This window comes from Lathyrus oleraceus, chromosome 2, assembly GCF_024323335.1.
Source record: "Lathyrus oleraceus cultivar Zhongwan6 chromosome 2, CAAS_Psat_ZW6_1.0, whole genome shotgun sequence".
Classification (NCBI taxonomy): Eukaryota; Viridiplantae; Streptophyta; class Magnoliopsida; order Fabales; family Fabaceae; genus Lathyrus; species Lathyrus oleraceus.
Window position 1 is genome coordinate 427,974,697 of NC_066580.1, and position 72,089 is coordinate 428,046,785.

The 72,089-nt window shown below is 36.3% G+C and overlaps 4 protein-coding genes across 4 annotated transcripts; 1 reads left to right on the forward strand and 3 right to left on the reverse strand.

Annotated features, from left to right (window-relative positions):
- Positions 1–5,271: 5,271 nt before the first annotated feature.
- On the reverse strand, positions 5,272–11,830 carry LOC127119936 (uncharacterized). Its single transcript, XM_051050305.1, has 3 exons — positions 11,442–11,830; positions 9,586–9,650; positions 5,272–7,178 (listed from the first exon to the last, which is right to left on the reverse strand). Exon 3 carries the CDS (start codon positions 7,130–7,132, stop codon positions 5,432–5,434), a length of 1,701 nt encoding a protein of 566 aa, XP_050906262.1. The 5' UTR covers positions 7,133–7,178; positions 9,586–9,650; positions 11,442–11,830; the 3' UTR covers positions 5,272–5,431.
- A 24,630-nt stretch (positions 11,831–36,460) lies between these two features.
- On the reverse strand, positions 36,461–41,111 carry LOC127119935 (protein root UVB sensitive 1, chloroplastic). Its single transcript, XM_051050304.1, has 6 exons — positions 39,981–41,111; positions 38,523–38,579; positions 38,158–38,356; positions 37,699–37,814; positions 37,283–37,459; positions 36,461–37,178 (listed from the first exon to the last, which is right to left on the reverse strand). The coding sequence occupies exons 1-6, from the start codon at positions 40,938–40,940 to the stop codon at positions 36,909–36,911; spliced, it is 1,779 nt and encodes a 592-aa protein (XP_050906261.1). The 5' UTR covers positions 40,941–41,111; the 3' UTR covers positions 36,461–36,908.
- A 4,760-nt stretch (positions 41,112–45,871) lies between these two features.
- Positions 45,872–46,643, forward strand: LOC127119943 (heavy metal-associated isoprenylated plant protein 22). Its single transcript, XM_051050312.1, has 3 exons — positions 45,872–46,013; positions 46,094–46,169; positions 46,250–46,643. The coding sequence occupies exons 1-3, from the start codon at positions 45,945–45,947 to the stop codon at positions 46,540–46,542; spliced, it is 438 nt and encodes a 145-aa protein (XP_050906269.1). The 5' UTR covers positions 45,872–45,944; the 3' UTR covers positions 46,543–46,643.
- An 11,030-nt stretch (positions 46,644–57,673) lies between these two features.
- Positions 57,674–60,354, reverse strand: LOC127119944 (60S ribosomal protein L4). The gene is made up of 2 exons (XM_051050314.1): positions 59,130–60,354; positions 57,674–58,069 (listed from the first exon to the last, which is right to left on the reverse strand). The coding sequence occupies exons 1-2, from the start codon at positions 60,234–60,236 to the stop codon at positions 57,956–57,958; spliced, it is 1,221 nt and encodes a 406-aa protein (XP_050906271.1). The 5' UTR covers positions 60,237–60,354; the 3' UTR covers positions 57,674–57,955.
- Positions 60,355–72,089: the final 11,735 nt, after the last annotated feature.

Below are 72,089 nucleotides of genomic sequence, written 5' to 3' on the forward strand. Positions count from 1 at the left end.
AGTATATGGCATGCTCTTTTCGACCAGACTCGTCATGCTGCCCCAATACACACCCCATAGACCCCTCGAGGACTGTCAGGTACAGAATTAACGGTCTTCCCTCAACAGGAGGCATCAGAATCGGAGGCTCCTGCAAATACTCTTTTATTCTTTCAAATGCCGCTTGGCAATCATCATTCCACCTGACCGTTTGATCTTTTCTTAACAATTTGAATATTGGTTCGCACGTGGCTGTTAGATGAGATATGAACCGTGAAATGTAGTTCAATCTACCTAAGAAACCACGAACCTCTTTCTCTGTTCTCGGTTCAGGCATTTCTTTTATCGCTTTTACTTTTGCAGGATCAACCTCGATTCCTTTCTCACTTACAATGAACCCCAGCAATTTACCGGACCGCACTCCGAACGTGCACTTATTCGGATTCAACCTCAGTCTGAACTGTCTCAGCCGGTCAAACAACTTGGCCAAATCTACCAAATGCCCCTCTTCTGTTTGGGACTTTGCTATCATGTCATCAACATAGCATTCAATTTCATGATGAATCATATCATGAAACAAAGTCACCATAGCTCTCTGATAAGTAGCACCGGCGTTCTTGAGACCGAATGGCATCACCTTGTAACAAAAGGTACCCCACGGTGTAATGAACGTTGTTTTCTCCATATCATCTGGCGACATTTTGATTTGATTATAGCCAGAAAAGCCATCCATGAAGGAAAACACCGAGAATTGAGCAGTATTATCTACCAACACGTCAATGTGAGGTAGCGGAAAATCATCCTTCGGACTAGCTCTGTTCAGATCTCGGTAGTCCACACACATTCTTACTTTCCCATCCTTCTTCGGGACTGGCACAATGTTCGCAACCCATGGCGGATAATTAGTGACAGCAAGGAAACCAGCATCCCACTGCTTCTGCACTTCCTCTTTAATTTTCATTGCCATGTCAGGTCGAGTTCTGCGCAACTTCTGCTTCACTGGAGGACAATCTGTTCTCAACGGTAGCTTGTGCACAACGATATCGGTATCCAACCCTGGCATATCTTGATAAGACCAGGCAAAGATATCGACATACTCTTTCAATAGCACCACCAATCTGCCCTTAACACTTTCCTCCAAAGCAGCCCCGATTTTCACTTCTCTCTTCTCCTCGCCGGTACTCAGGTTCACAACCTCAATCTGTTCCTCGTGCGGCTGAATCACCTTCTCCTCTTGTTTTAACAACCTGGCTAATTCCCCTGGCAGTTCACAATCTTCTTCGTCTTCTTCTTCGGCAAGATAGATCGGATTGTCGAAGTCATACGAGGGTGTAACAGGATTGTTATCAATGAGATCCGGAGAGGAATCGCATCTGCATGAATGTTGATTCATGCACTGCTTTAGAACCGGTGTGAAAAATTGAAAAAGGAAAATGAAAACATTGCCATTTTTATTTGTTTTTAATTTTTAAACTGCAAAAATAAATGAAAAACAGGGAACACCGCTTTTGACTAAAAAACATCCTTTTATTAATGATGCAAAATTCTGCAAATTTAAACATGAGGTGGCCCTTACAATGGACCATTACGTGTCGGGCAATCACGTATGGTTTGCATGCAAATAAGAAAGAAAACAAGAAAAATATTACTCTTCGAGGAGAGTGACCCGGATGATTTCTTCGGCTTTCCAGTTGTGGATTTCCATCCCTGGTGCGCACGGTGTTATCCATCGGTCCATATCACAGTCGCTGTCAGCATCTTCACCCATCATGCAGATGTGGTCTGGATCTAGCATTCCAGCACTGGTGAAAGTTACAGACGTACGACCCCCTCTTCCTCGTCCCAAGCCTCGGCCCGGTTGATATCCAACCCCAAAACGGTCTTTCTTCTCAGGGACCTCCATTATTCTGCCCCAGCCTGGAGCCTCTCCGCTTTTGACTACCTCAGCAGCCTGCCTATATGAAGCGATGGATGGTTTCTCTTCTTCCTGCTTAGCGAACAGAGCATTCTCCACCTTGACGGTTTCAAATGCCTGGCTCGGCGTCTCCCAGATCTCTCCGTCCATCTCAACATACTTGAACGAAGACAGGTGACTGACAAAGATGTCCTCCTCTCCGCAGACAGTAACAACTTGGCCTCCCCAGACATATTTCAGCTTTTGGTGCAAAGTCGACGTAACTGCTCCCGCAGCATGAATCCATGGGCGACCCAACAGGCAACTGTAAGCTGGTTGGATGTCCATAACATAGAAGGTTGACTTAAACACCTCCGGGCCAATCTTTACTGGTAACTCCACCTCTCCAAACACGGCCCGTTTTGACCCATCAAAAGCACGCACGATTAAATCAGTCGGGGTCAAAATCAGTCCGTCACAATTTAACTTTGCCAAGGCCTTCTTAGGCAACACATTCAACGAGGAACCGGTATCAACCAGCACATGCGAAAGCACGGCTCCTTTGCATTCCATTGCAATGTGCAAAGCCCGGTTATGATTTCTCCCATCCACGGTCAAATCCATATCAGTAAAGCCCAACCCATGGCTAGCATGCACGTTGGATACGACCGTCTCTAACTGGTTGATTGTGATCTCCTGAGGCACATAAGCTTTCTTCAATATTTTCAACAAAGCTTCCCTATGACCCTCAGAACTCAACAGCAGTGAAAGAATAGAGATCTTAGAAGGAGTCTGCTGCAAGTGATCAACCAGCTTGTACTCTGACTTCTTGATAATCCTCAGAAATTCCTCAGCTTCATCATCAAATTTACTATCCGACCCCGCAGGCGTCGGTGTCGTCACAGGAGTACCTTCATTATTCACCACAAATTTTCCTTTTGCCCTGGCTAAAGCCTCGGCCTTTTCTTTTTTCTCTTTTTCTTCCTCTCCCCTCCTCAACGCGTCGGGAGCAAACAGCCTTCCACTGCGAGTGAAACCGCTGGGACCGGCATTATCCACCTTTAGCACGGTGGTTTCACTAGCGGATTGTTCCTCCAACCTCTCACCATTACAATATACCTCCCCACCATAATGCCAAGGTACGGCATCATCTTTGTCATATGGAATTGGCCCAGGTACCGTGATGGTAACTGGAGCCTCCTCCACCAGGTTAGACAAATCCACCGGATCATAGTATATAGTTATGGTGGAGACCTCTTCCTTCTTTCCTTCAGTCCTCTCGACCACAATCTCACCACCGTCCATCAGACCCTGGACATGCTTCCTCAGAAGCTCACAACCGTTCGTAGAAATAGTGCACTCAGCACACTTAAACCCACAGCCCGGGTAAACCCCATTCATCAGCAGTTGTCTTTTCAACTCAACCAAAGGCGTCTTCAACTGATCGACCTCAGACAGCCCCACTCTATCTTCCACAGAAATAGCGTTTACTCCCCTCTGACCATGCGCAGGCATGGGATTTGCATTTACGTTGGGAGAAGGCGCAAAGTTGATTGCTTTGGAATCCACTAGGTCCTGGACTACGTGCTTAAAAGCTTTGCAGTCCTCAACATTATGCCCGGGCGCACCCGAGTGGAATTCGCACTTAGCATTTTCATTGTAACTGGGCGGCCTCTGATCAGGTCTCAAAGGCGCCAGCATCCTCAGTTGCACCAGCCCGAGATCCAGAAGCTTCTTCAACAGAAACGAATAAGTCACCGGAGGCCTGTCGAATTGTCTATCATTTGCTCTGCCCCTGACCTGGTATCCAGCCCTCTGGGGCCTCTGTTGGAACGGTTGTCTTTGTTGCTGCTGTTGTTGTTGCGGTTGTGCTGACTGAGACTCAGCAGGAATTGTTACTGCAGCATTGTGCTGGAAGTAACGGTCCCTACTGGGTCCGCGCTGTGTATAAACTGCACTGGTGTCTCCTTCCTTCTTTCTCTGACCGTTATTACCGAACGGTTTCTTCGTTCCTGAAGAGACGACGCAGATGCACCACCCTGGATTTTACCCAGCTTCAACCAACTTTCGATTCTTTCTCCTGCCACCACAATGTCAGAGAAATTGGTGACAGGACAACCCACCATTCTTTCTGCAAACGGCCCCTGCAGGGTCCCCATGAACAAATCGGACATCTCTCTGTCCACCAGAGGAGGTTGCACCCTTGCAGCCAGTTCTCTCCACCTCTGCGCATACTCCTTGAATCCTTCGTTATGCTTTTGAGACATACCCTGCAGCTGGGTACGACTCGGAGCCATATCAGCATTAAATTGGTATTGCTTAAAGAAAGCATCTCCCAAATCTTGCCAGCTTTTGATATCGGACGATCTCAACTTGGTGTACCATTCCAAGGAGCCCCCAGACAGGCTGTCCTGGAAAAAGTACATCCACAGTTTTTGATCCGCGGTGTATGCCGAGATTTTGCGGACAAATGCCTGGAGATGAGTTTCCGGGCAAGAACTGCCATTGTATTTGTCGAACGCAGGCGCCTTGAACTTCTGAGGAATGACAATCCCCTCCACCAATCCCATGTTGGACATGTTAACCACCCCTGGCGTGGCATAACTTTCAAGCACTTTGATTTTCTCAGCCAGCAGCTGGATTTCCTTGTTCTGTGGAGGAACGTTGTAAGGCACAAACGGCTCATTCTGTATCGAGAATTGATCCGCCTCTCTATCCTCTTCCTGATCATCATCAAAGCCATAAAACAGAGGCACAAAGTTGTCCTTCAGATTCTGACTAGGCCCAGGTTGACCAGCAGCACCAGCATTATTCACCAGACCAACTGTTGTCCTCTTTCCACCATCACGAGATCCCTGCCCCTGGTTGGAGACTCCATCCAGGTTGACCCCACTGTTCTGAGCAGAAACCCGCTCGAGTTTCTCAACTTTATCCGCCAGCGCTTTCTGACCAATGGCAAAACCTTGCATTATATTGATCAGTTCGGTCATTTTCTCCTTCAATTCCAGCATATCAGCACTGGGAAGCTCCATGAGTCTGGGAGTGTTTCTTCTTGTGTAATATCTGTGAGGGCGAGTTGAGTGCAGGGGTACAGCTCTACGAGCGCGAGCAATGGTTCCTGTTTACAAACAAGCACGTTAGTAATAGTCACCTGCAAAATAAAACACAAGTTATCATGATTAATGCATGTATGCAGTGTCTATCCATATGAAGGACACTTTGTCTCTCGACCCTGGCATCATCGAGACAAATAATAAGCCGGCATTAACATTCTGATTAGCAGTGTTTGATTTCATCGTGCAGATCGGAGATATGTGATTTAGCATGATTCCCCCCAACCATGTGTGTGCTTGTGTAAGTGCATACGGTAAAGCAAATAAAGCTTGTCAACCAATCACTGAATAGAAAATCACCATCACATAACCAAAAGTGCACAAACAGTGCTATAGTCATACATCAACCAGACAAAGTCAAATACAATCCTCCAAAATTGGAAAGAAATACAGACAAGTGAATTCCGTCAACAAGCCTGACGGTAATCCAACACAAATGAAAGATCTATCCAGATGAGGGTCCCGCAGATGGCCCTATCTCGCCCTCCATCCTCGCGAACTCTGCGGCGAACCTGAGCTCTATGTTCTCCTGCTGTAGTCTTCCAACTTCCTTCTGATGAATCTTCATCTGTCTGAAGTAGTGGTCTCTCTCTGCCATGTAATGATCTCTCTCGGCCCTGATCTTTGCTTTCTCCGCCTCCCACTCTGCAGCGAGGACTCTGGCTCTCTCATCCCTCTGATCCCTGACTAGGATTTGCCTCCTCTTCTCATCTTCTATCACCTTTGATGCTCTGAACAGCTTCTCCTTAGTGATATCATGCTCCTTTGTTGAAGATGCCAAAGCCTGACTAACCTTCCCATAGTAGGCTGTATCCATCTCAAATCGCTTGGTCTCCAAAGCATGCCGCTTATCCTGATCTTCCATCTTTGCTTTGAGCTCCTGATTAGCTCTCTGAACCCGAGCGACACTCATCTCCAATTCCGTCTTCTCTGCAAGTAGCTGATCTCGTTCCCGCTTCACCTCTAAGAACTCATCCATGCTGACAGAAGAACTTGGACCCTCAATCCTAGGCCACACTGAGTCACCTCCAGGGAACGGTAGAAATGTAGACTCAATCCTCTTCCGCAACCAATCCTCAAATAGTGGAAAATACCGGCAGTTGACTTTGCCATAAGGAACCTTACCCCTCCTCTGGATATCTCGCCATTCGTCCAATACCTGCCTCAACTTGGTCTGGTTACCATCAATCGGGAAATAGAAGGACTCCTGAATCTCTCGCCCGAGAGGAGGACCCTCTATAGCAAACCCCATCTGTCTCCGGAGAAGCATCGGGTTGTAATTAATGCAACCCTGAACTCCCACCAAAGGCACATTAGGTAAACTCCCACAACTACATATGAAGTCCTGACCAGCTAAACCATTATGAGTCCAAGCAATGTCATCAGCCCGCAGACCCATTAATCGGAAGGACCACTTGACACTAGGGTCAATCTGAACAAACGCACCTCGGGAAGGCAAATACCCCATGAACCATCTAAAGAGCAACTGAGAGCAGCATCTAACCAGACCACCCCGCCTCTTCTCATTCCTGTTATGCACTGAGTAGTAGACATCTCCAATCAGGGTAGGAATAGGGTTTCTCTGCATAAACAATCTGATAGCATTATGGTCCACAATATTCTTCTGGTTAGGAAACAGAACAATCCCATAAATGCTCACAGCAATCAGAGCACAAACCGTCTTCCAGTTACCCGCAGCAGCATGTTCCTTGGCATTAGCCTCCAAGAAACTCAAATGAAATCCAGGTAACTTTCCCTTCTCCTTCCAACCTTCCTTGACCATTTCCGGACTCAAATAAAGAGCACGTGAAATCCCAAGGACGTCCGGCTCCGCCCTAGTGACATGGAAAGGAATCTGATCACGGATCTGAATACCCAGGATGCTGACATAATCCTCCATCAGAGGTCCCAACAGATAGTCTGGAAAAACGAAACACCTCAACCCAGGGTCATAGAACTGAAGAAGAGTGTGGATGGCGCTCCTGTCGCAGTCAGTGAGTCTGAAAACCATCTTCAGAATACCGCCGTATGACTCTCTAAACATTCCCACATGGTCAGGAGTAATCAATGCTATCATATCCTTGAGCACACCAATCTCTGGATCAAAGAAACTGTAAGCAATGTTGTTCTTCAAACCGGTCCTCATACTGGAGCAGAAAATCTCTCAACCAGAATCTCGATCAAAAGTGTCCCTGCATATGGGTAAACATGGGTTAGATGCAAATAATGCAAAATGCAATGATGCTGATGAATGAATGCAATGCGTTGCCATCCTCCAAGCCATCTGATTATCTGTACTGAATCTGGGCTCTGAACTGATCATAACCATCTGAGTGGACAAATAATCACCAATCTGATCCACGGGTTCCGAAATAAACGGAAGACAGATGCATCATCATCATCATCAACACCAGACCATCTCTGAGCAGACACACCATCATCTGAATCGGCCCGGGGAATCCGAAATAAACGGATCCCCACTGATACATATCTCGGCCCGGGGAATCCGAAATAAACGGATCCCCACTGATAAGTCACGGACAGCACTCCGGCGTCACAGCAATAAATAACCATAAATCCGACTTATAATTATGTCTCTGAATCACAGATCAAAAGGTCACCATCTGAAGGCTATCTGAACAAACATCTGACAGAACAACCCTCCCCTCACAGGTAGGTTCTAAACAAGCCATCCTAAGGCGGATAATAGTCTCGACAATCGGGCGGAGATACTCAATGGGTTTGCCCTTTCGGGTGTGCCATTGTAGCTCCCTTAAAATCGTCTAAACCAAAGATCCGGGAATGATCGGTCACCAGAGTCAACAACTCAAATGGAGTGACTCAAACAAAGCGGAATATCCACAGAGATGAGCACTATCAAGTGAGCCTCGTCCGGCTTGTGGCACATCACGCCGCCAGGCACATGTTGACTTAACATGAAAGAGGCAACGTGAGACCACACTAGTCCTAGGTGTATACTCGGGCCTGGGTTTTAGCCCCACTCAGAACACCCACCCCAAAGTAACAGAACCACCTGCAGAGGAAGATGGCAACGTGACAGTAATGATGCATGCACATATTTAATGCAAGTATATAAACAATGGTTAGTATAATAAATGCAATAAATAAACAAAACAAGCAACCAAACCTATCCTAAAGCGCTAGGAGAGACTCGCTTAGGGACGATGGACCAGCATAGGTCAACACCTTGTCCCCAGCAGAGTCGCCAGCTGTCGCATCCTGCGAAAAATCAACCGGCGAGCCTAAAAAGAAAACACACAGAGCCGCCACTAAGCGTTATTTATCCCAAGATAGGGAAAGGAAACGCTCAGAGAAACCTGGAAAGACATGGTCTCGCGACCAAGACAATGGGTTCGGGAGTCGGTTACGCGAGGGGAAGGTATTAGCACCCCTCACGTCCGTCGTACTCGACGGGATCCACGTTCTAGAAAGATAAGGTTGCTATAAACATACATCACACACACACACGGGGACGCAGGTGGGGTTAAGAAGAAAGGGCTCGATAAGGTATCGCACCTTATGCCTACATATCTTGTCTGGAACAAGAATCAGAGCCACTGTAGTTCGGCTTATACACGCCAAACAACACAAAACAAACAAGCAAGGGTGGCAAACGTGGAGCCCGACAACCACTGGATGGAATTATGTCGGCATCCGAACCAGAACACACTCAAAAGGGCAAACGTGGAGCCCGACTGCCAATCACTGGGCTTACGTCGGCATCCGAACCAAAACACCAAACAGCACAGTCAGATAACAAGTAAACGCACGCAAAAAGGAAAAAGGTTGCCCGGAGTGGTCTCGCACGACCACCTGCCTACATACCTCGTCTGGCACGAGGATCAGGGCGATGTAGTTCCCCTGAAAGGGACTAAATTGCTAACCAGAAACCGGGGAAAGATACACAACTAGGGAGCTGAGACTCGAGCCTAATGTTGTCATGCATCGTTAACCCTAAGTTCGGTTTTCTATCCTACTTGCATAAGCAAACTAACCTAACCAGGAAAGAAGCTAGCACACAAGCATACAATCATATATCATCAACTGAGAACAGGTATCTCAAACAAGCATGTCAATCAGATATCCACATAACACGCACTATAGCCAAACAAGGGGCTCAATCAATCAGGTTTGACTGCCTAAGCAATCGTCTGTACAGGCTGTGTTTGCTCTTAACCTTGCCATTACGAGGCTAAGGTGAAGCAGATGAAAGGATGAAGTGAGGATCAGACCTCACAGCTCATATCCCTAACCAGGGAGAGCTGACAAATGAGCATGGGTCCAGAATAGGGGAACCCTTCTATACTCGATGACTCTGACTCAATGTGCACTGCACAAGATCTTGGGCTTTTGATCTCAATGCTACAACCATGTAATGGGAGCAAGGAGAAGACTCACTGAATAGTGGGGGACGGTTGCTTGTCCCTACCTTCCACCAATTGCCTTACTTGAAGGGCTTTTCCTGCTTGGCTTAAAAATAAACATACACAAGCATTGCCTCTTAAGGAGGACTTCAGACAATTTGCCCGGCCCGGTAACAGCCGGGTCTCCAGACTACATGAAGTAAGAAGGTTATACCTCAAATGCAAGTTGCTTAAGCAAAGCAAAGCAATAGTTCACAAGGAACTGAGCAACTAAAGTACCTGGAAACAATCAAACTCAATCAGTAATCAATCAGACAAAACCAAACAACAAGTGTATAATCAATCAGTTTAAACAAACTATGCACAACACAAGGCAAGCCAAGGCTCAAGCCTATGCTTCAACACCTACAAAAAAATGTTATGTTAGTGTACAAACATCCACAACATCAATCAAAATTGGATTTGGATCATTCTCCATGTACATTGCTTTTTTGATCCTGAAAAATCAAGCAAATATTAGCAACTAGACCACTAGGCCAAGCCTAGGGTCCAAAAGCAAGAAAAAAAGTTAAAACAGCAAGGTATTCATTAACCAACATCAAATTAACATCAAACACAAGCAAACATCATTGGTCTCATGTTTATATCATCCACCAAGCTCATGTTATGCACAAAACAATCCATATTGGTTCAAATGAAGCACCAAACATACAAACAGAATTATTGCATTCAAATCCATACCAAAACACATCCAAAAATTCTCAAATTAAATACACCTAAACAGGGGTCAGTCAAGGTCTACCATGTCAAATTTGAGATCCATTGGGCAAATGGAACCATGTCAATGAAAATCAACAAAAACAGACACCATTTCATGCTTCAATTCATACCATCAATGCATACATCCACTTCAAAAATTCATATCTCATTGAAAACAAAAAAGAAATGGATGAGACCAAAACAAGGAGGTCCTAAAATGTGTCTAGTTCATGCATATCAAATTTCATGGCCATACAATACAATGTGAGCATTTCCCAATTATTCTACCAACCTATGTCATATGAGCTTGCACAAATGATCTCCAGAAATGAAAAATCATGATCAAATAGAAAATGCAGTGAAAAATTCTACAAAAATTCATACAACATCCTAACATGTCAACAAGTCATCATGCAAAATTTCAGCCAATTCTAACATGTATAGGTCACTCAAAAAAATCCTGCAAGTTGACATCAAGAGGTGTGACACAAATTGTCACACCTAAGTTCCAGAATTTGCTGCTCTCTAACCAGGTATCCAAAATTCATGAAATTCACATATAAATAATCCTCAATGAGTCAAGAACCACCACAAAAATTTTCAAGAATTTATTCTACATTATGAGTATTTCATGATCAAATTACAAACATGTATCAAAAATGGACATACAATGGAATACCCTAGGTCAAATAAAATATTCCCCAAGCACAACTTTGACCAATAGGTCAAAAAAAACCTACACTCAAAAAGGAAGCTATAGAAAAAATTTCCATATTTTTTGGATTTTTTTACTATTTTTAATGAATTTTTTAATGTGTTAAAATATTTGTTAGAATTTTTAGAATTAAGATTGATTAATTAATTTTCAGTAATTATTTAAATGTAATTAAAATAGCAGTGGCATCCTTATAATTAAATATGGCGGTGGCGGTAAACAGCTGATTTAAATATTCAAAACAGATTTTGGATTGAACAGTGAAAAACAACAGAAAATGTCGTCTTCCTCGCGCGATACATACTCCACCATCTCAAAACCGGTTTCGACTCAAACCTCAACCAAAATCAACAAATGGATATGCGTTGGAATCGTCTCACCGCATGGAGTATGAATATGAACTTGATTTCAATTAATTCTTCCTAAATATTCCGGATCGAGCGTTTTAAGTTTTGCATTCAAAGCTTCGAGTTAACATAACTTTCTCTACACTAATCCGTTTCACAAACCAGAAGCATCGTTGAAATCTACACGAAACAAGCTACAAAAAGCATACAACAATTTGGAAAACCGTGACATTCGAGTTTTCGGAATACCTGAAGTGCAGTGCTGTTCTTGGTGATCTTTGCGCTCTATTTAATGAAACAGATGAAGCATAGGCTTGTGGAAGTAGGATGCAAAGCTTAGATTCGATGGAAATCGCTTCTACCGCGCCAAATCACAATTCACCATTGATGATGCTTTACTTGGACAGTCGTGTTCATGGCTTTTTATGCTCCAATAACCAAAAACAGTTGGTGAAGAGGATGAAACAAGATCAATCCAAAAAGAAATTCGAAAATTGGTTGAGATTCGATGAAGTTTGATGAAGTTTTGAGGGTTTGGTGTTCTTGAGATTTTGAGAGAAAACTTGAGAATTTGGAAAGTTTGAGATCCAATCTTGGTAAAAGTGAGAGTTAGTTATGATTAGGAAATGATTTGGAATATATAGGTACCCTTAATCATAGCTTAATCCACTTAATTAACAATTTGGAAAGTTAGTGAAAATGGTAATTTTCAAAGTGGGGGCAAAATGGTAACTTCCACATGACAGCACATGCCAGCTCAAATTTGGTTCCAACAAGTCCAAATACCATATGTAATGTGTAGAAACAATTCTCATTTCAATTGGTCATGTATTTTGCAATTTCACCCTTTGATGGCATAATGTCCAATTTCAACCATTGCACTTTTCAAACCAAAACTCAATTTGCAAAGCCTAGCCATGAAATGAGGATTCAAACACATTCTAAATGCCACTCCTGAGGTGTTGGAAAAAGTCCCATTCAAAAATTCCCAATATTTTGACTTTTGGACGATTTTGCCCCTGGTCCAATTCAGCTGTCCAGTTGAAAAGTGACTTTTTGCCTTGGCCATTTTTGAACAAATCCAATGATGCACCCTCAAAGTACATGTCAAATGGAGTTTGTGCATATAAAGAACTTGCAATTTGGACAAAGCATGTGGAAGTTATGGCCTCCTGATTACGGGTTTTTTTGAAATTCACTGAGCCATATTTTGCAAACCGTACATGGGATTTTCAAGTTCTTGGACTTTTTGGAAAGGTGAGAACAAGATCTACATCTGTCATGTTGAACAATTTTTCATTTGAAGCTTCCTTGGACTTCTGTTTTTGAGGTCAAAAACTTTCCATTTTTGGAAACTTCAGTTACAAGTCACTTGCTATTTTTGGCAGTTTTTGTCCTGACTTGATTTTCTTCATTCTTAAGCTTTGAGATGTCATACAACACTTGTTCCAACATGAATGAAGTGTGTCTAACTCATTTCCACCTCCAAATCCACCAGATCATGTACAGTTGACCACAGTTGACTTTTCATCTGACAGATGAATCTGGCAATGCATTGATCAAATTAAGCCCCAATCTCCAACTGAAATAGCTCAAGGGTGCAACCCTAGCCTCAATAATCACCATATAATCACAAAATGAACCTCATCTCCATCTCAAACCCCATCTCCTGATCCAGCCCTGCTTGGCCCAATACAACTGATTAGGGTTGACCAGTGGTCAAAACCCTAATCTCAAGGAATCTTCTCCAATCTTCTGATGACACCCAAACATGATGATGATGATGTATCAATTCAATCAATATGAAGACCAATACCCTTGGAGAATCATAAAACCCTAATCCACAGCCCAATCCTCAGATGGCCCATGATCAATCAATAAAACCCTGGCTTACACTTGACTTCCTCATCTTCTGATCAAGACTTGGGAGGATAGCTTGCATAATGTAACCACATGATATGCAACATGAAATGCCTAAAGTCCTAAAATGATATGCAAATATGTTAATGCTAATCCCAAGAGAGGAGGGCAAATTTTGAGGTGTTACACTTATGCTTCGAGAAAACTGAGAGTTCATGAAAGGAATAACCCTACACATGATCTTAAGTTAGCAGCAGTTGTATTTGTGTTGAAGATTTGGAGGCACTGCCTATTTGGCTCCAAATTCGAAGTGTTTAGTGATCACGAGAGTTTGAAATATTTATTTGATCAGAAGAGTTAAATATGAGACAGAGGAGAAGGCTTGAACTTCTGAAGGATTATGATTTTGATTCGAGTTATCATCTGGGTAAAGCTAATGTTGTAGTTGATGTAACACCTCAAAATTTGCCCTCCTATATTGGGACTAGCATTAACATATTACATATCATTTTTAGGTCATTAGGCATTACATATTGCATATCATGTGGTTACATTGTGCAAGCCATCCTCCCAAGTCTGGTTCAGAAGATGAGGAAGTCAAAGTGCAAACTAGGGTTTTATTGGACTGGTCATTAATCATCTGAGGATGTGGAGGTCCAAATTGGGGTTTTTGATTCTCAAAGGATATTGATCTTCATCTTGATTACAATGATTCATCATCATCATCATGGTTTGATTTCATCAAGTGTTGAAGCTGATTCCTTGAGATTAGGGTTTTGACCACTGGTCAACCCTAATCAGTTGCATTGGGCCAATCAGGGCATAATCAGGAGATGGGGTCTATGATGTATGTGGAGATCATTCTATGATTGTATTGAGTTAATTGAGGCTAGGGTTTCATCATTGATCCATTTCATCAGGAGATTGGGGCTCAATTTGATCAATGCATTGCCAAATTCATCTATCAGTTGAAAAGTCAACTGTGGTCAACTGTACATGATTTGATGGATTTGGAGGTGGAAATGAGTTGGATACACTTCCTTCATGTTGGAACAAGTGTTGTATGACATCTCAAAGCTTAAGAATGGAGAAAATCAAGTCAGAACAAAAACTGCCAAAAATAGAAAGTGACTTGTAATAGAAGTTTCCAAAAATGGAAAGTTTTTGACCTCAAAATTACATGTCCAAGGAAGCTTCAAATGAAAATTTGTTCAACATGAAAGTTGTAGATCTTGTTCTCACCTTTCCAAAAAGTCCAAGAACTTGAAAATCCCACGTATGGTTGTCAAGTTATGGCCCAGTGAATTTCAAAAATGACCCATAATTAGGAGGGCATAACTTCCACATGGAGTGTCCAAATTGGATGTTCTTTATATGCACAAACTCCATTTGACATGTAATTTCATGGTGCATAATTGGATTTTCTCAAAAATGGTCAATGCAAAAAGTCAAATTTCAACTGGACAGTTAAAATGGCCAGGGGCAAAATTGTCCAACTTGTGAAATAATGGGAATTTTTGGATGGGGATTTTTGCAAAACTTCACAAATGGCATTTGAAACTTGTTGGAATATTCATAACATGCCAAGGCTTCATGGTTTGGAAATTGGCTTTTGAAATGAACTTGAATAATTGAACACATAGCCATCACATGTGGAAATTCTAAAATACACATCCAATGAGCATGAAACAAGTGGCAACAGCTCATGACAGGTGTTTAGGAGGTGTATGAGGTGGCAGTGAGTTGTCATGAGCTGGCATGGGAAAATACATTTTTGCCCCTAGCTTGAAATTAACACTTATGCTAAACACATTCCAATTGGTTAATTAGTGTGATTAAGCATGGATTAATCAAGAGTATATATTCTTAATCATCACTAAACCATAACAGAAATCACAATTCCCCAAAATCAATCTCAAATTCTTCAAATTCTCCCAAATTCTCAAGAACCATGAAGAACTTCAATTGATCAAAACTTCCTCAATTCTTGATCAATTCTCGAAATTCTTTTTGTGTTGATCTTCAATCATCCTCTACTCCATCTGTTTTGGAAGTTTGAATCAAGAGGAGTTTCATTCGTGGCTGTTCATTTTGGAGGCATCAATGGTGAGTTGAGAATTTCGCGCACTAGAGGCTAAATCAATTGAACCTGAGCATTGTATTCACCTTCTTGGAGTCTATGCTACATCTGTTTCGCATCCAAAAGCCTTGAAATCTCCAGAATCGCTACTGCCTATAAATTGAGGTCAGAATTCGAAATTCACTATTTGGCAAATTGTTGTATGTGTATCGTAGTGTGTTTGATGTAGAATGCCATGATGCAATTGGTTTGTGGAATAGTGGACTGTAGCTCGAGTTATGTTGAATTTAAGATAGGATGTGAAACCCTAATCCCTTCGATCCGTGAGATACATGAACATTTAGGATAAATCATGTTGATATTTGAGTTCTTGAGAGTGAGACGGTTTCAACGGTCATACGCACGTGAATTTTGGTGGAGATTTTGTGTTCTTCATGTTATTGCTTTTCTGGAAAATTCTGGGGAAGAAGGCGCTGAATTCTGGAAATAATTGGCATTTGATCCGAATTTCTGTTTGAAAATTTGAATAAGACGTTTCCCGCGCCACTGTTCAAGAATTACAATAATGCCATTAATGAATCCTAATTAATTAATATTATTCCAAATAATTATTAAAAAATCATTACAAAGCTTAGAAAATTCACAAAAAATATTTTAAAAGTCAGAAAAATGTGTGGATTTTTTTGTTGACTTCCTAATTCTCTCTAGAATTTTGTTGACATGAATTTGCAAGTTGTGCTTGGTAAAAAATAGGTTTGACTTAGAGGTGTTTGACTTGTGGTATATTTTGACACCTTTTGCCATTTCTATTGTGAAATACTCATGCTTAAAAGGAAATGCTTGGAAATTTTTGTGGTGATTATAGACATGCTAATGGTGATTTACATGTAAATTTTGTGAATTTTGGATACCTGGTGATTGAGTTATGAATTTTTGTATCTAGGTGTGACAATTTGTGTCACACCTAGTTAGGTCAACTTTCTGGATTTATTTTCATGACCTAGGCTTGTTAGAATGGAATGAAATTTTGCATGGATGTTCATGAATATGTTGAGAAGCTATGTGAATTTTGCTGGATTTTTGTGTGGCCTTTTCAAATTGATTGGTATTTTTCATCTCTGTTGGTCAAATGTGCAAGCTTGTGTGACATGTGTTTGGAATATCTTTGTGAAATGCTCATATGGTATTGAATGAACATGAAATTTGGTATGGTGATTATAGACACATGATAGGACATCCCTGTTTTGGTCCCATTCATTTCGTTATTGTTTTCATGGACTTATGAATTTTTGAAGTGAATGCATGTGTTGATGTTGTGATTTGGCTCATATAATTGTGTCTGTTTTTGTTGATTTTCATTGACATAGTTCTCTTTGCCCAATTGAGCTGAAATTTGACATGCCATACCTTGAATATGTCCTGTTTAGGTGTAATTTATTTGAGGATTTTTGGAATTGTTTTGACATGGAATTGAATGCAATAGTTCTGTTTGGATGTTTGGTGTTCCATTTGACCTAAATTGAATTGTTTGGTGCATGAAATGAATATAATGAATGGTATGAGCATGGGACTAATTGTGTTGGCTTTTGTTTGACATTAATTTGACTTTGGTTAGAGATCCCTTGCTGTTTAGACATTTTTGTCACCTTTGGACCCTAGGCTTGGCCTAGTGGTCTAGTTTCTAATATTTGATGGATTTTTCAGGATGAAAAGGTGCAATGTGTATGGAGATTGAATCAAGTTAATTCAAATGAGTTTGGTTGATGTTTGTACACTAACATAACTTTGTTTTGTAGGTTGTGAAGCTTGAGCTTGAGCTCATAGCTTGCCTTTGTGTGCATTAATCTGTATAGTCTGACTGATTAACATTTGCTGTTTATTGTTGTCTGTCTGAGTACTGATGATACTTGATTGTTTTCAGGTACCTTTAGTTGCTTACAGTTCTTTAAGAACTTGCTTGCTGCTGCTTGGTTTTTAAACCACTTGAGGTAGGACTTCTATTCTTCATGTAGTCTGGAGACCCGGTCTGTTATTTGGCCGGGCAAACTGTCTGAAGTCCTCCTTAAGAGGCGATGATTGTGATTGTTTAAAATTGTGCCTAAGCAGGTGAAGTCCTCTATGAGGCAATTGGTGGATCAAAGGGATATACAATCTATCCCCCACTATTCTGTGAGTCGTCCCTCTGCTCACACTGCTGTGTGTTGATGCATTGGGACACAAACCCAAGATCTTGTGCTGTTGCACAATCGAGTCAGAGTCCTTGAGCGTAGAAGGGTCCCCCCATTCTGGACCCACGCTCCTTTGTCAGAAGCTCTCCCTGGTCAGGGATAAGAGCTGTGAGGTCTGATCCTCACTTCACCTTTCATCTGCTTCACCTTAGCCTCGTAATGGCAAGGTTAAGAGCTAACACAGCCCGTACAGATGACTTGCTGAGGCAGTCAAACCTATTGTGTGAGCCCACTTGTTTGGTTATAGTGCGTGCTATGTGGATATCTGTTTGAGATGCTTGTTCTCATTTGATGTATGCTTGAATTATTTTGTATGCTTGTATGCTTGCTTCTTTCCTGGATAGGAGTAGTTTGCTTATGCAAGTAGGATAGAAAACTGAACTTAGGGTAACGATGCATGACAACACTAGGCTCGAGTCCAGCTCCCTGGTAGTGTGTCTTCCCCTGGTTTCTGGCTAGTAATTCAGTCCCTTTCAGGGGAACTACATCGCCCTGATCCTTGTTCCAGACGAGGTATGTAGGCAGGTGGTCGTGCGAGACCACTCCGGGCAACCTTTTTCTTTTTTGTGTGTGTTTACTTGTCATCTGATTGTGTTTGTTTGGTTCGGATGCTGACGTAAGTCCAGTGATTGGCTGTCGGGCTCCACGTTTGCCCTTGTGAGTGTGTTTTGGTTCGGATGCTGACGTAAGTCCAGTGATTGGCTGTTGGGCTCCATGTTTGCCATCTGTTTATGTGTTTTGTGTTGTTTGGCGTGCGTAAGCCGAACTACAGTGGCTCTGATTCTCGTTTCCGACGAGATATGTAGGCATAGGATGCTATGTCCTATCGAGCTCCCTTCTGTTAACCCCACCTGCGTTCCCTGTGTGTGTGTGTGATGTTTTAGCAACCTTTTCTTTTCTTAGAACGTGGATCCCGTCGAGTACAACGGACGTGAGGGGTGCTAATACCTTCCCCTTGCGTAACCGACTCCCTTACCCTTTCTCTTTGGTCGTAAGACCATTTCCTTTCCAGGTTTCTCTGAGCGTTTCCTTTCCCTATCTTGGGATAAATAACGCGCAGTGGCGGCTCTGTGTTGTGTTTTTGTTTCAGCTCGCCGGTTGTTTTTTCGCGGATGCGACAGTTGATACGATAAGTAGGAAGTCCTTTCACATGTCGATGTTTACAGTTTAAGATTTAGAAATGATTGACCAATTCATAGATATGAGTTCAATGTGTGAAGAAACTCCTAACAGTGTGAAGTTGGGTATGTTGAGGATGACGAGTGGTATCCTTGAAGAGATCAGAGAGGGTCAGAGATCTGATTTGAGTTTGATAGATCGTCTCACGTTAATCAACCAAGGTAATATAGGTGAATTCTGAGTTGATGAAAATGGTGTGACGAGGTTAAGAGATAGAGTTATATTCCTGATGTACCTGAGCTTAAAAAGAGTATTCTTGAGGAGGGTCACATGAGTGGTTTGAGTATTCATCCTGGTGCTACAAAGATGTATTAGAATTTGAGGAAGATCTTTTGGTGGCCTGGAATGAAGAAATTGATTGCAAATTTTGTGTATGCATGTCTAACTTGCCAGAAGTCAAAGATTCAGTATCAAAAGTCGTTGGGTTTGATGCAATCGTTGCCATTTCTGATTGGAAATGGGACAACATTTTGATTGCTTTTGTGTCTGGATTTCTCAAGACTGTGAAGAATGGTGATACTATATGGGTAATTGTTGATAGGTTGACGAAGTATGCTCATTTTATTCCGATGAGACTAGATAATCCATTGGAGAGGTTGGTGAAGTTGTATATCGAGAGGATTGTCAGTTTGCGCGATATTTCGTTAAGTATTGTATTTGATAGAGATATGAGGTTTACGTCAGGTTCTGGGAGAGTTTGCGGATGGCTTTGGGTATGAAGTTGCATCAGAGTTCTGCTTATCATCTGCAGGCAGATGGTGAGACTGAAGGGACTATTCAGTCGCTAGAGGAATTCATGAGGGCTTGTGTACTTGAACAAGGAGGTGCTTGAGATAACTTTTTACCGTTGATTGAGTTTACCTACAACAATAGTTTCCATGCTAGTATTTGGATAACACCGTATGAGGCATGGTATCGTAGGAGGCATATGACTCCTTTGTGTTAGTATGAGTCAAGCGAGAGTGTTGTGCTTGGACCTGAGATTGTTCAGCAGACAAATGAGAAGATCAATATGATCCAAGAGGAGGAAATCACTTGAGTTCCAGGTGGAAGTCACATGATTTTTAGTGTTACCCCGGTAACTAGTGTTGGTCGAGCCTTGAAGTCTAGAAAGTTCACTATGCGTTTCATCGATCCTTACTAGATTTTTCAGAGGATAGGAGGAGTAACCTATCAGATTGCCTTGGTGAATGTAGAGTGGAGAGGACCAGCTGGTGGAACGTAACTTGGGAGCTTGAAGAGTCAGATGAGGGATTCGAATTTGAATTTGTTCACTTGAGGAAATTTTCGAGGGCGAAAATTCTTTAAGTGGAGGAGAGTTGTAACACCCCAATTTTTCTAATTGTTTTATTTTGAATTATTGGTGATTCATGATGATTTTCGGTGTTTTATTTAATTATTAGATGTTGATGCGATTTAAAATAAATTATTTGAATATGTGTTGTTGGGGTGTGGTAGAAATAGTAGGGTGCGGTGAGACGATAAAGTAAGTTAGAAAATAATTATAATAATTTGAATTTTATTTATTATTATTGATAAAATAAGAAATTTTAGAAAATAGGAGTCTGGGCCAATTGTGGAATTTGAGGAGAGTTTGTGGTAAGAAGAGGAAAGTTAGAGTTAAATTGGGCAAAAATAATAATTAAGCAAAAGTAAGGAGATTACTATATATTTCAAAATTTAGGAAAGAAGCTAGGTTTTTGGGAGATTTTGTCAATACGTGAGATTGGAGCAAAATAGGAAAAGAGGGAGAGCAAAAACTTGAGGTTGAAGAAGAAGATCAAGGGCTTTTGCTGGAGATTAGGTAAGGGTGAGAACTTGTTCCAATAGTAAAGGGTATGATAGATGGGTAGAATGGAGGAACCCTTAACCTCTTTAGGGTTGGATGTTTTGATTCCTAATTTTGATTTGGGATGCTATGACAGTTGTTATATGATGATTATATAATGAACTACATGTCCCTTATGTGCGTGCATTTTTTTCTGTTTTTATGATTGAACATATATCCATCATTGTTACAATTTCGAAGGTTTTAGACATAATCTTAAAACTATGATTAGATGATTTAATTGTATTAAAACTATAAATTAACTTAAGATAATTAGATTATTGCATGTGTTGTAATTTTTTAAGCATTTGGCTTTTTATGGAATCGAAATCGGAGGTCCGGAAGGCCTCCAAGGATGAAAAACGCAGAAAATTCTGCATTATGTCTGTCACGACCGTGCTCAGCGCGGGAGCCTCTGTTCGTGTTTTTCAGTCGAAATCGTTTTGGCCAAAACTTTTGATCCGTAAGTCTAAATCGAGTTCCGTTTGAGCCTTTGTTTGTTTCAGAGATAAATTAATTTGTGTGATTATTTCATGGACGTTTTGGGGGTTGAAGAAGATAAAAATTATGGTTTAAATTTTAGAAAAACAATAACTTTTTAGTAACGCCTCTGTGCATGGTTTTGATCATAACTTTCAACTTGTGAATCATTTTGGGTTAGGTTTGAAGTGTTAGAAAGGTGACTCTCAGATATATAATGTGATGGAAATAAGTGAATTTTTTTAAGTATTATCCCTATGCCTACTGTGTTGATGAAGTTTTTGTTCATAAGTCCGGTTAATGAATTGTTGACATATCCCGACAATTTCGGTAATAACGTTTATTCTGTAAGTCCGATTTTGATGTATCAACTATCAAACATGCATACATTGTATATTTCAATACCCAATCATTAATTTGTACAAGTTTATACAAAAATTCAAAAAGGTTTACAATAGTCAAAAATTTAAAATAACTAGGGAATCTTTGAATTTGATGTGGATGAATGAGATATTTGATATCGCCTGGTGATGATTGAAGAAACTTTGATGTTTCTTGATTAATTTTGAGATAATGTGATTTTGAGAAAGTTAAAAAAAAAATATTTTTTTAACAAGTGAGGAAGAAGAAGGATTATGGCGTGTTAAGTATAAGCATCTTCCAGAGATACATCTCCGTAATTTTTATGAAGATGCATCTCCATAATTTGTTCACCTTAAATCAGACGTTTATTGACTTAGAATGCGTCTGAAGATAAATCTTCAAAATATAAAAGCATTTTTTATATTTTTATCATACCATAATATATATATATATATATATGGTGCATTAAAAAAATTTCATGATTATTTTAGAAATTAGAATGCGTCTGAAGATAAATCTTCAAAATATAAAAGCATTTTTTATATTTTTATCATACCATTATATATATATATATATATATATATATATATGGTGCATTAAAAAAATTTCATGATTATTTTATTTTACCGAAATAAAGCTATTCATTGCATCATTCTTTTTGGAAAAAAAACTATATTTAATTTTAATTTTTTAAACATACTTTTAGGTTTGACTACAATATTATTTCTTAACTTTTCATTGGTGTGATTTTGATTCTCCGTTTTCTTTTTTAATAATAGATGAACACATTTAGTTTAGTTGTGTTCCGAGGTGGGATTAGAAACATGTCATATTGAAAAGATAAGCTTTTTTTACATGGTGGTAAAAACTCTTGATGCAACGGAGTAGAAAAAATATGTTAGTTATTTTAATGTCCATATAAGTGAAGTATAAGATGTAATTTTAGAGTGAGAATAAAAATAAGGGATTAATTACTATACACTATCAATGTAAAAAAAATTATATTGTCGATTCATCATCATCATCCGTTTGTATTATTTTATAGGTTTTTAAACTAACAGTCAAATTTTTTTCAATATCCAACGTCTATGATTAATTGACGTTGTAAAATCTTGTCAGTGTATCTCAATTAAATTCTAAAAATAATACTTGCATTGATGAAGAAAAAAAGTTGTTTGTAGTGGCAAATTTTATATAAATTTATAGCATAAAAAGTGTTACACTCTTTATCTCTTATTATCGGACTTTTTTTCTTTAATATAATATTTTTTACAAAATATTAAATACATTAGTTATTATATATATATATATATATATATAATATATATATATATATATATATATATATATACTTTATTAGAATTATCAATTTATTTTGAAAAACCTCTCTCTCTCTCTCTCCTCTCTCTCTCTCTCTCTCTCTCTCTCTCTCTCTCTCTCTCTCTCTCTATATATATATATATATATATATATATATATATATATATATATATATATATATATATATATATATATATATATATATATATTCCTTTATTAGAATTATCAATTTATTTTGTAAAAATACTAGTATCTCACAATTCTATAATTTGAAATTTAAAATCGTGGTGCATTGTTTAATATAGTTTTGTCCCTGGATATTTGTAATCAACACGTGATGAGGTTTATACACTTATGTGGTTAAAAGTATCATTGACTAATTTGGTGTGTGACTCTGAGAGACATCAACAAGGGATATTTGGGGTAGGATCAACTGTCTTGTGTCTCGAGGAAGCTTTACATGTCCTTTTGTCCTACTTGGTGAAGTTCTGGAATGAGCTTTCGTATTTGGGTTTGCTGCTTTGGGCCTTTTAACCACATGACGTATACAAATCTTACCACACGTTGATTACAAATATCATCTCATTCTCATTTTAAAACTATTTTTTTTCATTTGGGAACTAGAAATAAATGCACTAGGTGAACTGAACATTTTGAACCGGTGGTGATGATCTCCAATACGACGGCACGGGGTGGATTTGCATGGTTAGCACTCCAACATCAAAGTTAGTTCAAGGATCAAGATGAGTTTAGTGAAAGTGTATATCAGAAAGTGTATCTTGCATTCTCGTGTGAACTGTTTTATACCTTGGGTCACATTGAGTGGATTTGAGATGAATTGGACCTTAGCTATTTGGATCTTTGGTCGACTCAAAACAATTTCCCCTAAGGCTTTGTTGGACGCTGAGTGAGTCAAGGAAGTCTTTAACGATTTTGGCCGGCCTCCAAGACGATTTTTGGGGTGAGCTAGACTTGAAAAGTTTGGCATTAGTTGAAAAAGTACTGGTGAACAAGCATATTAAATGCGTTTTTATCATTGAAGCATTTCTTCGCCTACTTTTAATGTGTGTATTGATGTGACAAGTTAGAGCCTAACACAGTTTGTTATGCACTTGAGTTTGTATGTATCTCCAAGGATAAATCTAGTCGTTGATTTCGTAACTCCTTTCTTTAGCTGATATGTGTCACCCATTAGCTCTCGCTTATAAATAGGAATGGTTTGAGCGTTTTTGAATTTTTTTCGCAATCTTTATCATTCAAGCTCATTCACATACACTTTAGTGACAAACACGCTTATAAATAGGAATGGTTTGAGCGTTTTTGAATTTTTTTCGCAATCTTTATCATTCAAGCTCATTCACATACACTTTAGTGACAAACATACTCTCATATTCCTTCGCGAGACCATTAATTTGGACGACTGCCTTCCTTGATCAGAATTTTCTATGCTTCATCAATCTAATGCAATTCCTTGATCAGATTTGTGTATGCTTCATCAATTTAACTGAACATGGTGTACCCTCCCTTTCCCTAACTCATGCTATTATCTTCGGTATTTGTTATTTTCTAGTTGGGATAAATAATAGTTGCACATCCCGGAATTTTCAAAGATCAAGCATTTATAAACCGAGTACAAAGAAGTAAGTAGGTTGAATAATCATAAACTTGACACAAGTCAAAACTCAATCAGGGTTCACATAACTACGAAGCAAGCACATCAGAGTCGGTCTCGTGATAACTCTGACAGAACAACAAGTCGGACTCTAACAGAACAACAAGTCGGACCCGGCCTCGGTGCTATTTCTTGTTTTCTAGTTAGGATGAATATTTTGATAACATAAAAACTAGTTTTGAAGTGAGAATCTACCTAAATAATGTGACATCATCATGCAACCCAACATTCTCATTCCATGCACCTTTATCTTCATTATACAAACAATCCAACATTTCCCCGAAACTCCATCACAAGTAATCATGAGTATTGGTCAGAAAATGAGACAATTTTTGTTGTCAAATACACACATAACAGAAACAGTCATAGGGGAGAGAATTAAATGTAATGAGTGAATAGATAGTGTATAAATACGAATGGCTAAAAGGAGTTTGGACAAATAATGTAGATGTTTATTTTGGCCCTTCTCCAACAGAACTATAACAACACTCCCACCAGAAAGGGAAAATGGTAATGGTTGAATTGATATTATTCATATCATATGATATTGATACAAATGAAGGACGGAACAAAATTGTGTCGGCACTCGGCAAAAATCAAATCAACGGCAAGGAAGTAACTGCTTGTTTTGGAAAATAATGCTTCCCCACATTGTTTTTATTGTGTTTGCTCATGTGGCCTTGATTTTTTTGGTCTTCAGCATTAGCTTGAATCCCACACATTTTTCTGAAAATTACCAGCTGAGAAATGAGAACTCATTTAGTGTCATCATCACCATCAAGACCTGAATCAATCTCCTCACATAATGTCTCGGGCATTGTTGGATTCGTAGGAGATTGGTAATTGTCATACCCCAAAATTTGCCCATTAATATTTCAAGACATTTTTCAGGGCACTCCGACTCATTTTTATGACACTGATCTCAAAGGAACAAAGGCCCAGCTCACGAATGGCCCAATCCAGAAAATGGCCCAAACTGGCCTGTTCGCTACACGCTCGCCTAGCGAACGTTCGCTACACGCTCGCCTAGCGAACGTTCGCTACACGTTCGCTACCAGCTCGCCTAGCGAAGCTGACAGACAACAGAAAATTTCGGGCTTCATTCTGAGCCCATTAGGTCATGAAAAAGAGCATTATAAATACCAGCACTTCAGTAATGAAAGAGAACGAAAAAGGGACGAAAGGAGAATCCTAGCAAGCAAACCCTAGCGCTCACAGACGGAAAACCCTGAAGGAAAAGCCGGCGGCCGCAAAGCTACCTCCGTCCAACTCAATCCGGCTCGCCAACTCAAGGTTGCAATTCGATTGCAAACAGGTTTGCATTGCTATTATCGCTTTATGTTCTTAACTTGCATGTGATATCATAATTGAATTCATAAACATATTTGAGGTTTTGCATGTGAGTTTAAGTATGCCAGCCTATCCTGAATGTTTGACCATATTATTTCTGTAATTGAATACCATAAGACTTGCCGCATGCTGAGATTATACTGTTCTGAAATTCAAAACCCGCAGCCGCTCGCTAGCACATCGCTAAGCGAGCATGTAGCGAGTATTCGCTAGGCCTTCGCTAGGCGAGGCAGAGGCGAACGGGACAGTAACTTATATTTCGTTTGTTCTGTGCTATGCTTCTCTGATCTGTTCCCTTATCATCATACATTATTTTGCATGACATTTTTGCTGCTGTGTTTCTTTTTGCGGTGTAATCTTCGATTACACCCCGATTTGGTATTCTAACCCGTTTGCTGAATTTTGCAAAGGTTCACATGTCCCAGGAAAAGATTGCCGTTAGGTCTTCCACTTTATTTGTGGGATACCCTTGTGGAGACTCACCCTAAATTGCTTAATTATTTTAATGTGTTAATTTTAATGTATTAATTTTAATGTATTAATTTTAATGTATTGATTTTAATGTGGAGATTCACCTTAAATCACCTAATTGACTTTAAAATATGGCCTTTAAATATGTGATCTTGGACCTCTCTTTTGCCTTACGATATTACGGTATAACGGTCATGTCCCGCGAACGTGGGGATACACTTAGCAAAGACCCTTCGAGTAAATCATCATAAAATAAATCATAGTCCCTCGGATGTTGCCTTCGAATATACGATTTTGTCCCTCGATGACCCTTCGGTGTAGCCTACGGTTAAATGATGATCGTCCCTCCGAATACTAAGGTATCCCTACAACTGTTGCCTTCAATGACCTATCGATGACCCTACGATGACCCTGTTACATCCAAAGGCTAAAATTACTTACTTCTCAATAGTAAGGACAATTTTACCCTCATAAAGATTGGAAATGCCCATAAAGACCTTAGGAAGGTATAACTCTCAATTGCTGGATCATAACCTAAAACATTTTCCACCCCTCACACTTTGCAAATACTAGAAAATTACCACTTGGTATACCTTCATACTAGAATCATTGCCAGGTTATATTTTTCTAAATAGTTTCAAAATTAAATGAGATAACACTTTGTATACATTCATACGAGAATCATTACAAAGTTAAACTCTCTTTCAAACATTTTTTTAACAATTCACGAACACTTTTCAGACAAAAATATAAGTGATCCAGCAATTAAGAGCCCATGGATAACCATGGATACAAAGGGTGCTAACACCTTCCCTTTGTATAATGTACCTCTCGAACCCAAAATCTATTGAGGTCTTTCCTGTTCTTTTCCACCTTTCCTTATTGGATAAAAGAAAAGTCGGTGGCGACTCTTGCTATCCGCGACATTGCGATAAAAAGCAAAACACCCCAAGTCAGTTCACCGTATGACAGAACTGGCGACTCTGCTGGGGAATCTTTAAAAAGAGAGGTTACCTTAAAAACAAGATCACTTATTCCAAATTGTCTGATTTACTTTTAAGGGATTGCTTGGGTATTTTTGAGTGAAAGATCCTACACCCGGATCTAGTGTACCTTAGGTAAGTAGCAATAGATCATCGCGACTATCCGGCGTATACTGGAATGGTTAAAATGATGGCTACGGTTAATGTGACACTTTGGTTGTCCCGATGTTCCTCATGTTACTTGAGGAAAAATTTGGCTTCCGCGTGGTGTCATCAAAGCATTAACCAGACCTTTAGAACCCTAATTGACTCATCCTGGCCATTAGAAAGTAGTGAGATAACTGACTTCGGTTCCGACTGGGGTTGGTTGAGACTCGATACTACACTCCTTGAGATTGGACTTTAGGGAAGCTTCGGTCAACCACTTGGTGTTGCACTGAAGTGGACTTGAGGGAAGGTCAATGATTGGAGATCCTTCTAGAACCCGGTTACTATTCTAGGACAGGTTGAACCAACCAAACTTCAGTGGGGAGGGTACTTACCTATGGAACTCATGCAAACCTTAAAACCTAGGAATGATGGTTGTGTGACTTGCTTGTGCTTGTTGTTTACTTAACATCATAACATCATAAGATCATAACATCATAACATCATAACATCATGGCATTGTACTAACCATTTCGAGGACTTAGGGATTTAACTTTGCTCTGTTTTGTAAAAATAAAAATAAAAATAAAAATAAAAAAAAAATAATAAAATAAAAAATAAAAAAGAATAAAAAGTTTCCTTTTTTTTGTTGGTTTACGTAAAGTTAAATTCCAAAAGTCCTTGAAAACATTTCATACATTGCATAACATAACATAACATTGCATAACAGGTACTCTAAAGGGATCAGTGTTCTCACGGTTTTCCTCCAAACAGAAAAATGGACCTCGAACAAACTGTCAAGGATCTCCATGCTCAGAATGCTCAACTCCAGGAGATGATCTTGAACTTATCCAAGGGGCAGGAGGAACTGAAGGCTCTCTTGCTCGAGAAGAAAGAGGACAAGAAACCTGTGAGTTACATTAACCCGGGAAGAAGGCTTAAAGGACAGGTTGCGGGAGTCAAAATCAGAATTCCGAAGGATCAAGAAGAAGGGATAGATTCAGAAGATGAGAATGCTTATCCTTTCAGCCAGGAAGATGACGATGAAGATTATGAGAATGAGCAGTACTCTCCAAAAGGTGATAAGTATAAACTGCTGGAAGAACGTATGCTAGCTATGGAGGCTCAGAAGGCGCCCGGTCTGGATTTCGAGAGCTTGGGTCTGGTCTCTGATGTGGTCATTCCCCGCAAATTCAAGGTCCCCGCTTTCACTAAGTATGATGGGGCATCTTGTCCTCAGATGCACCTGAGAGCTTATGTGAGAAAGATTCAGCCCTATACCACTGATAGGAAGTTATGGATCCATTTCTTCCAAGAGAGTCTATCTGGCACGCAGTTAGAATGGTACTATCAGCTCGAGAGCTCTGACATCCGCACCTGGACTGATTTAGCGACAGCTTTCTACAAGCACTACCAGTATAATTCTGAATTAGCGCCTACTCGGCTACAGTTGCAAGATATGACTATGGGATCTAAAGAAAGCTTTAAAGAATATGCTCAAAAGTGGAGAGATTTGGCTGGCAGAGTCAAACCCCCTATGACTGACAGAGAATTGGTGGACATGTTCATGGGCACACTGACCGGCCCATTCTACAGCCATCTACTGGGAAGTTCTTCATCAGGTTTCACTGAGCTTATATTAACAGGTGAACATGTTGAAAGGGGCATTCAAAGTGGAAAGATACAGATGGCTACCTCTGATCCTCCGGAGACTCCTAATGTCATCATTGCTCCTCCGTCTAATCATGACGAGGCTGTTAATGCTGTAGAAGATGCTGATAACGATTATGACTTGGATAGCTGGATCTTCCCAACAATTGGTGACGGACTCAATAATTGGAAGGCTGAAGACACTATCCCAATTTCCTTTAGTCGGGAGTAATTGTTATTGCTATTTTAGTATTTCAAAAGCATTGTGTCTATACCCGGGGCACAATAGCTAATTTTTCAAGGGTTTTGTCATTTTCATAAGCATATTCATATTCAATAAATCAATGGACTTTTTGCATTCAAATATTGCGCTCTTTATCTTTCCTGTCATTTTTCAAACAAGCTATGTTTTCTTGCACACACTCACGTAACAATTTGCCGATCCATATCCACTCTGGATCCGGTTGGTAATGACTCTGCTACTGTTCATTATGACTTTGAAAATCCGATCTACCAAGCCGAGGATGGAAGTGAGGAAGATTGTGAAGTCTCTGGAGAACTTGCCAGACTGTTACTGCAAGAAGAAAAGACTATACAGCCGCATGAGGAGTCAATTGAAACTGTAGATCTGAGTACTGAAATAAACAAGAAAGAAGTCAGAGGTTTCTTGGGGCACTCGAATTACATTGCCCGATTCATTCCACACTTGACTGCTACCTGCAAACCATCTTCAAATTACTAAAAAAGAAAAATCAAGAGATGGTATGGAATGATGAAGGACAAAATCAAGAAGTATCTCCAAGAACCTCCAATCCTGATACCACCAGTTGAAGAAAGACTCTCATCATGTATTTGATCGTGTTAGAAAATTCAATGAGGTGTGCGTTGGGGGCAACATGACGAGTCTGGTCGAAAAGAGCATGCCATATACTGCCTTAGCAAAAGGTACCGACTGTGAAACAAGATACTCACAGCTTGAGAAAGCTTGCTGTGCTTTGGCTTGGGCTGCTCGCCGACTAAGACAGTATATGTTGAATCACACCACTTTATTGATTTCTAAGATGGATCTTATCAAATATACATTCGAGAAACCTGCTGTCTCCTGAAAGAGTTATCACTGATAATGGTACTAAACTGAACTCTGCATGCAGTTCAAAATAAAACACCATAACTCTTCTCCGTACCGGCCAAAGATGAACGGCGCCGTGGAGGCTGCTAACAATATCAAGAATATAACAGTAACATACAAAGACTGGCATGAGATGTTACCTTTTGCTCTTCATGGTTACCGCACTTCGACAGGGGCAACCCCTTTCTCTTTAGTCTATGGAATGGAAGTCGTTTTACCAGTGGAAGTTCAGATTCCCTCTCTAAGAATTGTGAAAGATGCAGGCTTAGATGAGGATGAATGGATTCAAACTCGACTCGATCAGATAAATCTGATTGATGAAAAGAGACTTGCGGCTGTTTGTCATGGGCAGATGTATCAGAAGCGCATGACCCAAGTATTCAACAAAAAGGTCAAGAGACGAGTGTACCAACTTGGCGCCTTGATGATCAAGCGTATCATCCTACCACAGGGTGGTCCCAGAGGCAAATGGACTCCCACATACGAAGGGCCATTTGTAGTTAAGAAGGTATTCTCTGGTGGAGCCATGATGCTTGCTACAATGGATGGCGGAAAGTTCCCGCATCCTGTGAACGCGGACATAGTCAAAAAATACTACGCATAAAAGAGACCCGCTAGGTCGACGTATCTAGGCAAAAGTAAGGGCATCCCGGCGAACCAAAAGGGTTCGGGCAAAAGATAGGGATAAACATATACAAATGTACACCCGGCAAGTCGAAAACCTGAAAAGGCGGCTTGGGCAAAAAAGGGTATCCTGGTGGACTGAAAACCTGAAAAGGCGGTCCAGGCAAAAATTAGGGATTAAAGCGTATGACTATGTCCTGTTCCCAGTCAGCTTCACCCAAGTTCAAAGGACTGAACAAGTTAATCACTTCTATCCGACAGCAGGAGATGAGATGCTTGAAGACATAATGACAGTAGTGGAATTAGAATCGATAGGACTTTTTTTTGCATAGCTTCCTCTTTGTTTGCCTGACAATTTCCTCTTACTAGGATTTCTGTCTCCTTGTACACAAACTGCCTGTTTACGGGCCCTCTTTCAAATCAATACAAGTTTTATTTCCAAAAAGATGATTTCGTTTTTACTTTTCTGTTTTGTTTGCGTAAACGTCCATTGGTTTACTTCGAATTAATATATGCATTTGGATATGATCGATGTTTACCAAAAATGCGTGCATAAAATAGAAATAGCGATTACTACTAGGCTTCAGGATCGAGGAGAAGGTCTAATCATGCTTTCCAATGAATCCGTTGCTAATCCTATTCCCCAGCAAAGCCAGTCATTCCCAGAAGAGAGTGGCATTACTAGACAAATGGGTCATCTCTTCCACCCCTAGCCAGGCTCTGTTGAATATCTCTGCCATCAGATAAAAGTCAAATACCCCTAGCTAAGGAAGGGTCATCAATACAAATATCTCTGACCAGAAGACTGAGATTTATTTCCCCAGTAGAGTCCCCTGGAAGAACGTTTCAGACACATAGTGCATTCATTACATCATTTCACATCACATACCTACATACAATTTTCATTCCGCATCATATACGTTACGTCATGTCATAACATATACATGTATACAATGCTCTCATTTATTCCAGACGCATGATTCACTCATTACATCATTTCACAGCACACGCATGCATACGACATTTGCATCTCATGCATCATGACATGGCATGAAGCTAACTTTATTTTTCAGGTTAATTATCCTCTTGATACAATCAAAACAAAGGTCCATTCAGACGGACATCCTTATCAATTACATTCAGGATTCAACTACATCTTTCAGATATACTCCATGACAACATTCATTCTGACATCCTCCTAACGATGGCATCTATAAGTACATCCCAGACATTCATTGCCAATACAACATATACAAATACTAGCAGATATAGCCTAGCGTACGGTTCATTCTGATTCAGCTCAACATATGACTCCTTCAACTCAGATACGATCTAGCGTACGATCCATTCTGACCTTCAATAACCTAAATACAGTCTAATGTACGACCAAGTTAGACCTTCAAGTCCTCAGAGGCCACTCAAATACAGTCTAATGTACGACCAAGTTAGACCTTCAAGTCCTCAGAGGCCACTCAAATACAGTCTAATGTACGACCAAGTTAGACCTTCAAGTCCTCAGAGGCCACTCAAATACAGTCTAATGTACGACCAAGTTAGACCTTCAAGTCCTCAGATTCTGCTCAGTGACAGTCTAATGTACGACCAAGTTAGACCTTCGAGTCCTCAGATTCTGCTCAGTGACAGTCTAATGTACGACCAAGTTAGACCTTCGAGTCCTCAGATTCTGCTCAGTGACAATCTAATGTACGACCAAGTTAGACCTTCAAGTCCTCAGAGGCCACTCAGTGACAGTCTAATGTACGACCAAGTTAGACCTTCAAGTCCTCAGATTCTGCTCAAATACAGTCTAATGTACGACCAAGTTAGACCTTCAAGTCCTCAGAGGCCACTCAGTGACAGTCTAATGTACGACCAAGTTAGACCTTCAAGTCCTCAGATTCTGCTCAAATACAGTCTAATGTACGACCAAGTTAGACCGTCGAGTCCTCAGATTCTGCTCAAATACAGTCTAATGTACGACCAAGTTAGACCTTCAAGTCATCAGATGCTGCTCAAATACAGTCTAATGTACGACCAAGTTAGACCTTCAAGTCATCAGATGCTGCTCAAATACAGTCTAATGTACGACCAAGTTAGACCTTCTGCTACTCAGATGCTACCTAGTGACAGGTACATTTCTGAATTGTAGTCTAGTGTACGACTACCTCCTTTTATAAGCAGATTCAGCCTAATGGACGGCTCATTCTGCTCAGATACGGTTAATGTACGACCTAGTTAGACCTTCATCTGCTCAGATGCTACCTAGTGACAGGTACATTTCTGAATTGTAGTCTAGTGTACGACTACCCCTTTTATAAGCAGATTCAGCCTAATGGACGGCTCATTCTGCTCAGATACGGTTTAATGTACGACCCAGTTAGACCTTCATCTGCTCAGATGCTACCTAGTGTACGGTATATTTCTGAATTGTAGTCTAGCATATGACTACCCCCTTTCATCATCAGACACAGCCTAACGGACGACTCATCCTGCAACTCCAATACGGTCTAGCATAAGACCCGTTTGGATCTTCAACTCAGATACAATCTAGCATACGATCTGGTCTGATCTTCTATCCCCGGTGAAATCACCCGCTTAATGGAGGTTTCGTTCTGCAACTCAGAGACGATCTAGTGTACGATCCATTTTGATTTTTCATCCTCAGCAAAGTCATCCGCCCAATGAACAACTCACCCTGGTATTCAGATGCGGTCTAGCGTATGATCCATTCTGATCCCTTATCCCCAGCAGCGTATAACACACTCTGACTCCCCAACGAAGTCGACAGCATAATGGATAACTCGCTATACGGGCTAGGCGTATGACCCGGTACGACATCCATGTCTTCAGATATCGTCTAATGTACGACGCACTCTGAAGCTCTCACCATCAAATTCCCTGGATGGCATCTTTAAGCCCATCTCCATCAAGACTAATTGACAAGCGCAAATTTTCGGGGCATTCTAGTGTTCAATAATCTTCCACCTCCAGACCACGAATGGTGCACATACCATTCTACTCTCTCGGTTCAAGAATATTGAACAGGGGCAACTGTCATACCCCAAAATTTGCCCATTAATATTTCAAGACATTTTTCAGGGCACTCCGACTCATTTTTATGACACTGATCTCAAAGGAACAAAGGCCCAGCTCACGAATGGCCCAATCCAGAAAATGGCCCAAACTGGCCTGTTCGCTACACGCTCGCCTAGCAAACGTTCGCTACACGCTCGCCTAGCGAACGTTCGCTACACGTTCGCTACCAGCTCGCCTAGCGAAGCTGACAGACAATAGAAAATTTCGGGCTTCATTCTGAGCCCATTAGGTCATGAAAAAGAGCATTATAAATACCAGCACTTCAGTAATGAAAGAGAACGAAAAAGGGACGAAAGGAGAATCCTAGCAAGCAAACCCTAGCGCTCACAGACGGAAAACCCTGAAGGAAAAGCCGGCGGCCGCAAAGCTACCTCCGTCCAACTCAATCCGGCTCGCCAACTCAAGGTTGCAATTCGATTGCAAACAGGTTTGCATTGCTATTATCGCTTTATGTTCTTAACTTGCATGTGATATCATAATTGAATTCATAAACATATTTGAGGTTTTGCATGTGAGTTTAAGTATGCCAGCCTATCCTGAATGTTTGACCATATTATTTCTGTAATTGAATACCATAAGACTTGCCGCATGCTGAGATTATACTGTTCTGAAATTCAAAACCCGCAGCCGCTCGCTAGCACATCGCTAAGCGAGCATGTAACGAGTATTCGCTAGGCCTTCGCTAGGCGAGGCAGAGGCGAACGGGACAGTAGCTTATATTTCGTTTGTTCTGTGCTATGCTTCTCTGATCTGTTCCCTTATCATCATACATTATTTTGCATGACATTTTTGCTGCTGTGTTTCTTTTTGCAGTGTAATCTTCGATTACACCCCGATTTGGTATTCTAACCCGTTTGCTGAATTTTGCAAAGGTTCACATGTCCCAGGAAAAGATTGCCGTTAGGTCTTCCACTTTATTTGTGGGATACCCTTGTGGAGACTCACCCTAAATTGCTTAATTAATTTTAATGTGTTAATTTTAATGTATTAATTTTAATGTATTAATTTTAATGTATTGATTTTAATGTGGAGATTCACCTTAAATCACCTAATTGACTTTAAAATATGGCCTTTAAATATGTGATCTTGGACCTCTCTTTTGCCTTACGATATTACGGTATAACGGTCATGTCCCGCGAACGTGGGGATACACTTAGCAAAGACCCTTCGAGTAAATCATCATAAAATAAATCATAGTCCCTCGGATGTTGCCTTCGAATATACGATTTTGTCCCTCGATGACCCTTCGGTGTAGCCTACGGTTAAATGATGATCGTCCCTCCGAATGCTAAGGTATCCCTACAACTGTTGCCTTCAATGACCTATCGATGACCCTACGATGACCCTGTTACATCCAAAGGCTAAAATTACTTACTTCTCAATAGTAAGGACAATTTTACCCTCATAAAGATTGGAAATGCCCATAAAGACCTTAGGAAGGTATAACTCTCAATTGCTGGATCATAACCTAAAACATTTTCCACCCCTCACACTTTGCAAATACTAGAAAATCACCACTTGGTATACCTTCATACTAGAATCATTGCCAGGTTATATTTTTCTAAATAGTTTCAAAATTAAATGAGATAACACTTTGTATACATTCATACGAGAATCATTACAAAGTTAAACTCTCTTTCAAACATTTTTTTAACAATTCACGAACACTTTTCAGACAAAAATATAAGTGATCCAGCAATTAAGAGCCCATGGATAACCATGGATACAAAGGGTGCTAACACCTTCCCTTTGTATAATGTACCTCTCGAACCCAAAATCTATTGAGGTCTTTCCTGTTCTTTTCCACCTTTCCTTATTGGATAAAAGAAAAGTCGGTGGCGACTCTTGCTATCCGCGACATTGCGATAAAAAGCAAAACACCCCAAGTCAGTTCACCGTATGACAGTAATCAATAGATTGTAAAAAGTTGAAATAAGCATATTTAATGTCAAACTGCATATCATACCCTGCATAAAATAAAACTTGTATCAAAATCTCTTTATTAGTGTTGGATATGGACCAGAAAATACGAGGATTGATCCTTACAATAGTTTACTGCAATAGTTAACTCTCCGCCATCCCCACTTTGTCTAACATGATGGAACCACATGCTTGGCCTGCATTCATTCCATCCTATCATTACCAGCATTACCATATACATACATACATATATACACATAAAGGACACTCAAAATTATTCAATGATATCAATGTCATACATTCACTCATTGCGCTGTAGTGCAAAAATGTTGGGACAGAATGACTAGGTAAATGTTGTATGGCTATCTAGTAGTGATGATATCATGTTATGGCATAGGTATGCAACATTGATATTCGGAAAGAATGCTTAATATGTTTTACTCGGGTTGTTAACCATGATAGGCTCTAGCTTACAGAATTCACAGACTTCTTTGGTAAGTAGAAGTAAATGAATGATTGGTCATATGTAAATTACAGAGTGCAGGAACTGTGGCTAAGTCTACACCCTTCAGTTTGATCCCTATCTCAACAAATATATGATTAACAGAAATCAAAAGTTTCCATTGAATCTTTCAATAAACTAGTGAAAACTGCTGAATAATCATTGCATCCATCAAGTTCAATAATGTTAAAGAATAAGGAATAACAGAAAACATACAAAAACATACCACTACTAGAGTTATTGCTTTAATGCAGAGATGACAGTTTTTGCTTTAACCACTTCCATAGAGTTATTGTTATCTTTTGTAAGGTCATAATCTTCAGTTTATTTTTTAGTAAAATGGCATGAAGGCATGTGTATCATTTGTGGCACAAAGGCAATGTATATATTGGTCAAATAACATCACTTGTGTGAGATTTTGTGCAATCTATACAAATTTAGTTCTGCAACAAGCAAAGTTTAACGTTTCATCGTACATCTCAAACTATAAACAACTACGTCAAACTGTGTGTTGGATACAATCTCTTGGGCGTAAAATCTTTGTATTATTTTTCCCAATTATGCATGTTCGGTCCTTTCACTGACATTGACAAAAGGTATGTGAATTGGCAATTTGGCTCGTGGTTTGAGTCACACCTTGTGGCTTCAACAGTTTATAGTTGTCTACCTGCCATCATGGAATGGGTTGTCAACAACAATGGGAAAGTACCAATCAATGCGGTCGTCAAAGATGTCTAGGACCTATACATTTTGAGTACAACTTGATTTCTCTTGAAAACAATGCAGCAAGTGGCCGGGTACGAAAAACCACCAGCCATTCACCATATCAGTAGCTCACTCCGTGTTGCCCAGTCGAATTCTATTAGGCAGAGGCCTTGCAATAAGTCCGTCTGTGATCCAACTAACTGACTCTCCATCATTTCTAGCATGATCGAATTCCCTTTCTGCATAATCTAGAGATAACTGCAGCCTCCCACCAGGTTTGCAGTCATAAAGGGATCCTCTTCCTTCAATTCCTGCATTCTTCTCTAGCCAATAGAGATAGTTGACCTGAAACAATGCCTTCAGCATATCCTGCTGTGAACAATTTTCTTTAAGCACCACCTGAATCAGGAACATGTGATAGTTATGACCCATGAAACACAATAGAAAATGCCTGTCGCTATAGTTTCCTTTCATGTTGAAAATGAATATGGGGGACAACTTACACAGAATTTTCCCATATGCTCGGACAAAAGGTAGCCTTCATTTTTATAAAGTGAAAAGAGAGCAAGCACTTCCTCCTTATTCTTGATAATTTCACTGAGTTTTGATCCAAGCTGCAGACGGCTTTCAATTTCTACAGCTGCAGCCTTGGCTTCAGATGATAAGACAATTGGTTGTGCCTATTAAGAAAATGAAGTCATAAGTAACACATCGTACAAAACAAAATACTAATCATTTTCAATACTTTCCCATATGTTTCGTGTCCAATATTTCCAGGATTAGATCCTCTTGTTACAATATGAAATCAAATCAAACTTTGCGTGCAAATTGTAGCAGCAAATTTCTAATCTTGAGGATAGGAACGTTGTTTTAAAGATTTAAATTCATATTAACTAGAACAGAAGAAATATTAACTCACTTTGGTTGCAAAATATGCATTTAATATGGGTACAGCTGGAAATAGTGGTTCCTCAGCATTGACCTCTTTAACAGGAGGAGCCTGACCACTCAGTAGATATTCACTGAAAACCAAACCTGGTAAAATAATCAATAAACAAGGAATATAAAGTTTGACCTTTTAACAAACAAATCGAACCCGAGTAGCATTTCTAGAATCCAACTCTTCCAACAATTGATTAAAAAAAGGTTTTCTACGACCGCTGCCCAATTGCAACCTATAAGAACTTCAACATTCTATAAGGGCAGCCTGGTATTTGTTATAAGTCTCCTTCCATGGCAAGGTCCATGGAAGGATGAACCCATTTTAGGTCTATCATAGACAGCATTAACTTGTATTTACAACATTAATCTTTTTAAGAGTAACATAACATAGATTCTACAAAACTGGTTGAGATTTAAGAGAGAGATTGGAAATTACTTGCACGATAAGGATTTAAAGTCCGTATTTGAATGGACTGGTAAGACTTTAGATTGGAGTACATGTGGATCCAAGTCACGACGCAAAAAGAAGCAAGAACAAGAGGTGTAGAAGAGCCTATGCAGTTACCCAGACCTATACCAAGCCCGATACCAATAAATCTGCTCGCCATTCCTTGAACTTCACCTTTAGCAATTACCTATAATTTATAGTTATTTTCAGAAATAAAATAAACATATAATATGTTATTCATGCCACTAGTATTAGTAGATGGAGATCTTTCAAATAACAAATTGAAGTTATTATTAAGCTGCTGCAGTTTCATTAAATAAAAAATCTAACTTAGTCAAAGTGCAAAAGCTCACCTCAGCAAAATTCCTCTGAGCTGCAAAACCAGCAAAGAAACAGCTCCTGGTAGAAGCCTGTGAAGAGAAAATTAGCTATAAGTTTAATTTCAATGTTAAAATACCTAAATTTTTCAATATTCATATTCAATTTGCAAATAAATTTGGCAAAGGAACCGAAGTTACCTATCGGTGCCAATTGCCAAATAGACAAAAAGATATATTTTTACTCGCATTTTCACCCACCCCGATCATAAGGGAGAGTGTTTGGTGTTAGCTTTCATTAAATCATTCTAGGAACACTACGGTTAAGTTCGAAAGACGTGTGAAAACAGAAGTGAACATAACATACATGTCATATTGTATTTATTTTAAAAATAAAAAAGAACAGGATTAGGCACAGAGTATAACATAAATGTCCTGTTATGAATGGTGTGAAATTCAAAGGGCCGAAACCACTCAACTCAATGGTTGGTTAACAAGCATTTTTCACATATTATCATACTGACACATAATTGCAATGTCTTTCGTATTTACTAAGCTTGTGTATGGTTCCTAGTTTGTACCTCTCAAAATTACATTTGGGTTAGTCAAACGTGATTTGATCATAAATTGTTATGTTTGGCGGAAGCTGGACTTAGAATTGATTTCAGTCCTAAAATCAATTCGACAGAGCTAATATTTCTAGCTTCGGTGACAGAACTCATTATCAAATTTATTGACATATACACACATGCAATTCTTATCCAAACTATCCCAACATAAATTCATTTCGTTCAACTCATTTTCAACCAAAATCAAATTCACATAATCAATTCAGTCAAACTAGTTTTTGTCACTGCGGAATCAAATGAACAAAACTACCTTAAACAGGCTTAATTGACTATCCAAACACATACCAAAATCAGTTGATAGACATGTTAAAACAGAATGGACATAACATACATGTCTTATTATGAATGGTGTGAAATTCAAAGGACAGAAACCCCTCTACTCAATGGTTTGTTTAACAAGCATTTTTTACATATTATCATACTGACACTTAATTGCAATGTCTTTTGTCTTTACTAAGCTTGTGTTTGGTTCCTAATTTATACTTCTCAAAATCACATATGGGTTAGTCGAGCGTGATTTGATCATAAATTGTTGTTTGGCTGGGCTTAGAATTGATTTCAGTCCCAAAACCAATTTGACAGAGCTAATATTTCTAGCTTCGGTGACATAGAATTCATTATCAAATTTATTAACATATACTATACACACAGGCAATTCTGATCCAAACTATCCAAACATAAATCCATTTTCGCTCAACTCACTTTCAACTAAAATCAAATTCAGACAAATCAATTTTCGTTACCGCGGAATGAAACACACAAGACTACCCTTAAACGGGCTTAAGTGACTATTCAAACGCATAGCAAAATGAGTTGATAGATAAGTTTCTAGAGGTTCACATATAATGAAAACTGTCATCATCACCTGAATCAAAGAAGCAGCAGAGCGAGAAGCACCGGCAAAAGCACCAATAGGTACAAACAAATGAGGAAAAGCAGGAGTACACATCTCCAAGCCAAAAGCAGTATTTTCAAGAAGATCAGCAAACAATCTCCACCCTTTCGGATTAACATCAAAATGCCGACCGAAATCAGACAACAAAATCTTACTTAGATACCCAATTCCATCCTTAAGCACCCAATTGATAGCAGCAGCAGTTGGAATAGCCCCTTTTCCCAACCCAACAGCATAAAGCAAAGCTTGAGTCGCCAACACTCCACTAACCTGACAAGCAACACCTTGAACTCCTCTCCACAATGAGTACTCCAAATAATCACTTGTCACGCTGTTTGGAAAACCTTCCGGGAGCATCAACCTCACCAAGAATTCCCTGCATTTGTTGTACAGAAAGCTTGGAACTTGTGGAGGTTTTAGGGATGATAATTCAGAAAACAAGCCTGGATTTGAAGCAATGAAGATGTCGTTTAAATGATCAGGGAAAAGCTTGATCAAGTTTCCACCTTTCACTTCCCAAAGGGGTTGAGTCAAAATTTCATCCTCAATGGAAGACGATGTAGAAGATGAACGGTTATTCGCCATTGCGAAATTGGCGAAAAGGAGTTGGCAGAAACAAAAAGTAACGGAAGAGAATAGCAAGGCAAGGAAAAGGGTGTGACGGGAACCTGGAGAGGAAGACTCATCTGAGTCAAATGGGTAACCCCAGCAACCACCACCACCACCACCACCATCATTGTTGTTGTTACTGTTGTTGTTGTTGTTGTTGCCGCCGGTGGGTTGTGAGAAGAGGGGAAGGGCGGAAAGGCGGAAGGAGTGAGAAGGGTTTAGTTTAATGGATGGAAAAGGGTGAAAATGTGGGGGTGGCGGAGGACGGTGGCGGAGTTGAAGAGGAGTGAAAAGGGAAGAGGAGGAGCAAGTGCAGGCCATGTTGCGGAGTATAGGAATGAAGTTTCAATCTCTCTTTTAGAGATTGAAATGAAATGAAGAATGTTGAAATCTCAGAACCTGGACTGCACCTTCCAAGGCTTCGTTAACCGAATCGGTCACGTTCCCACTCATCCTGCTCATTTGCTCTTTCTTTTTTCTTTTTTCTTTTTGAAAATAAATTATATTATTACTCGCACAAATTATATTTTAGTGCCTATTTTTTAAATTAATAAAAAAGAGTTAGTGTATGATTTGGTTGAATTAGACTAAATACCAATATTTTAATAATATAAAGCTTAATTTCATATACAATTTAATAAATAAATATTTTTAAAATATATTACAAATTTAGTACAACAAAATTAATGATATATATAATAAAACAAAATAATTAACCTTGAACAATTTGAAAAAAATTGAAAAATTATAATAAAATAAAATAAGTTAAATCGATTAAAACCAAATTAAAATGATAGAACATATTACCTAAATTAAAATTCAAATAATTCATTGGATTGAACTAACAAAAATAAACAAAATAATATACTGAACAAGAATAAACAAATTCGAGTTGAACCCAGAAAAAAATTACAAGTGAAAAATGATAAACAATATTGAGTTAAAAAGCAACGAATATTGAGTTATACAACAATCAATATTGAGTTGGACATCGTGATTATATTTGAAAGGGATTACGTGATGGTGATGAAGTCTAGTTGAAAGAGAAAAAAAATTATAACGGAGTGATTGAACCTAAAAATTTGTATGGTCGTAGAAAAAACAATGATTTTTTTTTTTTGAATGGGAGAAGGTTTTTAGTTTTTTTTTTATGAATTAGATACATTGTTATAGAATTGTTGTAGTATAATAGTAGAAGAGTACGCATAAAAAATAAACTAATCATGAAGTCATGGATTAAAGATTTTTCAACTTCCCTCTTATTGTTACAAATGAAAGAAACCTCATATTGTATCAAACTCAGAGCTTGCTTCTAGTTCATTTTGCAATTCTTGAATCTCATGTTATTTCTAGAAGTCCATATAGTGTTTAAGATATAAATAATGGATGCTTGGATTATAATCTTACGCTACTTACTCTGGTTTTTGTCGCAGGTTTTCAAAGCTTCAAAAGCATTCAAATGTTTGGGGACTCTGACCATAGAAAGGAACCAATGTCAAATTTGTTGAGAAAAAGGAAATTGGAAAAACAAATGAGGCAGTTTCGTCATGGAATTAGCAGATACTGCAACAAGATGGACTAATACAACCTCTCTTCAAAAGATTATCATCAGTGGCAAGACAATTGTTACAAATTCTCCAAATGGTAAAAGCTCTAGATAGAGTAATATCTTTATTCCATAGATTACCGGTCCAACAAAGAACATGTCTATCTTGAAACTAATGAGAGTATGCATCCTTAAGAGATAATTCTTCATTAATAGAGTGAGGCCAAATTTTGCAGTCATCCCTGAGGTTCAAAAGAAGAGAGATTTGTAGGACTTTAGTTTGAATATCATGCACTAAGTCAGAGATATATTAAGGGAAGAGCCAAGTACCTTGGTGAATGAGATTCGAGGGTCACCAAGCTAAGGATCCAACTTGAAATTAGTAGCCTTCCCATCTATAATGATGACTTTAGAGTCTTGAATCAAAGCTTAGAAATCTTTTTTGATACTACACCAAATAGAAAATCTGATGCAATGAGAAACAATACTTCTTTTCTTCATGATTCTATATTTTAAGTTCATGGGCAATGGGTCTTTAGAGTTGATATTTTCCCAGCAGAGCTTCAAGTTGGAAGCACCATTGAACACCAAGATGGATATGATGCCAAGGCCACCCTGTGAGAAAGTACAACACACATTGCCCCAAGAAACTATGACCAACTTTATTTTCCAAATGTTACCTGACCATATAAAATTCCCACAAAACTTCTTTAGTTCTTTAATTAAGGTAACAGACCAAGAGTAAACAGAAAAACTATGTATCAACATAGCTTAAATAATGTATTTCACTAATTGAACTCTGCCCAACAAAGGGAAGAAGAGAAGACTTTCAATATGCCAATTTAGTTTTGATTCTATCTACCAAAGGCATAGAGTGCGTAGCCTTAGGAACCCCTTTGAAAATTGGACACCAAGATAAGAGAAAGGGAGAGTACTAATTTTGAAACCAAGTAACATAGAAATGCGATGAAGTCTTGAGTCATTCATAGATCCTGAAAAAATATGAGATTTAGTGAAATTCACAAATTGTCCAGAAGCATTGGAGTATCTTTGAAACAAACTAATTAGGGTTGAGATGGATCTATTTTTTCCTCTACAGAAGATCATAACACCATCTGCATATAAGTAATGAGAGGGCACCACAAAGCCCATAGGGCTAGGAATGGTTTTGACTCTTTCTTGTTCCACAAGCAAAGAAATACTTCTGCTAAGGACTTCCTCAACAATGCAAAATAAGAGGGGTGAAAGAGGGTCATCTAGCCTAACACCTCTTTAACAATTGAATAAACCATTGATATTTACATTAAAGAATATGGAAATCATGGAGGACTCAAGAATATTACAAATCATGTTGTTGAAATTACCATTGAAGCCAAAAAGCCTTGAGTACATGCATCAAGAACACCCAGTTAAGAGAATCAAAAGCTTTTGTGATGTCTACTTTCATTGCAATGTTGCCACCATGAGATTTCTCGTGGAGTAAGTTAATAGCTTATGAGGTTAAACCAATACAGTCCTTTATACTCATGCCCTTGACAAATCCTTTTTGCTCATTAGAAATAATGATAAGCATTATGGAAGCCAATCTATCTACAAGCACTTTGGAAATAATTTCGAACTTGAAGTTTGCAAGTGCTATAGACCTGAAGAGATCAATATAATCATCATTTGGAGTTTTGAGAAGTAGAATGAGGAGATTGGAGTTGTGGTTGGGAAGAATCCAAGAAGAATGGAAGAATTGAGTCAGAGCAGCAGAGACATCAAGGATGATCACATCCCAAAAATTCTTGAAGAATGAGACACCAAAACCATTAGGCTCAAGAGCTCCATCTTTGTTAAGGTTGAAGACTTTGTTCCAAGACATTAATTATATAAGCTTGAGAATAAAGTGGTTATGTTGATTGTACATCACATTGTTGCTTCAGCCATATGACATAGTGTTGATATTGTTTACTTGAGTTGTATTCAACATTCTTAAAAATTGTTTATTGAGTTTGTCACTTGGGATTAGTGATTAAAAGAAAGTGAGAGGGGTTCTCATATTTAGCGGAAGACTAAATAGAAAGTCACTAGGATTAGGAAGAAACGTTGAACATCATGGGGTTGATGTTCATAGAAGACTGATTGTACTAATTCGAAGTAGTGAATTTCCTTTCGTGGATAGAGTGTCTTCTAGACGTTGGTGTTGTTTGCATCAAACTGGGTTACCAATTCTCGTGTTGCTGTTAGATTGTTGTCATATTGGTTTAACAAGTTGGACGAGTTGTCTCAACATCGTGTCCAACATTTGTCCCCTCAAGAACAAGATTTCATAAATTTACCATTGTCTCTCTAAGGTTAGCACTAGAATTCTCAAACTCTTCTCCATGTCTTTAACTATAAAGTTCTTGAGGTTGTAAAGAAAAAATAATAATAATACCTATTTATAATTGTAGAAATTCAATAGAAGCAGAACAAGCCTAAAACTCAACTCATTAACAAACAAATCCACAAATAAAAAAACAACGAAGTCCAATACACGTGAATCGAGAAAATTATATTCGAGCTCCAATAGATTGAACTGCCCGCCGCACCACCACATAGGTTTCGCCGCCAACCCTCGACGACTTCCAAAGTCATTTTGATTACTATAATCTTGAAACATGATTCGTTTCTCTTTATCACTTAGAGTGTGTTTAGATGAGGTAATTAGATTTTTTTTTAGAATTTTAAAATTCTAAACAATTAAAATGTTTCAATGAAATTCATTCATTTTCAAATTCTTTTGTTTAGATAGAGTACTAAAAAACTTCTTTGTTAAGTTTATAGGATCATTTTTACAAAATTGAAAAATTGAAGAATAAAGATTAATTTACAATTTTAAAAAATTAAAGGACAAAATTAATAAGGACCAATTTATAACTTTTATTAAAAAAATAGGATCAATTTAAAATTGAGAATTTAAGGAGAGAATCTAATATTTTGAATGAATTAGATACATTGTTAAAGTTTTAAGACATACTTTTAACAATTATCGTTTCAAATAAAAAAAAAGTAATCGATTCATCAAATAATTTTCAAATTCGACTACAAATTTTTATGTTACAGACTTGAATAAATAACTTATAAATTTGTTTATGAAAATATATAAATAAAATTTACAAACGTGATTAACTTTTATGAAGACCTTTATATTTTTTTTATCCCTACACTGAGGTAATAATTAAAAAGTATAGTAATAAATTAGATTAATAGAAATCCTTAGAAGGGTGCCATCGAAGTACCAATGCTTGATCCTAGACAAAAAACACAAACCTTAATTGGATGGTGACAGTTGACTAATAATGGAGGTAGACAAATCGTTTAACTTAGCAAGATTTATGGAACTCCATTTGAATAGTGCAATGAAATGTATCATATCAGTCTTTTCTTAATCTATTAATGGTCAAAGAACAAAGTGTCCCCTACAAAAATATTGCATTATTTTATTTAGTTTGGCGCCGTTCAGATAGCAATATTGACATTTCAAAAATGATTCATTGCTATATCATTTTCCAATTTAAATTATGAATATAGATAGATATGCATGTTTTGTACTATATTTCATTAAAAAAAATAACTATTAATAATTCTGAAACTTCAATTATTGTGAATTAGGTCAATCAGTGAATGACATAAAGCATTATTTCATAGCACAAGTTGCATATATAGTAAGGGAAATCACTTCCATAATTCCCTTATATAAGTATATAATTTGGCAACCAAAACATTATCCTAAAACTCACCTTTTTGTTAAGAAAATGGGTGCTCTAGATTTCCTCTCAGATTACTTCTCTGTCACTCCAAAAAAGAAACACAAGCCAATGCAGGTTTTTCTCACGCTCCTATCTTAACAGAAAATTGTGTTTATTTATTTATTTTTTGCAACTTAATTTTTTTTCTCTTATAGACAGTTGAAATAAAGGTGAAAATGGACTGTGATGGGTGTGAAAGAAGAGTTCGAAGTTCAGTTTCCCATATGTCAGGTTCATAACCATAATCATATATATCTCAAACTATTTTTGTGCAGTTTATAGAATATAAGAATGTTGATATTTTTGTGTAGGTGTGAAGGAAGTGGATGTGAATAGAGAGCAAAGTAAGGTAACAGTGACTGGTTATGTGGATAGAAACAAGGTGTTGAAGAGAGTGCAAAGCACAGGAAAAAGAGCTAAGTTTTGGCCATATGTTGAATATAATTTGGTGGCATATCCTTACGTAACACAGGCTTATGCAAAGAATGCACCCTCTGGATTTGTGAGAAACACTGAATTAGCATTACCAAATCCAAATGGAGCAGATGATAACATCACTTCTTTCTTCAGTGATGATAATCCTAATGCATGTTCAATCATGTGAAGCTATTTTAAGCATGCTTTCAAGCTGTTTTTTAATCATCAATTATTAATAGTACTATAGATGAATTAAGATTTGGAAGCTATTTTGAGCATGTTGTAAAATGTGTGTTTAATGACTACTAGTATAATCAAGTTCTGGGTTATATTTATGGGCTAAATGTAGTTTTCTCCAATCACCATTCATCACAGTTAAGCTTCATCAGCATTTAAAAAATATTAACATGAAAATGATCGCGATAAAAATGTATCAATTGACGTCGATATTGATATCATTATTCATTATTTTTATGATAAAATAGTATTAGATGATTAATTCACTCGAGATGACCACAATCATTATTTCGATGGCCAAATTTTTAAAAATGATTTTTTTCATAAATAAATAATATTTTTTTCATTGAATATATGAATACAAATGAATTAAGATTTTTATTCTAAAATATTTATATAAGAAAGTTGTCTTCATATGCATGATTTTTTTTAATGCACGGGGTTTCCCATAGAAATATTTATTTAAACTTTAGAAAAAAATAAAATAGAATAATATTTTTATCACTAGGTGGCTACTAAAATTATAAACAAAACACTTACAAAAAAATTAAGATGAAAGAATGCAATAAATGATTTGCATTAAATGCATAGGTGTTACAGTTTTTTAAATATAAATATAGTATTGCATATTTTTACTAGAAGATATTTATAAAAAAAACATAATTGCAAATTTGATTTAAATATATAGTTTCTTATTAAAAAGTAATGTAATATTTCATCTTTTTACGATTTTTTTAATGACAAATTAAAAAAAAATTAGAATGATAATATATTTTGTATAACTTTTCATAAAAATTATTATTAAAAAATATGTTTTTTTTATATTATGTTAATATTCAATAATTAATATTTAAAATATTGGATGTAAAAATCACTCTTTTAATTTATAAAAAAACAAGTATAAAATTATTTTTTTTCATAATTTTTTCTCATAATTTTTTTTCAAAATATAAAGTAAAAATTTCTGACAAATTAGAAAAGAAAGTCAGGTGGAGAAAGAATAATATAGCTATGTACTTTTTGTTATGGAGAGAAAATTGAATAAAAAAAAGTTATGGATAGTAAATTAATTAAAAAAGGGAATAAGATTTATGCAAGGCCATTATAACAAAATGTCTTCACTTGCATGAAAATAAATAAATGGGAGAAAATAAAATTGACAAAAAATTAGAAAATAAAATATAAAAAATTGATCTCTTGAGTATGCTTTTGAAGAGTGAAACACTTTTTTACCTAAGCTTCATACATACATAATAATGTTGATTACTTTGAATTGTTTATTACACTGTCATGAAGGTTTTTAATTAAAAAGCTTTCTTTTCCAAGCTTAAAATAAAATATTAATGTCAAATTTGTCAAAATGTAGATAACATGGTATCTTGCTTTATCTTTTTATGTTTGGGAGTAATGATTACACATAGAAAAGAGAATGCAGTGGAATTTCATTACACTATAGTGATGGTTGATATTTCAAAATAACTAGAACTGTTTATCTAGTTTTAACAAGAATGGATCTTAAGAATAAAACATTTCCAATTTACTAAATATTTAATATGCATTTTTTTATAATGACAAGTGAATTATTTGAACCATCCCTATCAACTTTTGTTAACTATTTTATGTTTTATGTTTTATATTTTATACTTTCGGCTAGGGGCGGAAAAAAAGGGGTCTACATTTATAAGCTAAAAAATAAAATAATGTAGCTAATTAGGTAATTTAGAAAAAAGAAAGGTGAAAATTATTTGACATATTATCCCTTTCTATAAGGGAACAGGAAGCGTAACTGCAGCATTCTTGTTCCATTGGCATTCCATGATTTCATGTAGTGGAACATCATGGTGTGTCTGTCATGTGTATTAGTCATGGAAATTGACTCATGCATCAGTCTCTATCATTTTCGTTAGCTTCAAATTCTAAAATCTTCAAATTATTTTTTGAAAGATTATTACCATATTTTAATTTCTTTTTCTTCTTTTCTATTTCATAAATTTGAAAATCCTAAAAACCTTGTAAGTATTTTTTTTATTCTCTTTTCAATCGCTTTTTCACAACTCATAAATTTAATATCTCTATAATTATACAATTGTGTATACTTATGATTCTTATTGATTAGTATTTTCTTTTTTTCATTCGACATTTGTTTTGTGGGAAGACAAACGGATATGTTCGTCCATCAAAAGTCCGCGAAAAAATAGACAGGATGTACATCTGTCATACCGGACTCATTTTATCATCTTTAACTTTGACCTCATAATTTTATTAAAGAGTTTCGTGATTTAAATTTTCAAGAATTTTTTACATTTTCAAAATTTTTAAAAGTATGTTGTATGACTCAACCATTTTATTGTTATTCATATTTTTCAACATTTATTTTATCTTTTTTTTAATCTCACGCTAGTAATTATAGTTTCAATCATTTTCTTTAACGTTGAGGTAGCTATAGTCTAGTCAGATATAATCTTCTTCATTTAATAAATTTATTGAAGTACGTCGTCCACCTATTTTTTATATCTTTTTCTTGAATCAAAACCTTTTATTTTTCATCTTTAACACATTTCACTTTAGCATATACTAGTACTCTCTGTTCTTATTTATAAACAAAAATCTTTAGAATTTTTTAGCGTTAAATATAAACAAAAGTCAATATATTCTACTCTATTAAATATTTTATTCCAAAAATACTCTTTGTCTAATATCAATAAAAGTAACAATGCACATTTAATGTGCAATACTATACTCATGTTAATTCTCTCTATCGAGGAATAGTACTTTTGTCTTATTATGCATATTTTCCTTTTATTTTACTTCATATTTCATTTTAAATTATTTGATACTGTATAGCTGCATTTATTTCAAATTGTTATTAATAACTTTTTGCTTAAAGCAAATTGTATACTCCTTATTCATTCTTCAATTTTTTAATTAAAAAAAATCATAGAAGTACTATTCAATTTTATATTTGAGCTAATTTCATATATTTTATATCAATTTTTTCACTTAAAATATAATTAGAAAATAAGTACCAGTAGTTATAATAACTCATGCAATTCAACTTTTTCATAATATAAAAATTTCTATCACATTTGTTTAGCCAATATTATATAAATATTCATAAGTTTTTTGAACTAATTCTCTATCACATTTGAATCAAGTGAGTAGCCTTCCTTGAATAAACAATACATCTTTTTTCATGTGAGGAATTTTATAATCATTGGATCCTTTCTTCTTCTTCATAATTTCAACCATACACGATTGAAGTGTAAGAAAAATCTTGTTTGAACTTTTGATATCAAAAGACTCATAAGCATTTTCTACGACTTGGATAAGCTCATCAACTGAATTAACCACTTCTTTCTGTTGCAATGATTGTATGACACTAAAGAAACCTAAATCCAAAACATTTAAATCGGGAGAATTAGGCGGTTGACAAGTCAAACGAATGTTAAAGTCTCCTTCAGATGCTGTTACACGAAATTCTTCATCATCTAAAGAAACATGACACGGTGCATTATCTTGCTGAATACAAATTGTCTCACATGCATGCTCTCGTGACTATTTTTCTTTGATGGTCGGTAAGATCTTGTTTATTAAAAACATTCGACTGACATCTTTAGTGATAAAAGTAATTGGTTTTGTTTCAAGTGTCTCTGGTGATCGATTGACACTTGACCTTCTTGTCGGCACTTTATCGACTAGGGGAAACACACCAATTTTTCCAGTGAACATCATATTATCTTCATCATCAAATATGGGTCTAGCTATCGCTACTAAAAACGTGACTTTTTGAATATAATTTTTATTTCTGCAAGTCCTATATGGATCATTCTCATTTGCAAGAAGGTAATAATTTGTTGAATTTTTTGACATATAAAATCACTTTTCATCTATGTGCACAATATTATACATGGATTTAAAAATTGGATCACGAGGAATGCTAGTTTTCTCAAGCATACTCAAGCAGGATCTAAGACGTTGTTTCATATTATCATTCTTCATATGTGGCTTCAATGCGCTTGAATGTTGACGCAATACCCCTTCACTCACATATTTTTCCAATATTGACTTGCTTCTAATACCTAAAGCTTTTGTTAAAGATCAAAAAGTGATACACTTAGATAACAAAATATCACAAAAAAAATCAAAGTCTATCTCAACTCTTTTACGACCATAATTTTTTGTGTTATTGTTGCATGCATCACCTGTTTCATTAATCTGTCTCTAAATCCGATAAATAACATTTGTAGAGACTGAATAAGAGGAAACAACTTTTTTAACAATTCCACGATTAAGTTTTCCTTCACAACATGAATTTATCAATATTTCAGAAATAATTTTCCGCTACGTGTTATCCAAAAAAGAACGTTTCCTTTTCAATGGTTGTGTTTCATTAACAAGATTTTCTACTCAAAAAAATTGAATTATTATAAATTAAAAAGAAAGCATAATTACAAATCAATAAAATAAATATTACTTTTTTATGTGAGTTTAAAACAATAACTCAATTACTAAAAATAAAACAAATTTTTTGTTATGGCAATAAATCAACTAGTCTAATTTAATATGGCAAGAATCGAAACATTATAAATATAATAGGCATAAAACAATTGCATGTCTTTATTTTTATTGAAACAATGAATAAGTAATACTGTATAAATAAAAAGAAATTCAACATCCAAAATAAAAATAGAAAATATAAGTGGCATGATGTATGGTGTCTTAGCTCGTATGAAAATAGAAGGGCACTAGCATACAAATTGAAAAGTACAAGTCCTTTGTGAAGTAGAAATTCAGCGTTCCAAATAGAAACATAAAAGTATAGTAAGTAAAATAATATAACTAGTAGAATAGTATAACATCTTTTCTTTAAAATAGCTCATAACAATGAAAACATAGGAAAATTACCTGTTGCCTTATTTAGAGAGATATCAACATGGTTGATTATGTATTGGTAGAAGAATGAGTTAGAGTCTCATTTTCATGAAAAACTTCTTCATATGAGAGATCAACGTTCATCAAATCATCTCTATATTCTTCTTCTGCTACTTCATATAAATTATTCATATTTAAATTAATATTAGATTCTTCCTCATATGAAGGATACACGTTCAAGTCAACATATGAGGGATTTACATTCAACTCAACATTAGTTATTTCTTCTTCTTCATATGATAAGAATAAATTTAAATCAATATCAAGAGGCATTTTCATACACACAAAGAAAAATCACATTCATTTTAGTGTTAGTTTTAATCTTAAATATATAGAAAATCAAGTAGAAAATTAAGGAGGGAAGTATAAAAATTAAACCGAAAAATATTATCACCAAAAATTTCATTTACAAAATTTAAATTACCGTGCAAAAGTTTTAAGAATACAAGGTATAGAAAGTGTGATAAAGTTGAAATTAATACAAATGACATTTTTTTAATGTTCTGACCATATAAAAAATAATTTATTATTATAAGTGTTGCTATTAATTGTTACTACTACCGTCAATTCAATCATGAATGACACATTACCAAGTAAATGTGGGCATGATATCCTATGTTTCATTTAATTCTAATTGAGAATAATTTTGTCCATCTAACTTAATTTTCTCACAAAACTAAATATTTTTAATAAGTGTGAAAATAGAAAAAAATGCTTATAATATATATATATATATATTATATATATATATATATATATATATATAATATATATATATATATATATATATATATATATATATATATATATATATTGTAACTACTTTTTTAAAGAAGAAGAGTAGATTAAAAATAAAAGAGTAAGAAGGGGGCAAAATCAAACCTTATAATTACAAAAACGATAACTAGGAAGCCCTAACTTATCTATAAAGAAGACATTACTAGTAACAAGAGGAATATAATTCCACAAAGTAAAACCAATAGATGACAAATCAATGTTCGCAATTCTATTTGCACAATGATTACCCTCTCTGAACACATGAGAGATGAACAAAGATCTATTAGAAGAGTTGTAGGTACAATGCTTCCATCTGTTACTAAGGCACCAATGAACCATCAACGGGTTAGCAAAAACTAGGGATGGCAAACGGGCATGCCCGCCCCGCAAAAGCCCGCAAAAAAATGGGGCGAGGCGGGGCGGTCATAGTTGAGGATGCGGATCTAAAACTTAGACCCGCCCCGCAAAAAAGTGAGGGCGGGGCGGAGAAAGCCCGCAGGCACTGCACTCTTTAAGCCTAAAAATGCAAAAATTTATGTAAATACATGTGCCCGCAAAAGCCCGCGAAAAAACGGGGCAGGGCGGGGCGGACACATTTGAGGGTGAGGGCCTAAATCCTTGGTCCGCCCCGCACAAAAGTGCGGCAAAATGGGCATGCCCCACAGGCCGAGCCCGTTTTGCCACCCCTAGCAAAAACCATCGTTGCTATCTTTGAATCACATTCCACCCAAATCTTGTTCCACCCTCCACTATGCGTCGGTGTTAAAATCGATTAACCAATAAACATTTGCTACCTAGAACTATATAGTTTTGAATTCTTCATCGCACCAGAGGATATGTAAGAGCGAGATTCAACGTCTCGTCAAACACTATAATAAAAAATCCAAATATATGTTTTTTTGTGCATAACTATGTAGTTTTGAATTTCTCATAGCATATGAGGATATGTAGGAGCAAGACTCGGAATCTTGTCAAGCACCCTAATAAAAAAACTTTATTTTTAATCTCTTTCTTTTCACATAAATACTTTTTGATAATTAGAAGAAATCAAATAACGTATGCTAACACTCATATTCGCAAAGCTGACTAAACGCTTCCCGTTGAGTACAACAGATGTATGAGGTGTCGATACCTTCCCATACATAAACGTCTCCCAAACCTGAATTTGGTTGCGACGACCATATTTTATTCTTAGGGTTTTAACAATATTTCCTTTTTCTTTTGGAATAAATAAACTTCGGTGGTGACTATGTTATTATTTCAAGCGTTCGTTATGCTCGGGTATTTTTTGCGCCGCAACATAATGAATTAGGCTTTAGGTGTTGTTTTGTTCAAATCATATGTTGGTTAGATTTAAGGTGATTAGGTTTTAGGTTATTGTGTTGTAACAAATTATCCACGATATTGTAATACATTTGTTTAATTAATGAAGTATGTTTAACCAATTCAATTTGTTCAATATTAACGAATAAATTCAGTTTGTTATGATATTGTCAAAACTCAATGAATAAGGTTGGTACATTAAGGCTTGCATAATACCTGTACAATGTCCTGCATGTGGCATGAGTTGGTATGCATTTGACATGAGTATGCCTACATTTTGGCCTCAGTACGCCTGCATTTTATCCTGAGTTAGCCTACATTTGGCCTGAGTATGCATGCAATTGGCCTGAGGGTGCCTGCATTTGGCATGACTTAGCTTGTACCTGCCCTGGACTTGGCATGCAGTATGCCTGCATATGACATGGCTTGGGCATTTTTTGACAACAATAGGATACCAAAACAACTTTTATATATTTCATAAGATGTCCATTACAACATACCAAAAGATGCTCATTATAGCATACCAAAAGATGTTCATCATGAATGATGTTCATTACAGCATACCAAAATATCTTAATTCATTAAACGCAAAAAAGACCTAAATTACTTAATTCATCTAATGTTGAGTAGCTTTAGATCCTTATAAATTTTGATGTGGATTTCCATTGGTTGTTTTCTTTCATTTTCCACCCTTAGTTGTCTTTGCATTCTTGCTACCTCCCTTAGGTATTACTCAGTGAGTTGTTATCTTTCCTTCACAACTCCTCTTGTTATGACCAAGTTCACTATATTTTTTTACAATCAACTGTTGAGAGTCTCCTTGAAAGTATATGAGGATTCTTTTGTTCATCACATGTCTTGTTTCTCATATTTTTTAGTCGACCAATTATCCACTCATCACAGGGGGATAAATTGGTACTTGATCAACCATTGACCGTATTTGTGGTTCATTTGTTGGAAAGACAATGTTTGGGAAAGTCTTCTCAAATGTTAATTTCTTGCCAGACAGGATCATAAATAAATACTCACACCAAGACAAAATCATTAAATTTTACTAAGACTAAAATAGGTAGGGGTGTAAATGGACCGTTTTGGGTTGGATTTAATCAAATCTAATACTCAATTCATATAGTATACTCCGATTTGAGTGAGGTAAAATAATCACCCGCTACATCAATGAGTCGGTTTGGACAAACTCAATAATTTTCGGCTTGGATAGGGTTGGGTAATAGGTTGTCCAAATAAAATTGTATGTTTTATTAATATTAAATGATTAAATGATGAGTCATCATATTTTTTATAAAAATTATTCAACGTTTTAATCTTCTTAAAAATTAGATAACATAGTTTAACTATTTTTTAGCATCATAAAATAATAAATGTACATCAACTAATAAAAATTATCATAAAATACTAGCAACAAATTAAAGATGTATGACATGAAATCGTATTAACATCAATATAACTAAAGAGTGAAATATCTAAAATTTGTTAAAGTCATGATTCACTAAAATATTAAATGTTCAAGAGATTAAAATTGCAACAACTAAGTTAATATTCATCAAAATCACTAAAATTGTAATAAAAAAATGTATAGTTAGTGGGTCAATAGAGTTTTTGGGTTTGGATCTGATTTTACCTTAAGTCCAATTTTTTAATAGGTTTTTTAGTTTTTAAACCCATATTCACCTAATTATCCGATCCAACCCACTTTAATGGATTTTTTCAGGTAGATTTGACCGGGTTTTGTGGGTTGACCCATCCCATGTACACCCCTACAAACAGGATTATACTTATAGCACTCAATCACATAATCCTCATGTTTTTTCTTAATGTTTCACATACCTGTGATGACATGACAACAAGGTATCCCAGACAAATCTCACATTCTACATGAGCATGTTTCCTTTTGTATATCAACACGATATGACTTAATATCATTGGTTACTCCAAAGATTGCAAAATTAACATCACCATGACATGTTGGAGTTCACCCATCTGCGTTTTTTTTATTCTTCTCAATGACCAATTGAATTCTATGACATATTTCTCCATTGTACCTATGCAACAAGGCATTCTAGGAAGTTATCCTCTTTGTTATAATAATATTTAATCCCCTCTAATAGAGTAATTATAGACGTGTCCCTATGCCCCAATAATTCTCTATTAAAGGCCTCAAGTTTACCTACAGGTCATGTTTTGTATAGGTCTAGGAGTGTGATCTACTCCAAAAATACTACATATATCTCTGGCATGTCCTTCTATGCATTTTCATTTAAGGTCTTCATTCTTTGCATTGTTATGTCTCATTTTGGTACCGTAGTTACCCTTGCAACTATCCACATGACATTTTTTAACTCCAGTCCAAGATGATGGGACCACAACATAAAAAAACATAAACAAAATATTTGGGACCACAAGTTAACATTAAAATCCATGGTAAACCACAAAATAAACAAGAAAATAAGTGAAACCATGGTTACTTTGCAAAAGGGATAATTACACAATACTTAACTTGGTCATTGCTATGGAATGCGTGGTTTCAACTTGATTGAGAGAAAAATTTGATAGTGTTTGATTTGAATTCTGGTTCGTTGGGCAGACATATAAGAATCATGCTTTATTTATTAACTTTATAATAAATAAATAATTTAGAATTAAAAAAGTAAATGATTTTATAAAACAGAATGAATTTAATTGATATACCCTGATAGTGTAAAGATTTTTTACACTATCAGTTAATCACAATTACTGATTTATTTGAAATGTTTGACTTTTATTTTAAACATTTAAAAAGTAATACAAAGTGACAATATAATTTTTTTATACTGACAATACATTACGATTAATCTCAAACGAAATTGTTGGAGTGCCACGTCAAAAATAAGAATATGAAACCAAAAAGCTAAGCTTTAAAATGGAAAACCAAAATATTAAATACACAAAAATAAAAGATTAAAGTGCATTTAAGCCCTTACAAAAAATATCAGAAAGTTATCATGACACATTTAAGCAAATTTTGCGTTAGTTTGAGACACATCAAACGTACTCGAGCTTCGACCACAGCGTCAGTTAATATGAAGAAGAATAGATTCTAACACGTGCAATTTATCAGCTAAAAGACTGAAAATTTATATGGGGGATATTTACCAAGCTTCAATCTTATGGCGGTGAACAAGATTTACCTGATCAATTCTCAACCCTCTATTCTACATCAGAGAAAACCCAAGTTTTTTTAAAGCTCATTTGGTTTTAAAACTCACTTCATTTTTCAAAACTCAAATTGTTGATAAAAAGTAAAACATCTATTAGTTAATTTTTAGGATACACATAATCCTATAGGATTAATTAATATGTACTATCCATGTAAAAAAAAAAATTATCCTTCATCACCTTCATCTGTTAATTTACAAAGTTACTTCGTAAAATTCTTTTAGACTGTAAATTTATTTCAATTAAATTCTAATCTTATATCAAAGAAATCATCTTAATTTTATTTAAAAGTACTGTCAATATTATATGTAAATAATTTTGTATCTCATAAAAAATAAATTAATATAAGAAAATAACAATAAATAAATAAATTTTAAAGAAACAGACTAAACAAATAAACAATTAAATAAAATTTTGGTAATTACACTATGTAATTTTGATCAAAACTATCCAAACAACATAAATTACTAAAACACACTTCTAATCAAAACTGTTTTGTCTTGTGATCAATACCAACCTAAAACTGAACACATACTGGCGGCACAATTTTCAGTTAATAAAATGCATAAGCATACGCAGGAAATAACATGGCAGGAGCTGCAACAGTAAATTAAACCAATGAAAGTAACAAACACTAACTCCACTCAAGTTAAATATTTTGAATAAAGTAAAGACAACCACAAACAAATATTGGCTCTGTTAACCTAGTAGTATGGTAAATTAGAAGATTCCCATAAACAAAGATTATTAAAAGAGTGAATTTGTAAAACTTAGAAAAGATGGCAAAGATTTATGACCAAAACAAATAGTTTTAAAAGATAAATAACTAAAATAAATTGAGCAAAAGATAAAAGACCAAACATATATTTAAGCCAATAATATCCCAAAACTTAACGATGCCCTCACACCAGTAGCCACCTGATCTGTGGCTTACGAGAAAAAGGATAGAAGATTATAGAAAAAATAACACAAGCTAGATTATTCTGATGCAACCAACAGTTTGCACTAAAACAAAACGACCAAAATTTCCATACTGTATGCATAATGTGCATTACCCTAAACCCGGAAAACAGTAGAAAACCAGACAAAAAAAACTCTCATTAACATATAAATGGACTTCACTGTGAAACCCCCAGCCACTTAGAGAAGTTGTCAAACTCGGTATAGTCAGAATCTGAAACCATGGTGTTGTACCAAGCTTTTCCTGCAGCTTTGATAGCAGAAGCTTCCTCCTGATAGAGTAAAAAGAGCACAATGAAAATAACATTAGCTTCAAAAAATATTAACTCTCATCTCACAAAAAAATAACTCTATTATGAAGTGTGCAGCAAATAGTATACAATCCGAAAGAAACAGATAACATATTGAATGGGTTAAACCAAGAGTCAAGGGCAAAAATTAGAGAAGTGCATTAAATTAATTACTTCAATGTGTTCATCAAATCCACTTACAGCCGACACATACTTTAACTCACAATCATTAAATGCACTTCATGATAAAAATGAATAGGGTGTGCTTATATCATTTGTTAAAAATAAGTAGACAAGGAAGAAGATCAGCCTCTAAAGTAGAGCAGAATATGGAACAAGCAAACAAGTCTCAAACAAATATACAATGATCATTCAATCAAGTATTAACTATGTAACATGCATACACATAAAAATAGCTTATTTCGAACAATTAATCAATATATTAAAGGGTCACTACACATTAGACTATATTTGAATTGATGGAACATAACAGAGCAGGGTGTGATAGAACATAACAGAGCAGGGTGTGATAGAACATAACATAGTGGAATGGAGTGAAACTGAATTGAATATAGATTTCATTCACATAGTTTGAATATTTTATAAAAACGGTCTCATTTCTATTGCAGAGTGCATACACCCCAAATAAGATGGAAGGAATGGATTCCATCATGTTTCATTCCACTCCATCCATTATTTGCAAATCCAAACAATGGAATGTCAATATTTAGTTATTTACCACTCCATTCCATCTCATACCACCAATCCAAACATACCCTTAGAAAATCACAATTCAAATCAAAGTGCAAAAACTACCACATGACTTGTCATTTCATAACATATACTAAGAACAAATCAAACCAACATTAAAAGCTAACATGAAAATACAACTTGATAAATGCACAAAGATATACATTAAACATCAAAAGCATAAGCTATGCAAGCATGTCGGCTAGTATATACAGCATGTTATACATCTCAAGCATTGTTAGTATCTAAACAAAATGCAAAAAACAGAGCATGATATTAATATCAATATCACCTTAGAAACAGTCTTTCTCTTCTTATCAAGCTTCTCGGCCTTAGCCTTAACACGCTGAGCCTCAGCAAGCAAAGCCGCTCTCTTAGCGGTCTTAGCATAAGGATTAAGTCTAAGCATAACATTAAGATTCTTAAGAGGATTCTTCTTAAGAGTTGCACGCTTAACTTCCTTTTTAATAGGTCTCACAACAGATTGAACTTCATCGGAATTAATAATCCTAGTCAAATCAGAGTTGGTCATCTTGGCCCTAGGTAGAACATACCCTTTCTTCTTCTCAGAAGCCTTATCAAATGATCCATAAATGGAATCCAATTTCTCAAATGCAGATTTGGTCCAAATCACAAACCTACCCAAATGTCCACCAGGTGCAAGCTTCAAAAGATTCAATCTCTCCACATTGGTTATCTCAACACCTGGAATGTTCCTGAAAGCTTTCACAGCTTTAGCTCCTTCAGTGCTGTAGACAATGAGTGGACCCTTACGAGAGATATAGCGACGATTGCGCATTTTTCCCTTTCCAGGACGAATGCCATGGCTGTCTTTTGCTTTCTCAGCATCGGGAAAAGCTCCGATCTTTTTCAGAACTTTGATCGCTTCCTTTGTTTTCTCAACTCCTTCAGCTGAATCACCGACGACGAGAGGAAACTCAGGAACAGTCTCGATCCTGTGACCACGAGCAAGAACAAGGGAGGGGACAGCGGAGGCAGCGATGGCGGAAACAACTGCATAACGCTTCTGGTTAACGTTGATCTTACGGTGCCATCGGCGCCAGATCCTGGTTGGTGCAAACATCCTACCACCACGACACATGTTTCCGAATGCTGCCTGACCGGCACGGTGAGTTCCACCACCTGCAACACGAGGGATACGGGAAACAGCACGACCGGTTCCCCATGACTCAGCTGATGTTTGGTGACCGGCACGACGGCTGACAGCGTAAGGCTGACGGCTGTTATTGGAGATGTTGGAGTGCACAAAATTGACGATGTCAGGACGGATTGAAGCACGCATGACATCGGGAATGGGGAGGGTTGTTGGTGTATCCGTGGCCGCATCTCCTTCTAGGGCTTGCACGGTGACAAGGGGACGTGCTGCGGCGGTGGCCATGGCGGCGAGGATGAAACTCTAGCTAGGGTTTTTGGAGTACTACTACTATGAAGAAGAAGGAAAGGGTTAGTTCTGCGATATTGATATGAATATAGTGTGTTTGGGCTTCAATTTGAAAACCCTAAACCCATATTCATTTGGGTATTTTGTTTATTTGGCCCAGCAAAATTAAATAGCATTATTTTTAAATAATGAATAAATAAACAGTGTAATTTCTAAACTACCAACATTTTAATATTTTTGAATTTAATTAAAGACCGATATCTTTCATTAAATGAGGACTATTCAATTTTATATTATTTTTTAATATTATTTTATTTTAAATAATTAACATTTTAAATTAATTAATAGTAAAGATTCTGATATTCAACTAAAACTAAATGGTATTTAAAAATTTATCTCTTTTATTTTATCAATTTCACAGATACTTTTATTAAAATCAATTAGAATAATTTTGAATGATATTTTATTCAACTATTTAACATTTAGAGGTTTAAAATGATGGACTAAATTTTTTCTTTTTTTAATTTTAACTGCAGATCAATTAATTGGGTTGCATCTCTTTTTTAAATTGGATTTTCTTTACAACAATGTTACTTCTCCCATGTTTGAATTCTGAGATCCATTAGCCAGATAGTGATCTAGAGTGTTATTTTTTCTCTTAATGAAAGAAATCCTAAAATTTTACGACATTTTCGCCTTCTTCCTGATATCTTTTCATACCCTTTCACTTAGAGTTCTATCTTCTTCTCCGTTTAAGTTGTTAGCTATGGTGATGTTATCCATTTCGAAGTGAATCTTCCTGAAGCAGCAATTTATCGCCACATCTATGACTTGGCGAATCGCTATCACTTCAACTAAATTTAGATCATCATTTCCATTCATCGTTTCCGTCCCCGACGCAAGCACTTCACTGTATTCGTTTCTGAATATGTAACCAAATCCCCAACAAACCTTCAATGTTAGGTTTGCATAAGTATTACATTTAATCCACCCTGATTCAGGAGGACATTAACTCTTATCTTCTTTGTTTTCTACTTTGTTCGTCATCCTTTGTCTCTTACTTCCATTCTTTGAGTTATGATTGTTGTTGTTATTTATGTTTTCTAGTATCTTGTCATTTATTTGCGCGTTGATGGTCCTGAGCTCCTCCATCATCCTCAACCTTAGATTCTTTGGCATTATTCATCATCCTCAACCTTAGTCTTTATCCATTATTGTGGACCTTCATCTCTAAAGATTGAGTGTTTGAGGGAGACTATTGATACATTAGGGTATCTAATATTTTTGTGAGAAGTTTGTTATTTGTAACAGGTGTAGAGATCGTTTCTTGAATGCGGTTTGTATTGTATGTTATGCATCAAGAGGAGAGTTTCAATATACTCCTTGGAAAGCTTTGGCGAAGTATAGTACAAACTATTCGTAAGGCAGAGTTAGAAGTTGTCCAACTTTGATAAAGTTGTGTAAACATTGTTTGCAGACAAAGTTGGGAGTTGGCTATGGAAGTCGCTCCGAGAAGAATTCGGTGGGATCAAGGTGATGGCCACATATGCATCAATAGAGGAAATTATTGTGTGATAATTCATTGTTATCAAAATAGTGGAAGATCATTTCCCAATAGTTTTAACACCATTAAAAGTAGAGTAGGCAAAGCGGGAATGAACGTTGAACCACTATATATCTATCTGTATTTTTCTTTCTTTTTTCTCTTATCTCTTTTAATTTTATGCATTCATCATGATAATTCTTGCATCATTGTTGGTTTAATTTATTGAGATGCTTCTGAGCTCTCTTAGTGTTGTATTTTGCTTTCGCGCTTTTTAAAATATTTGATTTCGTTTTATAGGACCTAAAATATTTTTGAGATCGTTTTAGTTAGGGATAGATCTATTCAACCCCCCCCCCCCCCCCCTCCTCTTTCTAGACCTTTTGTGTCCATATTGTCACCCAACATTTTTTAATCTTCTCGTGGAGTTTTCTTCTATATAAAAAAATCTATGGGTCATCTTCAGATACCCATTTTTGTTGTCATTTTTGTGATTTTTGTCCTTTGTTGTAGTATTCCCCGTCATGCTATATGCCTTAACTTTTATTTCTTCTATTCCATGATCATTGTTATATCCATTGGTCTCCCAATTCATTTGCATTTTCGGCCTCTCATTCTGGGTACGAAGCTTTTTGATTGAGTGATTAGAATAAGCCCCTTTTTGCTCATATGTATTCTCCATCTCCCAATATTTATTCGCGAAATTTCTGGGTAAACTTTCGTCTTCTTGCGAATTCTTTTTCTTACTTTCCTCTTAATTCTAATAAGGTTTAGAACTGTCTGCTCGTAAATGTCAATCTTAGGCAGGTTAGGATTTTGATTCATGGTTATCTTGACTAAATGATTTAATGAGAACATATTTAGAGACTTTTTAATTAATACTAAAATAATTTATGATTAAATTAATTTAAAAAAGTGATATTTTAAAGATTCTATTGACTTTTTTTTAAATGTAAAAAAAGAAAATTATTCAAAGATTTATTTTATATTTTTGAATACTCATTTAAATTAAATATATTTTTTATTTCTATAAAATTAAAATCTTTGAAATTTAATTTCTATTTTTAAAAGTCGGATAATGCTAATTTGTATCCTAGGGGCATAAGTTAAGAAACTCATTTATAGAAAGTTTTTATTGGAAAATAATTAATTAATTAATTTTAAATTTTTATTAAAATCAATATACAATTTCTAAGATAATATTTCTTTGTTTAATTCTTAATTTATGCAGAGGCACATGTTAACATTACCCTTAAAATAATATCCTTATCTCTATATATTCATTTCATGCAATATTAGTTATTCGGAGGATTATATGCCTAAATATTAAATGTTTAAGGACTAAATTTGGAAAATGGCAATGTTATAAGATAAAAACAAATATTTAATCCAACTTAATTTTCTTTTTTTCATCTTTTAGTTTTTTTAAATTTTTTTAATGATAACATTCTTTAATTTTTTATAGCTGCACCTCCTCCTGTTTTTCTTGTTGCACTTCTTAGACATAAAATATTTAGCAATAATTACAAAGATACTTATGCTTCATATTAACTTTTAGAGTCTTAGACTATACCTGATACCCCTACATCTCGACAAGTTGATCAACATATATGTTGATCAAGACCTCTTAGGGATGTTGCAGAGAGCTTTAGCGGAAATAATGGAAATGATGAAGACAGTCACTTGGCCACTAGGGCGAGTAAAGTAGCTCTCACTATTTCTCACTGCAGGAGGATCACAGAGACTCACAGACCACGTACTCTCTATCGTAGATAAGGTAAAGTTGATCGCTCTAGAGATGATGAGGAGGAGGCAAATGTTACGGTGATAAATTATGTTGATCGGAGGGTTGATATAAAGGTTGTTCGGGCTATTACAAATGTGCCATATCAGGATGATACAACTAACGATCGTGATGTTCATATAGATAAAGGTTTTTTCGGAGGGCCCTCTGACCCTATCTTATTGACATGGCATGTTGATTATATTTCCTTCAAATAATAACACAAAAAGGTATACATATTTCAATTTAAGTTGATTTTATGTATCAATGGTTAATTGAAAGTAACTAGTGATTCGTGCTTTAATTGTTACATGATTGCACCCCATTGAAGGTCATCACTCATGTTTCAAAGCTGAAGAAATTCTTAGTAGTGTAGATGCAAGATGAGGTTAGGGCATTTGTAGATGATGATGGCTTACTGTCGGTTGTTGATTGTTCATTCATTATGCTTTACATTTCATATGAATTTTTTTAGCATTGGCATAAAGAGATAACTTTTGTGCATCTTTCATTTGGTGAGATGGAGACTAATTTGGGTGATGTGCCCAACCTCTTCCATCTCCCCCTTTCACCCCTCCGCTAATGAGAATTAAGATTCCAACTATTATTGTAGAGAAATACCTAGGGGTTGCAGGAGGGTTGGCATTCGAGGAGTGTAGGGAGAACATGGGTGCTTATTTTTGTCTCTATTGGCTCCGGGAGACTTATGCTTTATTAGTGGAGCATTCTATGTACGAGGCAGCCGTCAGGGTTTACACGTTGCACATTATTGGATGCATAGTCACATGTTTTCATCAATGTGAGGTACTTGCCTTGTTTTCTAACCTTGGATTTCATAGTTAGGCATGTGGTTGTATTGCTCTCGTGATGCTTTATCATATCCTTGGAGAGGCGACTACCTTTAAGACGAGGCAACTTGTCGGTTACAAGAGTTTATTCTAGGTATAAATAAGTAGAAGTTGGGAAGTAAACCAAGATGTCACATAAGAAGTTTTAACATCTTACTACTACTCATGTTCCTGAATTACTTCATATGGATCTTATGAGACCCATGTAAGTTAAGAGTCTTGGAGGAAAGATATATGTATTTGTCTATGATGATGACTACTCCAAATACACATGTGTTGAGGTTATTCATGAGAAGTCTGATACCTTCGATGTTTTTTAAGCTTATCACCATCATTTACAACGTGAAAATGGATAAGAAAGTGGCAAGATCATTCACATTTGAAGCGATCATTCCAATGTCTACTCTTTCTGCATCACTAAGGGGGTTGCCCGTGAGTTTTCTAATCTCATTTCTCTCCAGCGGATTAAGATTTTTGAAAGAAAGAATCACATCTTACAAGAAATGGTGAGAGTCGTGATCTATGCCATATAATTTCCTATTGAATTTTTGTCTATAATTTATGGAATTTTGATTAATAAAAAACAAGACATTGTGTCTGCTGAAGATGAAATTGGTGTTCCTCCTAGTTTGTTGAATTTCAATTATAAATTGTTTATCGGGAAACATGTCCCCGACATTGTTCTTTCCAATATTCCACATTTTGATGAGCATGGTCTGGCTGCTGGTGAAAATGTTCTTGATGTCTCGCCCACGTATGGGCATGTTATAAGTCATCTACTTAAGGTTCTTATGCAGGAATCTAAGGTCTTGCAAGAAATAATTGGTACTTCCATTATCAAAAGAGGAGTGGTCGAAGGTCTTATTTTAATGCTGAATCCAAAGGTTACTGGTATGTCATCTACTCAAATGGTGTATAAGATGCTGAGAAAGATGTTGAAACATTGGGTGTGGATGGAGACCTCTCAAGTAGTGATGAAGGCATGTTTTTGATTGTTCCATAAACGGCAGGGCATTTATAGTGTTTAACAATCACACAAAATATATAATGGAATTTATAAAAGTCATTGTTAATGAGGTTCAAACTGAAGTAACTCCCCACGAAGATGAACATTATGATCTCACTGATCATAATATTGAGCAAGTTGTTGCTGATAATATAGTAAATAAGATTCAGTCTACTGAAAAAGATGGAAATTTATATGATGATAAAGATAATGATACTAAAAGAAAAGAGCCACCAATAAGTATTAAGAAGAAGAATCCTATTGAAAATATTATATGATACTAGATGAATGCTTCCCCACACGAAGAAAAGATCCATAAAAGCTTGTTCATTTTGAAAGTAACTAGGTATGAGAACTTGTTCCCAAACACAATTATGTTAATATCATTAGGACACAATGGATTTGGAAGGATAAGTCTGATGATAATAAGACTGTTACTAAAAACAAAGCATGACTGGTAGCACAACTTTATGCTCAAATAGAAGGGGGTTGACTTGGATGAAGCTTTTTCTCCTTATGCCCGCCTTGAAGTCATCAAATGGTTACTAGGATTATCTTGTCTCCTTAAGTCCACACTTTAAGATGGATGTGAAAAGTGTTTTCCTTAATAGGTACCTGGATGTAAAGCCACCAAAATGGGCTAGCCCATATGGGCCGGCTCGCCAAGCCCGATAATTTATAGGGCCCCGACCTTAAAATTGGAGCCCATATTTTTCAGGGTTTTTTTAGCTCGACCATAAAAAGTAAGCTACCTATTGGGGCCAGCCTGTATGGGCCACGGATAATCCGCTAGGCCCGCGTAATTAAAAAATAATATTTATATTTATATTATCTCACTCTAAAACAACACATTGATTTTTCTCACTTCACTAAATTTTATCTCTATAATATTCAATCTTTCTCTTTTAAATATTGTACCTTTATATGATCAAATTAATATTTAATTATTTTGTGTTTTACTTCATAATTTTCTCATTCTATCTTTATTTCTCTTACGTTAAATATTTGAGTGTTATTTTATACAATTTAGACATGTATTGTATTTTAAAACATGTTATAGTATTTATAAAAATATTATATTATATTTAAAATAACATATTTTTATTGAATTTATTATAAATATTATGAGGTTTTATTTTAATTTTTGTATATAAAGTAATTTTAAAAAAATAACCCTTTTAGGGTTGACCTATTTATGGTCAGGTAGCCCATTTTGACAACTCTACCTGGATGCGGAAGTCAGTCAGGATGTTAGTAATGATGTCAATGACATGGATGATGTCATTGGGAAGGTTGATTATGTGGAAGTCAATCAGGATGATAGTACGGATGTCAACAACATTTAAAGAAACATTGTGAAAGACAATGAGAATCTTATGATAGTTCAGATTTATGTTGATGACATTATATTTTGAGGGATGTTAAGTATGATTTTATATCATTTTTCTCAACAAATGCAAACTGATTTCGAGATGAGCACGGTAGGTGAACTTACCTACTTTTATGGTTTTCAAGTGAAGCAAATGAAAAATGGCATCTTTGTTTCTCAAAGTAAATATGCTAGAAACACTGTGAAGAAATATGGCCTAGAAAATGGTAGGCATAAACGTACATTTATTGTCACTCGTATAAAGCTCTATAAAGACGAATAATGTGTGATTGTTGATCAAATCCTCTACATAAGTTTGATTGGTAGCCTTTTATGCCTCATTGTTAGTCATCCTAACATTGCTTTCTCTGTTGGTGTGTGAGCTTGCTTTCAAGTCAATCTTAAATTTATTCATCTCACTTAAGTAAAGAGAATCATTAAGTACATAAGTGGAAGGTCTTTTATACTCATTTGATACCAACTCCTCACTGGTTAGATGTTGTGATGCTGATTGGGAAGAAGAAGAGTATATAGTTGTTGGAAATAGTTGCGCTTAACTGTTGGTGAGTAAACAAATGCTCAAAGAATATAATGCGACACAAGATGTCTTGACATTATAATGTGACAACCATAACAAATAAAAGATACCGTGTTTAAATTTTCAAAAATACCACATTTTTCTGTTTTCGCTTCCACGCTTCAAACCAATATCTGAATCTTTAATTTCCCTTACAAAGTTCTTAAATCAATCTGAAAGCATAATAGGAACAAGGAAAACGATGAATACTTATGACATTCCAAAGAAGACATTGAAGAATAAAAGGCATGAAAAAGACGTTGTAGTTACGAAAGTTCATGAAGGTCATGTGAAAGGCATAAGAATTAGAGGAAAGGCTGATGGTAAGTCCGAGGGTGTTTCTTCTCTCGTCAAGTCTGAGGATGTTCAAGGTAAAACCTCTAAAATGTTTACCTTTGTGATACTATTGTAATTATTGATAATAATCAAGTTGTTATTGATACTATATATTCCTTTAATGATTATGATAATTCTCTGCTTAAGAATGTGATTGATGTTGAGGTTTTCACCACTGAAGTTAGTCTTGATAACCCCATGCATGATGCCTTCGCTCACTTTGAACCTAAAGAGGTTGTTTATAATATTAATGTCTATAAAAATGTCATTAAAGATGTCAATAAAGATGTTAATGAATATCTCAATAAGGATGAGTTTGTAAGTGAAGATGTTAATAATGATGACATCAAGGTTATCAATGATGACATGGTTGATGAAATTTTCGTTGTTAGAAAAATCCCTAAAAAAAGGAAGAAGACAACTCCTAGTATTGAAGATCATGATGTCAAGGAACTTGTCACTTACATATTAGATGTCATTGATGATGATGAGAAGATTAATTATCACATTGTAAAGTATGTTATAAATGTTAAAACGTATATTGAAGGAAAGAAGCTCCCTAAGAATACTCCATTTGTTCCTTTTGACAATGTTTCCTTTCATTCCAAAGATTGTATAGCCAAATGGAATTTTGTTTATTATAGGAGAATGACTCTTGAAAAAGAACCCTATGAAGTTGTAGCGGGGTATTCGTTACCATTATACATATTGGCTAAATCCAAGGTAAACCATACAAGTCGAGTCACCACCGCACTTCTATTTATTCAAAGGAATGGTTAGAAAGCGAACAAAAACCTAAAAGTTTTATCGAATCAAAAACTAGTAAAAATGTCAGAGATCGGGGTAAGGGGGTTGGTTATGCAATGGGAAAGTTTTAAGCACCCAAAACATCCTAGGTACTCCTAGAGAGCCCTTTTCACACTTGTTGTAAGGTTGGTATTTTTGTGAAAATTTATTTGTGCAAACATGATTGAAGAGATGAGAAAAGAATATACAAGTTATTTACAATTTGTGTTTGAATGGATAAACCCATTGCCTACGTACCATCTTAAAAAATATTAGGATCAAAACCTCGTAGTTCGGGGTAAAAATCTCAAGAAAACAAGTTGGTGAATTGATTGGTCCAAAAGCCTTAAGGTCTTTTGCTATCCAAGGGAGAAAACTCAACCTAAAACCACAAATCCACCATGTGAGGATAACTTCAACATGCTAGTGAGAGGTTAACCCTATAATAAGCATGGAAGACTCATTGTCCATCACTAAGGATATAGGTGAGTATTACATCTACCTCAAGGATAACTCAAACCTAATAGCTAAAGGTTATGAAATTTTTTGATAAGAAGTGGCCATTGAAACCACAAAAGTATTTGAATGAGTTATATTTACCAATGAAAAGTATTTACAAAATATGGTCAAAGTTGACTTAAAGATTCAATTCAAAATAAGTGTTATGAAAAGAATGTTTGAAAATCAAAAGCATAAGGCTTATGTTTCTAATGTTTGAAAACAAGTGTTAAATGTTTGCACAAAAGTTTGGCTTGGGTTAGAGTGGAGGGAAGAAGAAGAATGACTAAAGTCCTAATCATACAAGAGATGAAGGATAAGAAACAAGACCACAAATGGAGTTCCTCTCTTGAGATCATATTGATGATCCAAGTAGCTCCCATCCTTTGGAATATGCAAGCAAAATAAGTGTAAGCTCAAACAATCAACATAATTAAGCAAGCTCTTAGAAGATCCCCAATGGCTCTTGTATCCTTTTCTTTGAAGCATATGACAATGGTTCTTCCTTTTGGCTCAAATAGGATTCCCTAACACAAAAGAATACACATCAAAAAGTTCTATGAAGCAAATCAAGGATGGACAAGAGTGAGTTTAGAGATTTGGTCCTTCTAATCCATCTTCAACATTAAGGCCTTTTACTCCAATTTTGCATAGGGAATATCCTAAAAAACTAAGTCCATTTGTCCATTTTTTGCATTTGGTCCACAAACTTGAAAACAAAACACAAGCACAATAATATATACACAATTATATGCTCAAGTGAGCAAAAGGCAAATTGCATTAACATAAACATGTGCTCAAATGAGCAAAGGAAAAAAACAAATGAATAATATGTACAAGAATAGTAAATTGCATAAATGTAAAGAGCAAGAATTAAATGTTAATGGTTAATGGTTAGTGTTAGGGTTAGTGTGCCATAAGGCAATTTAGCGCTATGTCAAGCAATCGTAATTGGACTTATGTAGAAGTCACAACTATCTGAGGACGGTCAATAATAATGTAGGCAACAACACAAGTTAGAGATTTTGATTAGTGAATCAAACTCCAACAACTTGCCATGCCAAAAAGAAAATGAGAAATGATCTTGTATTGATTTAGGTTTTTTGCATGATTAGGAAGCAACCTATCCTTAATGCAAAGCCATTCACTTGATCCATGATCAAGTTGAATTAGATTTGAACCAAGGAAGATTAAACCTCCATGTATCAAAGCTAACCACCAATCTTCAACTCATTGATCAAAAAGAAAAAGAAGAAGAAGAAGAAGATGAATATTAAAGTACATTAATGGAAATGGAATAAGATAATCAACAAGCATTGACCAAAGATAGAGAAGATCAAGGTCAAACAACAGAAAACAGAAGCAAAATGAAGATTAGAAGTCAAGAAACAAATAAAATATTTTTGGTATTTTTCAAATTTAAAATAAAACTTGAATTAAAATAATAAAGAAAGGTCAAACTTCAAACTCACTTCAAATCAACTTTGAAAAGTCCAAGTGAATTATCCCAAGTTCAACAAGGTCAAACAAAGTTTGACAAAAAATTTCAGCATTTTTAGAAGTCAGAAACTATTTTAAATCAATTAAAAATGCATAAAAATAACCTAATTGAATTAAAATCTCAAATAAATCTCAAATCAATTAATAAATTGATGAGAATATTTTTCATAGATCTATCATCATTCAAAGAGGTTGGAAAAATATTTTTGTATTTTTTGGATATCAAAAACTATTTTAAATGAATTAAAGATAAGCAGAAAAGAGAAAATTCCTAAAAAATATCAAATGATAAAATAAAAAATATTAAAAATCATTTTTAGAAACTAGGAATCAAAAGGAGAAAAATGCAATTGGTCCCATCTTTTTTGGACTAATAATGAAGGAGATATGAATTTTTAAAAAGAAATGGAATTAAAAGAAATAAAAGAAATTAAAATTAGAAATTAGAAATGATGGAAAAGCGTGGACCGTCTGGTGACATCTCATTAATTGACATGGATCATCACGTGGCCAGGAAGCGCACGCTCACCATACACGCTAGTCAAATGAAACACACACGGCCTATGGAAAAGTCATAACGTTGGATGGACGAGATCTGATCTGGAAAATGAGATGGATGGTTCAGATCTAATCTGGAGAACAAATGGTGACCAGCGCCATCATCTTCTCCGGCCAACTTCCGGCCAAGCTCAAAATTGCAGAGAAACAAAAGCTAACCAAATGCTACGATCCAGGCACCAATCGAAAGCTGGGGTGATGTACATCACCCCTATACCAACCAAATCCACTCTAGGTTTCTACATTGAGAGAAATCAGAGATGGAATTTTAATGGTGTTCAACTGAACTTGCTAGATTTTAAAAATTCAAAGCTCAAAACAATTGCCTCTATGCAGAGGACTTCAGATCACACAACAACAGCAAGAAATAACCACAATATAAGTTGATTCGAAGAAAATAAAAGCTGAGGTAAACCTCTGATTTGCAGAGCTTAGAGTCACAATTCCTTGGTGTTAATGCTTGCAGTACACTCTATGAATCAAGGTGATGAGGTTTAGGAACTTTAAGATCTGAAAATCAATTGAGGAAATCAAAATTCAGATCTGAAAATTGAGAGAAAAATGAGAGAGTTCCTTTGGTGTGAGGGTGAGGATTCAATTGCACAACATTTGGGGCGCCTTTAGGTTAGTGAAATGAAGAGAAATATCATTGTATTTATAGTCAAGGCAAGCTGAAATGCATGATCATTCCATTGCATGAATGGAAAGGGCCTCCATGCATGGGCCTGTATAGGCGCATGGAGGGACCAATTCCACTTAGATTTGGTAGCTGATCACCATCATGTGCAAACTGGACGTGCAGATTATGTACTAATGGCTCATGCAATGCAAATTAAAATGATTTTCAAAAATGGACCATTATGTTCAAGTCTTCGAAAATGCCATGTCCAAAATAGAAACACCACCTCATGAGTAATGGTTGGAAAGCCTTTTGCATAAGGATCATTTGTTATGTTGATCAAAACTCCATTTGAGACTTGAAAATTGATGAAAAGTGGTCATGAAGTGTAGGGTGCAAAACATGTACATGTGAGATTTTCAAAAAT

Coding starts and splice junctions, on each gene's coding strand:
- LOC127119936 (XM_051050305.1), bottom strand. CDS start 7,132: ATGAGGACCGGTTTGAAGAACAACATTGCTTACAGTTTCTTTGATCCA.
- LOC127119935 (XM_051050304.1), bottom strand. CDS start 40,940: ATGGCCTGCACTTGCTCCTCCTCTTCCCTTTTCACTCCTCTTCAACTC. Junction 38,357..38,522: donor CTCAGAGGAATTTTGCTGAG/GTGAGCTTTTGC, acceptor TATAAATTATAG/GTAATTGCTAAAGGTGAAGT. Junction 37,179..37,282: donor AGCATATGGGAAAATTCTGT/GTAAGTTGTCCC, acceptor TTCCTGATTCAG/GTGGTGCTTAAAGAAAATTG.
- LOC127119943 (XM_051050312.1), top strand. CDS start 45,945: ATGGGTGCTCTAGATTTCCTCTCAGATTACTTCTCTGTCACTCCAAAA. Junction 46,014..46,093: donor AGAAACACAAGCCAATGCAG/GTTTTTCTCACG, acceptor TTTCTCTTATAG/ACAGTTGAAATAAAGGTGAA. Junction 46,170..46,249: donor TTCAGTTTCCCATATGTCAG/GTTCATAACCAT, acceptor ATTTTTGTGTAG/GTGTGAAGGAAGTGGATGTG.
- LOC127119944 (XM_051050314.1), bottom strand. CDS start 60,236: ATGGCCACCGCCGCAGCACGTCCCCTTGTCACCGTGCAAGCCCTAGAA. Junction 58,070..59,129: donor AGAGAAAGACTGTTTCTAAG/GTGATATTGATA, acceptor TTACTCTATCAG/GAGGAAGCTTCTGCTATCAA.